Consider the following 70471-nt stretch of genomic DNA (forward strand, 5'->3'; position numbering starts at 1 on the left):
GTGCAGTTGATAGTTTGTTGCAGGACGAGATGGAAAAGTATTTGGAAAAGGAGCTGAGCTGAGCAGAGCAGAGCAGAGCCGAGCAGGCGGCTCTTTGCACTTATCCGAGTGCACAAAGCAGCTAAGCAAAACACTCGTTGCAGCCAACTTAAGGCTAATTTAAGTGACTGAATCTGTATCTATCCGAGTGAGTGGCTGTGAGTGTGCAGAGTGCGTATCTCTCACTCGCTCCTCCTCAAGGACTCCAGAGCTCCAGAGCTCCAGGACTCCCGACCTCCCGACCTACTACCGCCCCGCCCATCTGGACCCTCCAAGGAGCTGCTCCGACTTTTACCTGGCCCAAAGTGTCCCGGGTTAAGCTGCTCGCCTGCCTTTTCCGTTCAGCTTGCCATCATCAATGAAAATGCTCGTAAATTATGCAAGCCTAGGAAAATAAGCTGCACTCAAGTGCGTTTCCTTCCTCGTCTTAAGAGTCCTCGTCCTTCTGTTCCCTGCCAGCACTTTTGGCTGGGCTGCACGGGGCGTATGCGTGATATCCAATTATATTACATAATGGCAACGCAACGTGGCCGCCTGCAGCGCAGTATCGATCATTATATCTTTATATTTTCTTTTAATTTTTAATCCCCTCTTTAATTGGTTATTCCCTGAAAATTGCTAGTTTTCACTAATTATTGGGTTGTGAGTGTTGTGCCAATAAAAGGACACCTGGTAATCCTCCAAGGGCTTTCGTTCTAAAAGGGCCAATTAACTAACAAGGGACTCCACTCGAAAAAATAATGCTTAATGATATTTTTTTTATTTAGGATTTGTATAATTCTAACAATCCTTAAGCAATTTTTCATTTGGTCCCTTGTAATTATTATAATAAAGTTATTTTTATTTCATACAACTAATCAAGAGTAAGTATTTAATCAAATATTTAATGTCAGTGCTTTTAATTTTCTATATAAAGCAATTACACTTTTAGTTTGTCCTCAAAGAAAAGCTATCTATACCGACATGAGTGTCCAGTTTATCAAAAAACTACTGAATCTCAAGGAGATTCCCATAAAGAAGGAGAACAATGTGTATCCTAAAAGCAAGGACTTCTTTAAACTGCCAGTGATGTTTTACCACACCATTGGCCTACATCCCTACGAGTCCTCGAAACCTGAAGATAAGCCCGGAATTATGTTCCACATTTACTTCCTCTGTCACATGATCAACTTGGTGTTTGTGGTGATCATGGAGATATTGTTTGTAATTATATCCTTTCGGAACAAAGAGAATTTTCTGGTCTCCTGCATACAGATGGGTTGCATAGCGTTTGTATTCGCGGCCCTTGGCAAGGTCGTTTCCCTAATATTTCTGAAAAAAAATATGTCGAACCTGGTAGAGGAGCTAGAGACCATGTTTCCACGACCCCGACAAGAGGAGCAAGAGCAGTATGAAGTAAACAAATATCTAAAAACCAGCAACCTGTATAATAAGTCCTTCGGAATCATCTACGTAGTTTTGGTGGCAATCAATAGCATGTTTGAACTCATCGAGTACATCATCTTAAGGATGATGAACTCCCCGAATGCGGAGCCATCGATGCCATACGTTGAGTTGGCTCCCTGGGACTATCAAGAAGGATGGAAATTTTACCTGACCTATGTGTCGCAGGCGATTGCGGGTTATACGGCCACCTGTGGTCACATCTCAGCAGATCTAATGATCTTCGCCGCCACCATGCAGGCCATTATGCACTTTGACCGTTTGTCCCGGGCTCTCAAGGAAATGCGGGTGCGAGAGGGTTCAGGTTCCAAAGGAGGAGCTGACGAAAACCTGAGGGAACTTCAGACATTGATCGCCTATCACAACAAAATTCTTGGGTAAATCCAATATGGTTCTAAAACCATACAATACTAATCAATACTAATCAAAAAACAATACTAAATCCATACAAAACTAATCCCTTCTTGCCTTAACAGCAAATTAACTTACCTTCTTAACAATAAATTTGACTTCCTTATTAACTTTACATACCTTATAGACTCACCGACGTTATAAACGTGGTGTTCGGCATTCCACTCCTGATGAATTTCGTGGCCTGTTCAATGCTCGTCTGTTTTGCGGGATTGCAGATGACCGTTGGCATTACTTCTGGGTACTTTGGAAAGCTTTTGGTGACACTTGTATCGCCTACGGTGGAGATATACCTTCTTTGTTCCATAAGCCAAATGTTGATCGATGCGGTAAACTGAGTCTACTAGAATTTTTTACCACGTCTTTAATAAAACCTAACGTTCCACTACTTTCAGAGCAAAGGTGTTTCCTTTGCTGTCTATGACATGAATTGGCCGGAAGCCGACTCGCGTTTTCGAAAGATGCTTATTTTTGTGGCCGAAAGGGCTCAAAAACCGGTATGCCTAAAAGCGACTATATTCCTGGATCTCTCCATTGAAACCATGAGCATGGTTAGTTCCTAGAGATTTTATATAATGTGTTTTAACTTAATTTTATTTGCAGTTTTTGGGGATGACTTACAAGTTTTTCTGCGCTATAAAAACAGTGTGTCAATAATGATAGTAAATGTTGCAAAAAAAAATTTATGAAAATGTTTAACATGGTTGAATAAGTTTTTTTGTTTGTTTTTAGAAAAAGGGTTTTTAAATTGTTAAATTAAAATCAAAATTTTAATACCGTTTTTGTTTTTCGAAAAACCACTAATCTTTGATGAACATTTAAGAATGACTATTACATTTTTGAACTTTATATAACTTGTATAATTTTTTAAGAATACTTAGCAAGTTTTTGTTGAGGTTTTAAATTGTAGATTAAAAAACCAAATACTTTGGCTTGTGAAATATTTATAACCCAAACTATGCTCGTCATTCTTGAGCAAAAAAACCAATGACTAAGGAAAACTACAAAGTGAATGACAGGGCATTTACAGGTACACCGAAAAAACAAATTTATAATATAAAATTAGTTTTGGAATTCTAATATACATATTTTATTTCCAAATACTTTTCAATAAACACTCAAAACAAATAGGTAATCTAAGAATAGTCTGGCTAACACCCCTGAAAAACTCAATGCATCTTTACTATTTTAAGCTCAGTGCGTGCACTTCAATGAAATTGATTTTTTTTATTGCTAGGCCTATAAAAACTCGTTCATTTTTTGCCCCAACTCAAGTTCGCACTCGAATACCATCCGACATGGCTATTAAGTTGTTCAGAAAGGATAATCGCAAGAAGCCAAATCCAGAGTATCCTGCGGTCAACGATTTTTTAAGGCTGGCCGTGATTTTCTACAATTCCGTAGGGCTTGAGCCCTACGAGTCATCGAATCCCGAAAAGAAGCCGGGAATCCTGTTCCACATGTACTTCGCCTTTCAGATCTCCAACATGACCCTTTGTCTTGTCGAGGAGATCATTTTTGTGGTAGTTTCGTTCCGAAACAATGAGAACTTCCTTGAATCCTGCATGGTGCTGAGTTATATCGGTTTTGTCACCGTAGGGGGTTTGAAGTATATCTCGGTGCTGTTACGGAAAAAAAAGATGACTAATCTGGTTAGGCAGCTTGAGTCCTTCTTTCCGAGTCCCAAGGATCACGAGAAATATTCGGTAAAGGAGTTTTTGAAGCGCTGTCATAGCTACACAAAGGGATTTGGCGGACTTTACACTATATTGGTGGTAATCTACAACTTTTTTAACCTCATCCAGTACAGCATTCTCCACCTGCTGCAGTCGCCGAATGCCAAGAAAACTATGCCCTATGTGAACATGGCTCCTTGGGACTACCAGGCCAACTGGAAATTCTACTTGACCTACCTTGCCCAAACGATGGGGGGGTATACTGCCACCTGCGGTCACATCTCAGCAGATCTCATGATCTTTGCTGTGGCCATGCAGGTCATTATGCACTTCAACCGCCTGGCTCGGGCTCTCAAGGAATTTCAGGTGCAAGCCTGCTCAGGATCCAAAGAGGGAGCCGACGAGGACCTCAAGGAGCTGCGGTCCCTGATCTCTTATCACAACCAAGTTCTTGGGTTAATAATATTTTTTAATTACATATTTCAAATCGAAATCACCCTTAATTATTTTTTGTAACTGATTTTTTAATACTATTATTTTGTTGTAATCTTAAATGAATGTATAATCTGTACAGCCTCACCGATGTAATGAACGAGGTCTTTGGCATCCCGCTTCTTCTGAATTTTGCTGCATCCTCGGTGCTAGTTTGTTTTGTGGGATTCCGGCTGACCGTCGGCATAAGTCCTGAGCAGTTTTTAAAGCTAATGCTGATCCTGGTATCGGCTATGATAGAAATATATCTGCTCTGTTCTTTTAGTCAAATGCTGATCGATGCGGTTTGTTGTTTATCAGTGGGTCTTATATTAATAATATATATTAACATATATTTTCAGAGTGAAAGTGTGTCGATTGCTGCCTGGGACATGAGTTGGATGGAAGCCGATACGCGTTTTCGAAAAATGCTCATTTTTATTGCCCTTAGAGCTCAAAGACCTGTGTGCCTTAAAGCAACAGTTTTCCTGGACGTCTCTATACAAACCATGAGTTCCGTGAGTTATCTTGGATTTTTTTTATGATAATAAATTGATTTTGTAATATTTTTCCAGTTCTTGCAAATGTCCTATAAATTCTTCTGTGCCATTCGAACAATGTATCAGTAAATGTATTAGCAATTTAAAGAAATAGCTATTTAACTTTATGACTCTGATTAAATCTTACTGTGAGGAATAAAGTACAATTTTTATCTGTCTTGAGGTATTTATTCCGGTTCGCTTTTATACACAAAATGAAGGTAAACTTTTTAATTAGGCTGTCGTAGTTTACGCGACTTTCATAAGACTTTAATGATTAACGTGGGGAAGTGTGAAATATCCAGCCCTAAACCTGTGGAAAATAAACCAGTTTTAATTCAGACTAAGGCGACTTTAAGCGACGTCACTGGGCTGTAAAGAAAATGCAGAGCTCAAAGCGGAAAAAATGAGTACAACCAAAGGAAAAGTTGCACAAGGTGAAATTCAGAAGAGGCTAGAACACTCGCACACACATGCAGCCGCCTTCAACACACACACACACACACACAAAGAAGAGGGCCAAAAGAAGGCGTGACACGGTCGAAAAACTTGAGCCACGTTGAACTTTGGCCTTACCTTGGCCGTAAACTTGTCCCGGCGACTGGCTGGCAATTAGTGCACCTTTCACAGGGCAACTCCACGGTGGGCAAGCATTGAGAAATGTCTGGGTAAGTTCACATTGATAGTAGTATAATTCAGAAAACTAAAATCATGCAAACTATTTTTTTTAGAAAATACCAGGACCATGCTTTCTTAGTACCAAGTTTTCGGTATATAGGTAAGTATATGTTACCTGTGCTTCATTTATAAATGTATTACAATTTAAATACGTTAACCATCATTTAAAACAATTTTAATATTTCTGATTTATTTTAACAACGATTTACGTATATTTTAATGATCTGTTTGATGTTTTGATATTGACATAAGATTGAACTTAGTTTGTTTTTAAAATATAATTATTTATTGGGTTTAATAATTACCTATTATTATTTTTATTTATTACGCGATCTTTCATATTCATTCTAAGTCAAATGAAACATATACCATTTAATTCTTAACCCTTGCCCATTTTATTCAGTTAATATATATACGAGTCTTTTATATTCTATCCTAGGTAGTTTTTAAAAATGGTAATGCTTAGGACTCCTGTATATTTTTGCTTACGTAGCTGAAAAAAGTATCTTTTCCCTAACTTTTATTACCCCCCAAGTGTGTGCGTGAGTATCTGTGTGTGGGCGTGGCAATTTAATTCATTTTCAGGAGCAACAGAACCAGGAAGCAGCGAACACTGTCGCTTTTGCACACAATTTCTCATTCAGTTCAGAAGTTTCGCTCGCTCACAAGTTTGTAATTCTTGGCCTGTTAACAAAGTTCATAAATACTTGAGAAACTTGGTTGGGTTTACCCGGCCCAAGGCCATAGAGCCAAAGGATAAGCGCAGGAGCCTGATTTCGCAGCCTCGTAATTGGTATTGTACTTGATTCATGCTCACAGGTGAGAACAGGTGGGATTGCAGTTCATTATCAGTTGATTGGCGGGATGAGTGACCCACCGGAATTTCAAGGGAATCGTTAAATTCCTTAGATATTTGCAGTTACGTTTTATGGCCAACTAACTGCTAGTTTTAATGGCTGGCAACTATTTGGTAAGTGCCCTGGCCATAAAATCGAATCGGGCATATTGAATACTTAGTTATATATTGCACGGTGTCCGGAGAACAATTTCGAACCCCTACATCCTACCGTCTAGCGATTTTCCCCCAACGGCAGTCAAGAGCACAGCAATTGCAATTGAAAAGCGTGGTAGGAAATCGGTGGAGGGGGGGATTGGGTTTTCCAGGGGAAAACCAACCCACCGTTTGCCAATATCAATGAGATCTCCGGAACCCGGACTCAATTCGCTTTGTTGCTCACTTTGCCGCTTTGCCCCGTCTCTTTCTGCCCCATGCTCAGCCGTCTCTTTCTTCCCTCCAGCGAGCATTTGAAATTTTAATTATAAAATATTGCTGGGAAAAGTTCTCAGGTCGGCAACGCTAGACCAAGCTGGTGTGTGGGATGTGTGCCATCAAAGGCGGTGGCTGGAGGTACAGTGAATACTGCAGAAGGGGGAAGTAAGCTTATGCAATATTCTTTTGATAATAACTGGGGAAGCCAGAAGGTCTTTTGGCAATTTTAAATACCTATATTTTAAAGGTCGTAAGAAATAAGGGAAGCTGAATTTCTATCACACAAGTATTGACAGCAGGAAGATTTCCTCGCTTAAACGCTTTATCAAATATTTTAGCACTAAAATAAATATTAAATATTTTTTATAGTATTATGTTATTATACATACATTTATTATTCGTAACTTATAAAAGTATAATTGTATTCATTTTAATTAATTGTTTTACATTTTAAGAACTTTTTAAACTGCCTTTAAAAAGACAAAATATATTATTGAGGCCTAGACAAATATGGAATTTCTAAAAAAAATTAAGAAAATATTAAAACAATTCATAAAAATTGCAGTATATTTTTTAAAAGTAAATATAATATCATCGGTTGCATAACTTCTTAAAATTTAATTTAAATTTAAATTAACATGATTTGCTAATTAGTTGATTATTACAATTATTTTTTCCTACAATAAATTTGACATATATTTAAAAGACACCTATAAGTATCTCTGGAATCCCGACAAGTCGATTAAGCATGCTCTTAAGCGGTTGGAGCTTTCGGTGACACCCCTGTAAGTCGCTGTTCCGGGTTCCCAACGCGCCCCGAGTCCTCCACACTGGTGACTTCACCTCCAGGTCCACCAACCCACTCGTAATCACGTTACACACACTGTGTCCATGCGTCCTGTCAGAAGTTCGAGCTGCAGGCATTCCATCGATGGTTCGTTATCTGGCATTTGGCATGGGGCTAGATCAATGTGGCGCAGGTGAGTGGCACAGGTGATGCAGTGGCTCAGTGGAGGAGACTACAGAAAGGGGGGCCTTTGCACTACTTCAAAAAGTAATTGTTTGCGATTTGGAGAGTGTGGCGTGTGTCGGGCAGACTTTTGCCGGGGATTGGGATGCAGTGAGGCAGTCAGGACGGCGAGACTCTTGAGACATTTGAGTGGCCAAATGGGCGGGAGGAGCAGGAGCAGGAGAAGGAGGAGCTGGAGATGTAGCTGGAATCGGGGCATACACCCAAAAAAAAAATCGCCCTTAAATCAAGAAATTCGCCTTTAAATCAAGAAAATCGCCTATGATTTTCATCCAACGGCGACTCACCTTTATTTTAAATAAATAATTTTCTTGAATTTATGGTTTGCCATTTCTGGAAATAATGACAAATTTTTCTTAAATGTATGGTAAAAAACCTTAAAATTAAGGAAAAATTTATTAAAATAAGAAAAAAAAATATTTATGATGTAAGATTACATCATTTTACATTTTACACCTTACATTTGATGAATTTGGTTGGTTGTGTATACCAATGTTGAATTTTAAATGGATAAAACCGTTTCTAATTTTAATGGCAATTATTACATGGGAATACTACAGTCTGAAAATTTTTATATTTACCTGAATTTATTAAAGATTTATTTTATATAAATACTTTTTATAAACATATAAATAAATATAACAAATGGAAAAATCCTTACCTCAGACAACCCCGGCGTGAACTCGAACCCGCAACTGCTCACACCACAGCAAGACGTCTTAACCATTCGGCCACGCGTGCTTCTTGTCATACAATGACTAAAGAGGGCTAAGGTGCTTTTGGTCCAGCTTTACGCATACAAATAACGTTTATTCTAATCTAAACCTTTTTAACAACCGTTTAAACAATTTGGTAAATAGAAAAGTGAAACTAATAAGAATAAAAATTACATAAATTAAAAAAAAAAGATAAATAAATAAACAAAGGGTACACTTGCCGTGGCGTGGGCTCGAACCAGGTACTTTTGTTCGATTGTTTATTGACCGGACGTCTTTACCAGCTAGACCACCATCAAAATGTATAAAAAAAAGTCACTTTCTCTTAAAATATGGATATTTCTTTCCTAAATTTAAGTAAGAATTTACCATTATTTCAAGAAAAAAAATCAAGAAAAATTCGCCATTAATTGAAGAAAAAAATGGGATTCTTCCTCTTCTTCATTACAAAAAAAAAAAAAATTATGGCGAATTCCTTAAATTGTAGGCATTTTTTCTATAATCAAGAAAATATTTCTTAATTCAATGGCGTTTTGAAATCACGGGCGATTTTCTAATATTTATGGTGATTTTTTTTTTGAGTGTAACGATGACAGCAAACGAGCTGCAGTTAAAGCTGCCTTGGGCCCTACATAGCCATATTCCCATCTCCCCCCCATTTCTCTATCATTGTCTCTATCTCTGGCAGTGACTTTCGCTTTAGGAACGAGTTTATTTGCAGTCGAAATATGTCCCCAGACGGCAACAATAGCAATTAGTTCATTGTCAATAGTTTGCTCGTTGAAAATTTCAGGACTAGAAAAGGCAAGGACATCGTTGTTGGAGCAAAGGGAGGCGGCAAATTTAACTAAATTGTAATCGGAATATGCGCATGCAAATGGCATTAGCCTGAAATGCAAATTACTTTACGGCATGCCAGTCGCAAAATTCAGTCGAAGGATGCGACAAGGACAACTGCCATGAAGCTGATGATGATGATGATGATGATAATAATGATGATGATGGGGATTTCTGGGGGAAATAGGATGCACTCAAATTGCCAGCGCTTAAGTGAAGTAAGCTAATTAATTTTGCATTGTGTTCTGACCCTTATGCCACCATTACCAAGGACCACCAACCCATACCCCCTTCGATTTTCAGGCCCTGTTGGATTGCGAATCCTTTGTGCCCAGGATGTTTACTTTTCATTAATTGAGTTGGGCAAAAGTCGTCCATAATTTCCATGCGCCTGTCGCGCCTGCTGGCCATTAAACAATACGAAATGCGGCAGTTCGGAGCAGTTTTCCACCCACAATTTTCCACCTATCTACACCCCTCCCCCACCCCTTGGAAACTCCTCCCTTGGCGCCAGCCTGTTAATGACGTCGTTGAGTGTCTTGGCGGCAATTGTGCAAACTTTATATTATCATCGTCGCTGACATGGCCCAAAGAGCATTTACCCAAGGAAAATCCTTTTATTTCCGCCGTAATTTTATGTATTCCCATTGGGTCGAATGGAGTTCAGCAGGCAGAGATCGAGTTACTTTCAAGGATATCGAAACGTGATTGCTCCGAAGGACCATGCCCTTTGGGATGGCGATGGCTTAATGCACAATTATCCACTGAAAACTTGTTAATTTCGCATATTGTGTCTCTACGTAAAGACAATCGCCCGGCCGGAATGTTCATAATCCAATAATTGCAAAGAGCCTGTTATTGTTTTGCCATACATGGTTTCGTGCAATTTCAATTTCAAGTTCTTGTTTGGCTTAATTACAACTTGTAATTGACTAATTAAGCTGCTTAAATAGCATAGGCATTTCGGCTTATATATTATCTTTAGGTGAATTTTTGATATTATTGTTAAAGTCGGCATTGTAGAAGTTGAGTAATTGAATTTAATTGTTCTTCTTATCAAATAAATATTTAATATGTAAGGTTATCTACCTTTTAACTAGAAATATTTATGTAATAAAATTAGGTACTTAAATAAATTTAGAACTTTAATTTGGAATATTAAAATTAAATTAATTATAAAAAATTAAAAAAAAATAAAACTAATAAATTTGAATTTATTTATGAAATATTTCAATGTTTAAAATTATAAATATTAGACTTTATTAGTTAATGTAACCTAAGAGAAGCGTCTTAATTTAAATAATATTTGTAAATCGACTTTGTACGCCTGTCTGGCTGAAGTTTCATAGACACAAACTTTTATCATGGGTCTATATTATAATTATATTATATTATCTTTATCTTGGGTCTGCATCAATATTATATTGTATTATCTTAATCATGGGTGTATATTAATATTATATGATGCGATTTAACAATATATGAATTACTCCTGAAATAGAGCGATTATGTCCTGTTCAAAAATAATAATAAATCAATTTTCCGACGACAATATGCATCTGAATGAAGACATAGACTTCGAGATGCAATTTCTGATGTCACTGGGGGCACAATTTCGTGGAGGGTCATCGGGTGAGTTCTGATTTAATTTCTTTTTCCCAACATATGCCATCCAGCGAATTTCCGCTTCATTACGCTTGCAAACAAGTTGAGTGTGAGTGTGTGTTCTGTATAAAAAGGATCAGAGCAAAGTTCGGGATGCTTTTTTCTTGGATTTTGTTTTTTGCCATTAGATTGGCAAACTAGCAAAAATAGAAGATAGCGGGATGGTTGGTCGGGGCAAAAAAGAAAGCAGCAAATAGAGGGAAAAGAAATGAGCGAAATGGTTTCTACGGCATTTGTGTAACCAAGCATAAAGATGCTCACAAGCAAGTGGGCGGTACACATGCATAAGAGCTGGGTGGGCGTGGCAATGGGGTGGGTGATTTTGCATTGGGGGGGTGAAAGTGGGTGTGGGGGGTGGGGGTGTGTTGACGAGGTCGCGCCCAAGACGACAAATTGAGCGAATGGATGACAATTTCGATTTGTGTTGTAAAAACTGCAGTAAACTGCAAAAAAACATCAAGCAATAGAATGGAATGTCAGTTGGGTGAAGGGGGGAAAAAGGGTATAAGGTTGTTGGGAAATTGCAAAAAAACACACAAATACACGCAGAAAAAAAACGAGCTAGATTGGAATAGAAAATAGCTGGAGCTGGGGAATGGCCACTCTTCGCATGTGCATAAACATTCGCTTGTTATATGTTTAACTTTTTCGTCGGGCAGAAAAAACATTTTTATGGAGTTTTGTTTTCATTTTATTTGCCATGTTTGTTTATTTTTATTTGCCGCTCGTTGTCGTTGGTTGTTTGGTTGTTTGGTTGTTGTTTTCCCCCGATTTTCCCCCCAGTTTTTCCCCCCCCATACCCATTTTCCAGCTGCTGCTTCTGCTGCTGGTGTTTCACTATCTCTTCAGCTATTTTTCTTATATTTTGTAAATTTTTTGTTTGCCCTCCTTGTTTCGCCTGCACATTATGCTGTCTTGCGCTGTGTCCTGGCCATATCCTTCGATATCCTTTTTGTTGTGCGGCGCAACGAGCAAATGAAAAATAAGCTTTGAAAACATTTTGTGCCATTTAAAGAACAACATTTTGTTATTGTCCTTCCCCTTGTTTGTCTTATATTACAAGTTCTGGTCACCCGAAATGCTGGACATTCCATGTTTTTGTTGTCCTGTGTCCAATTTGATTTTTATTCGCCTTCATTTTTTTTTTTTTGTTGTGGTGCTTTCTGGTTCGTGTTGTGTCATAGATGAAATGAGTTTCTCGGCATTTTCCAGTTGATGTGCTTAATGGTGTTTGCTTTTACAACTTTCCATTTGCCAGTTGTTCTCTGGCCGCATCTTTATGCTAATCTCCATGTCACATACACGTACAGATGCGGTCGAGATAATAGTGGGGTGGCTTAAAGAACGTTTAGGAAATCTTAAAATGCTCTTAAACCTGTGCTTGGTTTTTGCCTCCATGGTGAAAAAATTAAAAAAAAAATTTACTTATTTTTATCATCTGTATATGTTGGTCAGAAATATTAAAAAAAAACCAACAAAGGTTCTTAATACTATATTCAAACTTAAAAAATATTTACATATTAATCTTCAAAAAGAAAACTATCCAATTAATTTAAGTTTTAAGAATAAGGATCATAATAAATAAGTTAAAAATTCTACTTCTGTTGGTCAAAATTTAAAAGTTTTAGCACATAGGCTACAAACTTGATTTATATTTATTTTATTTTCCATATATAATTGACCGTTTTCTTAAATAAACCAACAATTATTTATAAGCTCAAAATAATAATTATATAATACTTTTTTTTCACACCTATATCATTATTTTGAGTACTGCTGTATACACATACCTGGATGGACATCAGATGAAAACCTACTTCTGATGATGAGGAGGGCTTTGAAATTATCTGAAAAGGGAGTGTAACCAAAGGAATAGTCATTTACACGTCTGCTGCTCAGTTGCTTTTAGTGTAATTAAAAATGCAGTCTACAAATCTCTCACCACTTTCACCGTCTTCCATTTTCCATTTTCCATTTTCCGTTTTCAATTCGCTGCTCGCTTTCTTATGCATTTTCCTCTTGGCCCCGCTGCGGTTTGTTGTTGTTAGACGGAACCTTTTGGCCGCCAACCCGTTTTTAGCCAGCTTTTCCTTGAAGGCTTTAAGATGCCTGATGCTGAAAATGATTTAATTCACCGCAGTTCGCAATTAAACGCAAGTCGTGGGTAGCGAGTGCAACACTAATTGCATTTTTTTTCACGCCATTTTCTGTTGATAAAGGGATTTGGTTTTCCTCGGTGCCTGCAACTGATTTCGACGGGGGCTGGGGATGGCCAAAAGGTGGGGGTGTGGCACAAACTTAATTAAGCCCCAATGCCAAATGCCTACGGGCGGGGAAACGTGGGTGTTCAATGGGCTTGTGGCCCAGCATCTTTAATAAAACGTGGCCGAGAAGCCAACTTGGCCGCAGGTAATGAAAATCCCGATGACAATTTTTAGTTGCGCCGCCATGAAAACATTTCAATTGCGGTTGCCAGGCGGCGACGGAAGTCGTTGCGCCTGATTGCCAGGAATGGCCAGGATCTGGCAGGATCTGGCAGGACAACAGCTAAAAGCAAAGCGGATAAAGTCAATTCAAGTAAATGCTCACCCACTATGGTTTCACTTTACTGCTCCCCACTTTGACACTGAAAGGAATGTACAAAACAGGGAGTTCTCCTTAAAATGTAGGACAACAAATATAAATAAACATAAAATTTGAAAAAGTGAAATAGAGTAGAACGAATTTCAAAACGAATTTTGATTTTCAAAGGATAAAGGTCATATCTTTTGCTTTAAAAACGTAAATTTTCTATAGTATTAAACGTGATTTCTTGATATTGTTGGTAAATAGAACAAAAATTATAAAATAAAAACTTAATATAAAATGATATAGCTAGTAAAAAAGGAAAAGCTATGAATAGTATGACCATTAACTTTATACATTTAAATGGTATTAAAGAGCAAGTTAAAGAAAATAATTATCTGATTGTTTATATGCATTTTATTATATTTTATGTATTAATTGGTATTAAATGTATTGAAATGTATAAACAATATAAAAGCCATGATGTTCTAATCTTCAAAGTATACTTTTCCCAGTGCTATTCATTTAGCCCGTAATTACGATAGACCATATTGTTGTCTTTCCCTGGCTAAAACACTTTCCGTTTTCCTGTCCTTATCGGTATTTTTCTTTAAAAACCCCTCAGGAAATGTACGATGCTGCATTTAATCACTCTGGTTGGGTTAGGAAGCGGGAATATTTAGATAGATTTGGCACATCCTGCCGCAAGGACACACTCGGCTTCATTAGCTGCACTCGCTGAAGAAATGTGCTGGCAAGGCAGATTGCATGCAATCTCAGCATCTCGGTATATCAGCATCTCACAATCTCATCCTGCAGGGCCCAATTTCTCTTTTTTACCCCTCAGGAACTTTCTGCGTGAGCTTGTGTGTGTGTGTGTGTGAGGCTTAAATAAATAATGGTCGTCTATATATATTGCACTTTGATGTGCAGCAGATCGACTCTCGATGGATGTTATTTTCTCGTTTTTCTTAAAGGCGCTTAATTTTCATTTTGGCTCGGGCATTTTGTGCGGGCTTTCCCGGCTGCTACTATATTTACCCCTCCTATTTTCCCCTCCAGTTGGCATAAATGCATTAAAAACAATAAATGTGCAAAGTGGAGCGGCGCTGAAATGGTCGTAAAGTGGAGCAAGCTAGACAAGAAGCCAGCCAGGATGTGCCAGTATGCTTCGCTGGTTACCCCTTTTTCCCATTTTCCTCTGGAGGGGTGGGGTTTTTCCCAGCCCACCGTCACGGTCATTGCAAATTAATGGCCTTCAAAGTGGTTAAGCAGCAGGAGATGCAGTTCGCTGGACGCTTGCCGTTTGTTGGCCACCAGCTCATCGCGTCCACAAAGGAGTGGCGGCGAATTTTATGAGTTTCCACGGTGAAATAAGAAATTTTGCACAAAATAATATTACCCCAAAAAGGGGAGGAGTTCCTGCTCCTTTGGCTGCCTTTTTCCGTGTTGCCATTAAGTGCAAAAGGATTTTCATTCTTATGCGCATCCTGTGCATAATACAGCAGCCACTGCACACGCAAAACTCATTGTGTCTGTGAGTGTATCTTCCAGGATCTCATGTGTATTTGTGTGTGTGTGGGCTGGCAAGGATATGCCAATTTATTGCACACACGAGTGCATTAGAGTGCCAGAGTCCTTGCCATCCCCCATATATATATATATATATGTGTATGTCCGTCTCTCTCGGTGGGCCAAAGTTTTTGTGTTCATTTGGCGATTGCGGCTGCTGCATGTCTGGCAGAAATTACTTAATCCTTGCGGTTTTCTGGAGCAGCAAGTGCATTCTGTGACCATTTCCCTCAATCCTGCATTTCCCACAGCCCCAAAGCCCCTGCCCTCGCCCTTTTCATTCGCCCATTAAAGCAATTGTAATTGGCATTTGTTGTTATTTAAGCAAGCTGGCAAAATCATTTATTTGCCTCCCTTTAAAGAGCGACTGTCCACATTGTCTGGATGTTTCAACTGGACTCTGGAGATGGGTATTCTGTGCCCCCTTTTCATTTTCCCCAACCATTCCTGGCTTTTTTACCCCCGCTTTTGCGATCCCAACCGCCTCTGCTGACTGCCCCGTCTTAGCGCCCTTAAATATTTGCCTGGGCCTTTGCCAGGATTCTGCTCCTGCTGCTTCGGCCGGGGCTTTATTGCCCACTGAGATGAACTGGATCCTTTACTCCGCCTTCGTCCTTGGTACACCGAAAAAACATAGGTGATCCTGGTCATAAATTGATTATTTTAATAAGCCCAGAAGATGATTTCCTCGAAAATGATCTTAGAATATGCATATCAATAAAAAATAGCTGTATATTTTTATTTTTATAAAACAATATTTTAAAAATTTGTTAAAAAATTATTAGATCAGATTTAACATTATTACTAAAAATTTTAATTTCCATTTTTTTTTTTGTGTTTAAATACTTTAATATTTTTTTTTAACCTTCAGTTCTTTCTGTGCATCCTCTGTGCCTGGTTGCCTGGTCTCGGATGCTGAATGCTGAAGGGGCCCGTCCGTCCACGTCGCAGATTACAAATAAATTATCGCTTAATAGTCTTTTTACGCTCCTCGTTTGCACTGCCGTTCCCGGCCGGCAACTTTGATCCCTCGTTTTACATGACGTAGCGGGGAAAGTCCTGTCCATTGGGACGTTTTAATAAGGCTATGCACCTTCACGATGTCATAAATGTGTTTTTACAAAATGTTATGCTTTTCAAGGCATTTTTTAAGCGGGGATTAGAAACTAAGCAATTAAAAAAAAATTTAGCATTTTAAAATATAAATATTTTGAAATATACCCAATATTATTTAACTACATTTTTGGATTACCTATTAGTAATAATTAAATCTTTTTGAAATGATACTCTTGAAATACTTAACAGGGAACATGATTAATTGGAATCGGTGATACCTTTACCTTGATGCTGGGTTTTATAGACGTATCTCGCCCTGAGAAAAAGAGCCCCATCAGCTTTCAAATGGGTTAAAGGCCTTAAAAATGCATGGAAAATAAAAATAAAATAATAAAGACATGACAGGGGCAGTGAAATTGCTGTCTGTGTTTGCCAGTAAAATAAAATAAATATAAATGTTAAAGGGCAGGAAATGAATCGACTGAGTCTTGTCTTCAATATACTACTGTTAGCGAATTAATGATTAAAAAGGTGATTTTGACACTTCAATTAAAAGACCCATATAAGAGACCCAGTTGTAAAATAAATAACTTTATAATGACTTCATTCAAGGATACATTAATTAATACAAAGAAAAATACTTCGTATTATTTAGTGATTGTAGTTACACTTTAAAATAAGCCAAAGTAAGCTATTAAAAAAATGAGTACAAGTTTATTTTCAATATGATGTTTTGAAAACAAACTTGCACTCAATATTTTCAATATTTTCAATATGATGTTTTGTAAATAAACTTGCACTCATTTTCTCCTTTAATAAAATCAATATCTGTTCTTGAAAATCCTTGTAGTTACCTTTATCTGAAAGGGAGAATATCTCTGAAATAAATTATTTACCTTCTACGCTTTTTAAATTAATCATATTTTTGAAAAGAAATAAAATGATAGATTTATTAGATTTCTTTTGATAATCCTTTTGAAGTTAGGTTTTAGGCGTAGGTCTCCACACTCCCCTTCGAAACGCCAGGGGCCTAACTTTGTTGTGCAGTGTCGGAACTTTTATGAGGATGGTGATGATGTTGTGGGCTGGCCTTTCCAATGCCACAAACTTGCGTATGCAAAGGGGGATTGCAATCGAATTCATTGAATTCGATTTAAAAGCGAAATGAAAACGAGACTGACGCTTCGATGGGGAGTCGTAGGCGGGGGGCGGGGCCGTTGAATGCCTCTGTGGGCGTGGCGCACATAGCTGATGTGGCTAAAGGCATGCGAGGCATGTGCCTCAAAAGGCAACAAAAAGTACACAAAAAAATAAGTGAAACAATAAAGCGCAATGCGAACCAGAAAAAGGGGGCCCAACAGCATATTTAACGGCACTTTTGCGGTTATCTGAGGGCGGCAAGGAGTTTGGGGGCGTGGCTGAAAATGGACAAAAAATATAGGAAGCCAAAAGAAGTCATTTGTTTGCTTGCTTGTTTATTGACGATGATTTCATTGTGTTCTTATAATTCGATTGCACACTTAAAGGCTATTTACAGGATTCGATTGCCTAGACTTAAGTTAATTTCCCCCTCGATTTTTCTCCGTGACGTTTATTACAATTATACATAAATATTACATTGATTTTTGTTTGTAAATTCTCACGTGCATTTCAGTTGCTTAAAGCTACAAAAATGTATTAAAAACAAGTATATATAACGAAAATACAAAACGCAATCAAAACCGGAAACAAGGAAAAATTCATCGCGTAGCCGCCATTTTGTAGCGCGCCGACTTCCGTGCGCCATATTGAAATGTCAGCGGTGTGAAGAGTCGCACTGCGGTTATCGTCATCGAAATGGCCACCAGCAGCAGATGCAGCACTTGTGCATTTCGAGTGGCATCTGCAACAGAAAGAGGCAGAGGGAAAGTGTGAGTGAAGTTGAGGGAGGTGAAGGCAAGAGGGTAGGCAACGGGGTCAGAGGTCACATTTTTATTAATTTGCGTTAAAATTGTCCAAATAGCGAGACCGCGAACGGACTGTCACTCCGTGTGGCAACGTATTTATTTTTAATTAGCGGCCGCTGACATTGCGGTCAAGTGCATTAAAAGCAATGGCGAGAGAAGACACTTTCAACACTAAATACATTTTCCACATATTTTCTGGACATTATGTTTAAAATTGAAATTTTAAAAAGCATATTAACTAATATTCAAGATTATTTGGTGAATATATTTCTTTATTCTTTTGCTATGTTAGAATTTTATTGAGGTATTAAATATTTTTACTGGTTAACTTATATTACATTTACAACATTTTAAACAAAGTTCTTCCTTTTTTTTCGCCATGACTTACCCGATCTCGAATTAATCAGCTTCTGGTTCTTCTGATCGATTTCGTCCCTGAAGAGCTGGGCAAACATGCTCCCCTCTCGCTGAAGATTAGGATATCGATCGATTTCGGCCACACATCGCAATTCCAGACCCAATCGTGCAGGTGAGATTGTCCGCTTTTGCTGGATTAACTTTTGTAGTTGCAACTGATGAAATCGGGGTTCGTTGGCATAGAAATTCAGTTGGGAAATAATACGACGCATGCTGTATCCATGGGCCACGATTGTGGTCTCAATACTGGGCAGAAGATCAATCAGGGAAACCTTTAAAACAGAAAGTGTTATTTAAATCAAGTTATTTGTGGGTTATCCTTTACCTTTATCCCATTGACGTACCAGGTGATCCGAGTGAAAAGACTGGAAAAGTCTGTGCTGCAATTGACCTGTACAAAGTCATCGAAGCGGTACGTTGAGTGAAAGCTGCTGATGAGTGGATTGTTCTGGGGAAGTGCTGAAGGGGAAATAATATTCTTAGAATCATCTATCCATTTATTGAAAATTATAGAGAATTTATTTTTGAAAAGGTGTATGAAAATGTATTTTGTTATATACATTTTAAATGGAATTGGTACGTATACTTAATATTTTGAATGATTTTTAGTTTGAACACTAAATATTGTTCATTTCGGAACTAAAATTTGTGGTTCTATTGTTTTTATGAGCTTTAAATAGGGCCCCTTAAATATTTCTATGATTTTAGGATAATGGATTTGGATTTTTAAGCAACTATCAAAAACATACATCTCTAACAAGCCGTAACAATGCTGAGTTTAGCTACAGGGAAATGCTTGTTCAGTATCCTTAGAGTGAAAGGAGCCCACTCACATATGCGAGAGTGTGAGACAGATGACTTTCTCCCTGGCTGAGTGCATCTCAGCTCTCAGTTACGTCCTTAGCTAATTTTAAACGCACATTACACATGCAAATGGCGCACCTCCTTTTGCTCTGGTTTTTATTTTCATGCTATTCCTTGGCGTTCTGTTTGTTTTGCTCAACTTCTTTATTTGCTTTTGATAAATTTTTAAAAATATTTTAGCAACAGTAGAAGCGCCGGGGAAAAGTAGCGAAGCAGAGCAGCAAAGCCCGAGGCATGACTGGCCCCGCATCTACAAGATATTTATTTTATATCAGAGGAAAAATAGATGATCATAAAACACATGCAGAGAAACATCCTGTGGGGCAAAAGTAAAAGCGAAAATAAGAGGAAGGCGAAACGCACACGCTGCGAGGGAAGGAAAAGCGGGGAAAAGCGGGCAAAAAGGAGGAAAAGCGGAGGCACTGGCAATGGCGGAGCTTTTCATTTTAGCGATATCCTTTTTAAGCATAAAGTGCTGCCGTAAATCACAGAGCCGCACACACAGATACAGGCCACTACAAGGAGGGTGCTCCGTGTGTGTGTTTGTGTGTGTGTGTACGGATGCGAATCACATGCATCTCTTGGTTACATTTTATGAACGCGCACTGTTCCTCTCGCGAGCACATCCTGAATGCCTGGCTGCATCGCCTCCTCCTGCTGCTCCCGCTCCTCCCCCTTTTCCTCCTGCCCCACAGCTTATCCTGTGCGTGTGCCACACCACCACCCACTATCCTGCAACCACCCAACCACCCACTGCAGAGGCAGCCACTTTGCCAGCTCGTCATATATGCAAACGGCCCTGCATGTTTCTTGCAGTTTTCTTTCCCCGTTGTTTACTATTAAAATATCACGGAAATTACACATTTTACTCTGTTTATGCTGTGCAGCAGCAAAGGAAACACGGTGGGAATACGCGAACGAGAAGTGCACCTATACACTGCGAAAAAATGCAAGTACTTTGATTGAAATACCTGAAAATTTGGTATTATTATAATAACAAAGTGATTTATAAAACATAAAACATAAATAACCAAAGTACCAAAGTCTTATTTTATAAAGGGTCTTATAGAAATTATATTGAAGTAAAGCAAATAAATCCACAGAAACATAAAAAAGACATAAAAACAAAGACTTTTTTTTAAAAATAAAATATAAATAAAATTTGAAAGGTTGAACTTATACACAGCTCTGTAATATTCTTGTATAAATATTTAATTCTATAAATAACTTAAGATAATTGGTGGCGTAAAAATCCTAATAAAATATAAAAATAAATATTTTGCAAGCTATTATTAAATATTATTATAAATCAATTAGTGTTGTACAATATATTCGAATATTTTTCTCAGTGATCTTAATGTTTTCCTGCATTTGCATCACCCCCCCGCAGATAGTTTTTGATCACGTGCTTGTTGTGGGAGATGATGGCATGGGGTTTGGCTTACCCACTGGCCCACTCTCGTTAATTTAAGAGTAACAATTGGAGTTGCATTTCATTACTCAAGCATCCTGGCCACTTTCCAGGCCCTTTGCCCAGGTAAACTCACCTTCGACGGTCATGTTGGCATCGCGTGCCGTTAGCTGAAAGTGGGGGGCATCGCCGGACACTTCGCACCTGTAGACGCCCGACGACTTGACGCCCAATAAATTGAGTTCCACGCGACAGGAGGATTCGTTGCACTCGTTGCCGTCATCGATCAGCTGCACGCCCTCCACCGCGAACGGAATGTAGGTGGGCGGGGTGAGGGGCGAGTATCTGCGGAAAGATAGGTGATTAATTCAGATACTTCAGATACAGATAGGTGCCAAAAAGGGTGGTATTCGATTTTTAACAGTAGCTAAAAAATATTTTTAGAATATGTTTTGTTTTTACCATTAAATATAAAATAGGTATCTTATCATTAAATAAATATATGCTAATTTTAGGATAAGTTATTTTGGAATTACATATATAAAGCAAGCCTGGTTCAATTTTTTAGGTATTTTTAAACTTTTTAAAATATTCTTCGGCCCTAAAAAAATATTTTTTTAAAATGTTTTATATTGCATTAGCATATTTTTTATTTACGATGAAATTATGAGCCTGACAGTATTAAATATATGATTTTAATATTTTGTTAAGTCCAAGAAAACTGTGAAATACCAACACCTTATTTGATACCCTTCTTAAATACTATAAATAGCTTTTTTCTAAAAAATAGCCAAGCTGACGGAACGCCAGAGGTTGAGTGGATATGAGCTGGCAAAGTGGCCGCAAATTGCAAAGGACCTCCTCCCACGCATCCTTTCGAAAGCCAACTGATAATCTGCAGATGTGTGTCGTAGGCTTGGGTTAAAAGCTTTCAAAGCCATCAACGCAAACCGGCCAGGAAATGGAGGAATCGTTTCTCTTTTTCGCCACTCGCAGACAAGTGGCTTACATGCACTCAACCTTAACTGATTGCCAATGTGGGTTCGACGTGTGGAAAACGGGCAAAAGAGTGGCAAGCGAGTTCCAGTCGATGGGAAAATGGGGGTAAGCCCAAGCCAGGGCCCTTTAATTTGTTTTGTATTGTGGATTGATGCTCATTAATCCCACAAATGCCTCAAAAACATGTAAAAAGCGGAATCCACAACAAAAAGTGTTCAAGTGGAAAACTTGTCCAGCACACACACACCCATACAAACACACACACAGAGGCCAAGTGGCTTTTCCTCTTGCCAGAAAAAAACCACATAAATAAAATCCTGGCTAAGGCAAAAAAATCGTTGCCTACTTTTGTGCGCTGCCGTAGTGTTGATAAGTCGCCTTCGAGCGCCACTTGTTAATAGCCATGATAGAAAAGGGGGCGTGGCAGGGGGCTTCCCGGGCCCGATTTCGCATTATTTGCGGCTTAGGCGGTAACTGCGGCAGCAAATCAACAAATTTGATAAGCAATATAAACGGCAACCGCCGTCGTCCGAGGCTCGTTACAAGGGGATTTGTTTGGGTCAGAAGCAGGATAATGCCTCAGTTTCTCTTTGTGGATGCCCAAAAAAGGCAAACTAAAATACACATAAAATTAATTTTACCAAGAAAAGAAAAGAAACGTTTGTGCTCTGATCCTAAAAGCAAACAATAAATTGAAAACTATCAGACTGCTGAGATATCAACTTCACAAGGAATAGGATTTATGAACTTATTGAAAATACTGAATCCTTATTTGACATTTACCCAAATAAAAACCCTGTCCGTTTGGATATCAACAGTATTTTATGCACTTATTAGAAGTAATAATTTCTAGAATGCATCAAATATTTATTTTGGATGCCAAAAACTGGTCCAATTAGAGCCAATTAAAAAGTGTCCAGTCTGTCATAACACAGGATTGGTGCCTTGCCAAAATTTAAGACAACAGTGTTATATAAATTATATTTCAAAAAGCTGCTGGCATATCCTTGAACTCTGAGCCATTGGCAATTAGTTGCCTAAAAACTCAAAGAAAAGAGAAATGTTGCAAGTTATTTGTGAACTTCTGGCGCTCGCTTTTTGTTGCACTAGAGCTCGCCTTAATTTGCATTCGGCTGGCAAGTGCAAGTGGAATTGCAATTTGCCTCCAGTTGACTTTTACGTGCTGCTGTCTAATTAAAACTTTCGCTCGCCCCATGGGACTCGCTAACTGTCTCACCCTGTTTTTTTTTCTTCTATTTTTTTTTGCATTTTTGCCAGCTTTTCTCGCAGATTTTCTCTGTACGGCAGTTCATATACATGCATGCACTGTTTGCACTGCTCTACTCATTTTTAATTAAGCAAAACGCTCGACAGGCAGTGGAGATTTTTTAATTTTCGCCATCTAGTCAAAAGAGCTGACAATAATGAAGTGCCCATCTTGCCACTTGTTTATGGCTAACTTTCGGTCAAATGGCCTTTTAATCATCCTATTTGCCTCGGCCAGCCGAAATATGTGCTCTTTTGGGCAATTAATTTGTTGTTTGCTGTTTTCGGGGACCACGCTGCAAACGATGTGTGCATAAATAATAAATGCCGCTTAACGGCCAACTTGTGAAGGGCTTGAAGCCGAGTGTTTGGCCAAACATTTAAATTAATTTGCGTTGGCAAATTAATTTATTTAATAATTAATTGAGCAAGAAAATCGGCTGACAATGTATATATATACACACATTTGTGGGTGCGTGTGCAGAAAAGCACTCAAGGGGTCACAGGTCATGGCCCAGATTCCCATGCATGTGGCATCTGCGTGTTGAAATAAATATCATAAATTACGGCCAGCTACAGTCGGCTACCAAAACTATCAGGTCAAGCGATCATATTATACGTTTAGTAAACAAATACATAAATGTTTTGAGGAGCTCGTTTAACGTTCCGAATTGGATTCTAATTATTTTGCCATTACCCACTTTAAATAATATTTGAATTAATGTATATTTAGAATCTGATAGTGAGATGTGCTATTATTATTGTGTGATGACATGTGAATTTATATATTTTAATTTCAACAAAATGGTCTCTTGTGTATATTAATATTATTATTTAAATTCAATTAAATAGACTGATTGTTACTTATTCTACAATATTTGACCTAACTAACTTATATGCAACTTTGTCACTCACTGTATGCATTATATAACCCTCCATATACTCACCTAAAAAACTCCTTTCCGTTTTTGTACCACTTAACCGAATTTAACGTGTGACCACTTATGTCATAGCTGCAGGATAATGTCACGTTATCACGAAAATCAACAATTTGTGGCACATTGATGTCAGTCACACGTAGACACTGAATGCGCCGCACAACTGGAAATGTTGGGATTATTCGGGGGGAAAATGGGTTTGGAAGAGCAGAACAGAAGGGGAAAATGTTAGTCCCATGCAGCGAGATGAAAAACGTCAGATAAAATGATGAGAAATGCCATAAAAATGCTGAATAAAAAAGAATAAATACGAAAAACTGGCAACGAAATGAAAATCTTTTGCATTCGTCTGCTTTAAATTGAGGCATTAAACCAGTCCCACAGAATCTCGATTCCCTGTCAGAGATTGTGTGGTAATAAAAAATTATCATTTGATTCTTTTCCAAGGCTAGGGGGAAAAACTGGGTCCGAGTATAAAGAAAAGCTTCGAAAATCTTGTTGGGGAGATCGATTTTGTTCCTCGATTGGGTAAAATTAAATTTGTAGTCTGTTTTGGGACTATTTTTTTGGGAAAACATGAAATCTTGTATGTTTTATGTTTAATCCCTATGAAACATAAAAACATGAAGCATTATAAACTCATTTTTAAGCTCTTAAAAAACTTTTTTCGATTGAGGTTTATATTAAAATATGTGCAAACGAACTTATACAAGCAATATAACAATATTATTTGTATCACTGAGAAGGAAATAAAAAATGGAAAAGTCCCTCTTTGAAAACTTTTTCTGCAAGAAAATAATTTGAATTTACAAAAAAATTTTATTTTAATTTTTTAATGCTTATTAAATAAAGTAATTCCATGCTTATTAATATTTTTTATTCCCTAGAAACGACTTCCTTTTGCCTTAGTAAATTACGACAACTACATTTCTGCTGAAAATAATTAAAATTTTCCCCCTGTTTATTCTACCGTTGAATCATTGTTGCAAATTGAGAAACACTTTTAATCGCTGCTCTGCATTTTAAGCTTATCAGAAATAAAATGAAAATGGGACGAGTTAAAGCAATGCAGCAGGGGAAATGCGAAATGCGACCAAGAGCAACCGACGCACAACTCCTAATTGAATGAACTTGTAGAAATGCCGAGCACTAAAACTCAGACAGAGTTTTCCTTTTCCAGCAACAAAAACTCACTAAACGCTGCCGCCGACAACAATAGCAATAACAGCAACGAACCGCGTGCTGGTTTTTACAATTTGCAGAACGCTTTTAAGTGCAAACAGACAGAGCAAAAAAAAAAGAAGTGGAAAATGCCGGAAAAAATGGTTAATATCATTAGCTGCAATGGGGTTTTTTTTTTGTTGTTGTTAGTGTTGCTGCGGTGTTTGGCCAGCTCCTTATATAGCGCTAAATGCCAAAGTTGCTGGCTGGTACGAAAAATTTCCATAATCTTGGCCCTGTCAGTTGCTGCAGTTGAAGTTGCAATTGCAACTGGAGCACACTGCCGCATGATAAGCAAGAAATCCGCGAGACGTCGCCAAGTGGAAGCCAACAACTTGTGCATAATTTTCGCAAATCGCATTAGGTAACAGCAGCAGCAGCAACAGCAGCAACACCAAGTACACGAGCAACATCAACAGCAACCTGCAGCAACAGTTGCAACTGCAACACTCGCGAATTTAATTTGTCGCAGTTTACAGTTGAAATAACTTGCAAGGATGTCAAAAGTTGCGATTTGCCGTAGGCACCCACGAGCAGTGTATTTATTTTTCGGCTTGTTCGCCTACGTCCTTCGAGCTAAAACTCTTTGAGTTTTCGGGTGCAACATCTGGAAAATGGGAAAACGGCCCCAGACAAACTTGTTTAAACTTTCAATAGACAAACAGACAAAAGTGCCTGACTGATTCGGATTCTTATTCTTGTACCAATGCTTATTCTGATTCTGATTCGGATTCCTATCCTCCTGACATGAGTCCTTTGAAGCATGTCAAAGCAGCCGACGAGCAGCAGCAACAACAGCAACAGGGCCAACAAGGACGACAATGGCAAACACATTTGCAAATGGCAGCGGCAACCGCAGCTTAATGACAGCCGTAGAGGAAAAGTAAATGGAAAACTTCACCTGCGCGGCTAAAAAGACAGGACACAACTGTTGTTTGTGGTTGTGTGCGTGTGTGTGTGTGTTTGTGACGATCCTGCCTGCCTGCTTGTATATGTAAATAATAAAAATAAGTACATCAAATACAGACAAACGAAACTTTTTGCACGGCAATCAACGCACTTGAGTGAACTTTGCTGCCTAACAACCAAAAACCAGGAGCAGAAACAGCGGCTCAGACTGCGGATGAGACCGAGTCGAAGGAAGAGCCAAGAAAAGACAGCACATCAATTCGTTGTTGCTTCTATGCACTGAAAAAATATGTTAAAAAAATTACCTTGACATTTTACAATGATAAATAAATTAATATGGGTGTCCGCAGTTAAAATGGTATGGTTTTTAGGGACATACACCCATCTAATCTCAAATTTGCTTGTCTAAATACTAAATGTTCATAAATAAAAATGGATTTTATTGTATAGTTGTAAAAATATTAAAAATATATGTATCAGTATTCCTAAAAGGTTCTAACTTATACCAATTTAAATTTGATTTATAAATGGTTTGTCTAAAAGTGCTCAGTTTTAATAATTGTTTTCTTCTCCCTTTCTATTTATAAAAATAAATTTTTATATGAAAGTATGTTTTCCTGTAAATGAAAATGAACTCAATACTTTGTTGAATTATGAAAAATTTAAAGAGAATGAGTGTAAAAGTACTTTCACAAATAGTTATTGCCCATATTTGTTCCAAATATTATTTAATATTATTATTTAACAATTTTGAGTAATTTATGTTTATAGTTTTCTGTGGAAATGTTTCCCATATATTTACACAATTTTTTCCCCGAGTGTTTATTTCCCATTCTGTGCTCGTCTGGCGCAGCTGTTCGCTTGTGGCCCACGAAGCTCCGCAAACAAAGAAGACATCTCAGCCAGCTCTAATGAAAGTCAAGGGCCAAAAGCAGTTCAATAAGCTCTTCTGCTTCGAAGGCTTTGAGACCGCTTTAATGGGGGGAACTCTAGGATCCCAAATAGTTCTGGGAAATACGAATTGTATTTTTCCTACATTTTACCAACGACTGTGATCAAATCCGCTTTAAGCATTTGCCGCCAAACGAACGAACGAACGATAAACGCTCGAACAGACAAATCTGCAGTAAACCAAGGGAAAAGTAAGCAGCCCAAGGAGCCGGAAAAGCGGGAAAATCGAGGGGCCAGGCTTCTATAATTTGCATACAAATGCGGGGCCAACGACGACAAGTGGGACATTGGATTCTGGGTGGGAGTTTGTTTTAGTTTGGCTCTGGGCTGTGCTGCGGCAAACAAACACAAATAAAGATGCTAATCTCAGCAAAGCGCAGTGGCTTCAGCAAAAAAAAAATCCAGAGAAATAAAAAAATAATAGAAAAAAAACCAAGCAGCAAAATCGAGCAGCTAAACGAGCAACACGAGCAGACCAAGTTGGCCAGAAAAAGCTTGGCCAAAAAGCATGGTCGAGATTTCTCAGCTGATGCGTGGCTCTGTTGTTTTTGGCCTCCGTTTTCCCGGTTTCTCTGTTTTTGGCCAAATCCCATTTGCTATGCAGCTGCAAACGCGTGAAAGTTTAAACTTGATTTGAGAGACTCCAGCTTTAGCCACAGTTTCAACTGCAACTTCCACTTCAACTTCAGAATTGGCAAGCGGCTTTGTCAGATTTTTGGCCCAAATGACATGTGGATATACCAGCCCGATTTTCGAGGGCGGAGATTTGTAATTTTTGTGTGCAAACATGGCAGAGACATCGCATCGTTTACTCTGCCTCCGGGGGAGAATGGGAAACGCACACTTACTAAAATTGAAGACACTTATAAAATCGGCAATTTGTTTAAATAAACTTTATGGCACTTGGGGCCGGAGGAGACTCTTTCTCCACTGTTGTAGCCAAATATTTATTTTCTCAGCCAGCCAGCCAGCCAGAGTTTGCAGTGAATTTTAGTAGCATCTATAAATTTTAGAAAAGTGCAAATAAAATATAGCGAGCGAGTGAGAGAGAGACTTCATTGCCACAGTTTTTACGCAGTGGGGTAAATATTTTAAGGCGTACTCCGGGTTGAAATTGTCGCATTTATGTTTGGTTTATGCAAATGTCCTGCCATCGCAGCCGAGTGTGGCGGCATTTGTCAATGTCTGTGGGCATGTCCTTGTCCTTGCCATTTGAGGTTCCTCAAACAATGCATGAACTCGTTAAAGGGGAAACTCGGCAAACTGTGCACATCGTCTGACATTTTGTTGGCACTCTTTTTTTGGGGTAATGAATATGCTTTGCAAATTGCAAATTTGAATAACCAAATATCGTTCAATAAATTGGGAAAATAGTAAACGAGGCCAATTCAATTGAAATTTAATTTTAACGAGCGCCAAACAATAGCGCTGCGAATAAACTTTGGTAATTTGATATGGCTGGCAGTTAACATATTCATATTTAAAACTCTCTAAGAGATAATAAATTGTGATATATTTATATCGCAGAGCGTTTTCTGAAATTTATTAATATTTTATCAGCTAATCCATCTTTGTTTTTGTTATTTTTTCTATAAATGTGTCAAGTAATGTTTATAAATGGAATTTATTTTCTATTTATAGCCTAAGCTCTTTTTTTAGTCACTGTCAAGTTATGATATAATATTGCGCATTCGCCGTGTTGCCTGAGCAACAGAAAAACACAGCTTATCTGCGACAGACACATTAAAGCTAATTGAAATTATTATTTTTATTCCGATGCCAAGTCCGGACCGTCTCGGTTCATTTTGCCTTTCATTGGGCCATAATTAAAAGTGTATTTAAAAAACAATTTTGGCGGCATAAAATTAACATAAATTGATGGGGTCGAGGTCGGTTCGGGTCGGTTCAGGTCAGGTCAGGAGAGAAAATCATCATCATGGTGGGGTCGAAAGGCGGCGACACCCAAACAAACACATTTATTGCTATGCTAATTTCGTGTTCGGGTCACACAGAAGCCAAATGCACAAAAGCGGCAAGCGGAAACGGAAATGCCTAAATGACTATTGTGTACGTGTGTTTGAGTGTTTGTGTGTGAGGGAGCCACAAAGTTGCCGACATCGTGGACTTTGTCGTAAAAAAGGTTTGCGGCGGCTTGCCAAAGGATTAAAAGCAAAAGGCAATAAAATGAAAAGTTTCAAATATTTTCATTATTACGGCCGAGAAGGACATGGCCAGGCCAGGCTGGGCCAGACTCTCTCTGTATATCCTGTGGCCAGGACTTTGGCTTTAACTCGAACTTACCCAGCAGCATGTGCACGCCCAGCTGCAGCAGCCAGCGGCCAAGGTCCATTGTTGTCCAGTCGCCTTTAAAGTCCCCAGCTGATTTCGATCCTGCTCCCTGCTTGTTGCCACATGGAACAATATCGCAGGACGCCGAAGGACGAGAGCGGCAAACTTTGCTCTTTTTGGCCAAACTCAATGGCCGGCCATATTTTCTATTAGTCCAAACTTTCACGGGTGGGGGGGGAGCCAAAAACTTTTTCTGCTCTACGCGCCGCCTCTCATGATTACATCGTCGTCCATCTACATAGATATAGTTTCGATATCGATAAATGCCATTGACAGGTCAGCGGGCCAATGAGCTAGAAAAATAAATGGAGAATCCTTGTTAGCAAAAAAGAAGTCGTCCGCAGAGCCTTTTTGTTTTAAGGTTATTAAATTTGAAAACTTTTTTGGCGTCAAAGCACAAAAAACATTCATCGACAAAATATTTGTGCAGAGAGAGAAAAGGAATAGAATATTTAAATATTAAATATTTACAATTAAATATACTTAATCTTTAATTTGTAGAATTTAATACAGTAGAAAATATTTATTTAATATTTAGTGTGTACTACTTTTGATTTAATATATGTTTGATATTTTTTTAAATCTATATATATCATAATTTATATTTTTTCTTGGTGTGTAGGAGTTTTCTACTCCCCTCACCCGCACGTGTCTGACTTTTGTAAAGTTTCGGTTTGGCTTTTTTATTAAACTTTTCTCGGCTATTTTTTTTCGCTTTCATTCTGTTTGCGCCCACTGCATTTGTTTATTGTCATTGTCAACGTTATTTAAACGTTGACAGTTTCCAAAAATTCACCAAGCTCCGACAACAGGAAGGCAAAACCAAAAAAAAAAACACGAGAAATTCAAAAATATTGCAGACAACTTTGTCTGCCTCGGAAGCCAAAAATTCACATAGCTGGCCGGGGTCCAGGCAAAAATCTCAAAGTCTGGTGAACAGACATCCTGACCTCGGCAGGACGCTCGGAGCTTTGTGGCACAAAGTCCTTTAATGCTCTAATCAAATTGTGGCTTCTTTTTTGTGGGCTTCCCCACGTTAATGTTGTTGTTATTGTTTCTGATGCTGTCCTCATTGTTTTGGTTTCATTGACGCGTTTATTAAAATTACCGTGGCAAAGTTTTTCCTGCGGAACGGCACTTTATTTAAAAAAAAAAAACCAAAAAAAAACAAGCAGCAATTGGAGGTGGGATGGCTACTGAAAATATTCGCCAAATATGCAGGCAGTCGAGGAATCTGAACGAACAAATAACAATTGTGATTGGACCAGACAGGATATCAAAAATGGCTAAGGGAAGGAAGGAAGGAATAACAGCAAAGTGTATCAGTTAAATATTTGATTATTATGGCTAAATTTAAATCAATGCGCAAATAGCCCAGTCAAGGATGCTTGCTTTGTTATTTAAGACATTTAACAGCCAAGCATAAGGTAAAATTTAACAATAACTAAGAAATTGATGTAATAATTTCATATATCTCTTTATAGAATTTGGTGAAATTTCAACCTTTTAATTTAGGTTTTATCAATTTAAAAATCAGTCCAACATTCGAAGTAAAACAACATAAACATTATCTCTGCTATAAAAAGAAAACTCATAAATTCAAAATTGTTATTCAAAGGTTTTTGTTTTCTTAGACTTTGAGTTGTAATTTGTTATCTGCCATTTTTAGCTGAGTAAGCAAACCAAATCATTGTCAAATTAGAAAGCGAAATAACATTGTTCTATCCCTAAGACGAGTTTGAATACTTGTTAATTCAATTATTTCTATGCAATTTATATTGCTGATTGACATGATCTTGCAGGGCAATAAATGCCAGACAATAAAAATATTTGGACAGAAACGAATGATTTGCAATTCCCCAAGCCAAGAATGCCACTCAAACATGCATATGACAGATAACGAAATCAAATCAAGGACTAAGCCAAATGCACAAAAATTCTAGAGAAACACACAGAGAGCAAACGACATGATTTCAATTGATTGTTGCCAAAGCAGACTTCGCTTATGCAATTAGACAAATGTGCTTTGTGCTGACTTGCTGATGAATCACAAGGATTCCGCCCCGAGGCGGCTAAATCTCGAAATTCGCCTGTCTTCCAATTATAATATAAATATCAAATTAATGGCAATATCGCCTCGCACTTGACGTTTTCATTTCCATTTCGATTTCCATTTCCACTTCCATTTCCACTGCCATTCCCAATGGCAGTTGCAGTTGTTTGGCATATCAATTTGCTCTCAATTTGTTGTGCATTAACGTGGCGTATACGCAACATGTTTCCCATCGACAGGGACAATGTCAAGCACCCACACACACACACACAGACGCATTCGCATAACCCTAAATGGAGCACACACACATGCACACTAGAGTGAGAGGGCGATAGTGACTTAAACAGCTCTGCTTGAAGCTGAGTTAATTACTTAATGGCAATGTAATGTATACACATACATAATTAACAAACATTTCATTGACTGGCTTAAATGACACACACACACACACACACACGTACACAGTCCTCTCTTTTCCGCATACATACCCCTCTCTTTCAGTCCGGAAGTCTAAAATCTACACACAACTTTTGAAATATTTATGCGTTTTTCAGTCTGCCCATGCAGTTGCATTTGATATTTTATGTTATGGAGCTGCAAATTAGCATAAATCCATAATTTCCAACATCTGTGTGTGTGTGTGTGTGCTAATTTTGATGTCCTTAAATATCCTTTTTATAATAATTTAATTTTTAAACTTGTTGTATTTCAGTTCCGCGTGCTTTTGTTTTGTTGATGCCGCTTAACAACAACAGCTGAACCGTACCGCTCCGCTCGGCAGCGTTTTCCCTTCGTACCGCTCCGCACCAAAGTTGCCGTGAAACTGACTCCGGGTTGCGGATGCCGGATTCGGGATTCCGCCACGGATTCTGGCTATGAGCAACTCTTTGATGCCGTGGACATGCTACCGCAGGACCTCCGCCGATGCAGCTTCGTTTTTAGTCGGAAAATGTGCTCATCTGAAGAGAAGTTAGGATATATAGTTTTGTAGGGAAAGAGAAACCATCTGGCGAAGTCTTTGGGCGCGGTAAATCTCTTGGATTCTCCCTTGCTGTTTCTGTTAGCTTGTATCTTTGTGGCTTCTGTTAAGGTCCTTTAATGTTAAGCTAACAGAGTGGAGACTTTTACTGAACAGCTCTTAAGACCTAACAGAAAATGTTAGTCCTAGCATAATGTTAAACCTTTAGCAGACTATGTAAGAATGTAGAACAGGCTGTTATTAACAGCATTCGACCTTTTAACGAATGATACTAAAACCAGTTTAGAAATAAAATCGAAAGTTTTATTTGTATGATAAATAATAAGCAAATGTTTGTTATCTGACGAATAATTTTCTTATTCTTTTCCAATTATCTTTTCTGTTCTTTTCTATTTTTTAATTATTAAATACATAGGATGTAATTTATAAAGTACTTGCATTTTAGGTTAGGGGTTAGATCCCCCACTCGGGTAAAAATGAATATGTTATATGTATTTTATTTAAAAAACTTGATTTCTAAAAATTTTTTTTACTTCCCCTCACAACCAAATTCCGGATCCGACACTGAAGAACACCCTTGATGATAACTTTTACTAATTTACTGAAACGTTAAAAGGGAGCAATCACCTTTAATAAACTGTCTGATGCTCAATTCGGAAATCACTAATTTCTTTAATAAAAAAACTAAAGAAACTTAAAAAGCAAGTCAATATGCAGATAAAATAATATTTATTGTTGTTCGCAATCAGTCGTGAAATGACTACCTAGCGTAACTTACTAGGCTGTGCTCGTCGCGGAAAAATATTGGGCAAATCTTTTCTAAGCCCAATCCCCAACTGCTTAGTGCTGCATTAGCCCGCGGCGGCCTTGTGCATCGGAGTAGACAATTGAAAAGCACATTTACCGCCCACCTTGGCCCTTGCCTCCTACCCAAATCCAGGCGATGTGGCGGCCAAATCCTATTAGCCACATGCCAGTCCTTGTCGCTGTTGGCCGCATTTTGGCCGGCAGACATGGCGGAATGCATCCTGCAGCTTAAGCCGCAGCTGCAGTTGCAGCCTCGCTCGAAAAGAAATGGAATTTCGCCGGCAAGCCGCTTAGTTTCTTATCGATTTCATTTGTTGTGCTTGGAAAGGACCTCCGGCGGTTGGTCGGAAAAGTAGGGGGTGGGGCAGGGGCAGTTGGCGAAACAAATGGCAAATGGCTGCAGTTATCAGTCAGTTGCAGCTAGTGCTCTTGGCAAGGCCAAATCGGGGTTATCTCATCCTGTTCCTGATTCTGCAGCTGAAGCTGAAGCTGCAGCCTCTGCAGCTGTCAGCCAAGCTGATGTTAATGTTTTGCTGTGGCTTGCTGCACTCCTGTCATCCTGATGGAACACACTGCCATTGTTGCAGACACTGAGAAAAATCTTGGAAAACAAGAGAAATACCACCTTTTAATAATTCGTTTTTAATTTCATAATGTATTTATTCAATGTTATATTTTCAATGAATTAAAGAAAGGTACTCCATTATCACTATTTTTAGGGTTAATGCTATGATAAGGCCCCGTTTATTAACATTTCTTAAGGCGATCTTATTATAGTATTATCTTAAGAAATATTTGTATTTATTTTTTTTATCATACTTTCTTTTTGTAATGGGACCTTTGATGTAATTTTAATATTTTTGAAAAAATAGTATAGTTGGTTATTATCTTAATATGTTTTGTATTTTACAACACCTTTCATTCTCTCCTCCAGTGCAGTAAGATATGCGCTGTCAAAAGAATACCCTGAAAAATATCACTCTATAATGCAATCGAGTTTGCCTTAATGGGTTGCAAGTTGATGGTTAAATTAAATTGTGTTAAAAATAAAATCAACTCAAATCAATTCAAATGAATTTTCCACTCAGCTCGGCTGGCAATAATTAATTTTTGTAAATTTACGTCACAGCCATTGGAAGCTTGTTAAAAATCAATAAAGCTTATGGGCTTAATGAGCTCGCTAGGTGGATTGCCATGCACACGCCGTTCGTCCGCATTAAGCTGATTTAATATTCAAGTATTTATCGAATATATTTCGCACACTTTGCCACCAACTTACATCGCCATAAACTGAAAATATTCGAGCATATTTATTTAATTTCAGGCATTATTGTCGCCAGTCCTCTACAGGGGATTTTGGGCTAGGTCGCGAGGCGAGCTCGTAAACTATGTGGAATTCGGCACAATCCGATTACTGGATTGTTGCTCTCGAAAATTGTGAAATGAAATGTGATGAAAAAGTGTGAAATACGATTTTTGGTCTCAGAAATCTCTCACTTCTGATAATGTTTGGTTTTGTAAACATCTATAAAGAAGCCTATAAGTATGCAACAATATATTTTTTTTAGTTTTATGTTGTATACTTTCTGACACCATTGTTTTTCCTTTTTCTTCTTTTGGAATAACATTAAACCAGTATAATATATAGCAGTACACTACAGAGACCCTCGGAAGTTGCGCACTTAAATGCCTGAAAAATTGATTAAAATGTGGACCGGAAAGTATGCCGATGCAATAGCAAATGTATGACCACAGCGATTTCCCTCCGGTCAAAGGCCATTCTCGTATTTTGGCGTTGTTGTCGCCAGCGAAGTTCTTGCGGTAAGGTTTTTATTTTGGCCTTTTTGCCTGGCAATAGCTGCATATCCGTAGATGGCACGTGAGTTTCCCGTACCCGGCACATGACCAAGGGACTAATGGCACTCTCACACACTCGCACACTTGTCACGTGTTTAGACTACAACAAATATGCTAAAAATGTTATGCCAAAAGCCATGCAGGCGATGGCAAAAAGGGAGCAGGGCATTTGGATTTTGCATTTTACAGCACCCGAAGGCAGCGCAGCTGCTAAACTTGGCGCCGTTTGTTGCCATTTGCGAAAATGCGCGCGAGTATTTTAAAAATGCATTCCCCCACCTTGCACCAGGCGAATGGGAACCGTTGCAGTCCATTCCGACCATCACGTTCCGGCCAAGTTAAGCAAGCTGAGGCAGGAGCTTATGGCCTTATGATACCGGGCGGATGATAGTGTCACTAAACGTTTTGAGAAAATGGTGTGTACTTCCATAGAATTCTGAAAACTATTGAAAATAAGAAAAAATCGAAAATGAAAATGAGATAAAAAAATTGGACCCTCATTAACAGGAACAATTTAAATGCAGATTATTAGAGAATACCACTACGAGTTCATAGAGGTATCCCACGACAATTTCGGAATCAAATTAGTCAAGTTATGGAATTTCGAAGTGCAGTTTTGGGTCCCCGTACTGAAAACCAATGGAAATACGGAAAAATCGAACATGAAAATGAATCAAAATTTGGACTCTCATAAACAAGAAAAATTTAAATGCAGATCATTAGAGAATTCCACTACGAGTTCATAGAGGTATCCCACGACAAAATCGGAATCAAATTACCCAAGTTATGGAATATAGAAATGCAGTTTTGGGCTCCCATACTGGAAACAATCGGAAATACGGAAAAATCGAACATGAAAATGCGTTAAAATTTGGACTCTCATTAACAAGAACAATTTAAATGCAGATCATTAGAGAATTCCGCCACGAATTCAAAGAGGTATCCCACGACAAAATCGGAATCAAATTAGTCAAGTTATGGAATTTCGAAGTGCAGTTTTGGGCCCCCATACTGGAAACAATCGGAAATACGGAAAAATCGAACATGAAAATGGGTCAAAATTTGGACTCTCATTAACAAGAAAAATTTAAATGCAGATAATTAGAGAATTCCACTACGAGTTCATAGAGGTATCCCACGACAAAATCGGAATCAAATTACTCAAGTTATGGAATTTCGAAGTACAGTTTTGGGTTCCCATATTGAAAACCTTTGGAAATACGATTTGGAAATCGAACATGAAAATGGGTCAAAATTTGGACTCTCATTAACAAGAAAATTTAAATGCTGATCATTAGAGAATTCCACTACGAGTTCATAGAGGTATCCCACGACAAAATCGGAATCAAATTACTCAAGTTATGGAATTTCGAAGTGCCGTTTGGGTCCCCATTCTGAAAACCATTGGAAATACGGAAAAGTCGAACATGAAAATGGGTCAAAATTTGGACTCTCATTAACAAGAAAAATTTAAATGCAGATCATTAGAGAATTCCACTACGAGTTCATAGAGGTATCCCACGACAAAATCGGAATCAAATTACTCAAGTTATGGAATTTCGAAGTACAGTTTTGGGTTCCCATATTGAACACCTTTGGAAATACGGAAAAATCGAACATGAAAATGGGTCAAAATTTGGACTCTCATTAACAAGAAAAATTTTAATGCAGATCATTAGAGAATTCCACCACGAGTTTAAAGAGGTATCCCACGACAAAATCGGAATCAAATTACTCAAATTATGGAATCTAGAAGTGCAGTTTTGGGTTCCCATACCGAAAATTTGCATTCTTTCTTGGAACCGTGTCATGGTGGCATAAGGATTCGGCTAACGGTCTGCCATACGGGATGGTATGTGTGGTGTCATCTCGGGTCCCAGCGGGTTAATGGTGTTGCAGCGGACGTGTCGTGTAGGTGGTCCTAACATGGCCACGAAAACTAACCTTCTTCCACCCGCTGGATAAACTTCAAACATGATCGGGCAAAATTTACATTGAGTCAAAGTTTTTTGGCCAAAAGTTCTTGGCTCTTGATTTTTCATGAACTGCCGTCGTCGTCGTCTGGCGCTCGGCGGCTCATTATACGGATGAGGAGGAGGTGCTGCAATGGATGGGGTGGGTAAAGGTCCTTTTTGGCCACTTGGCTCGCCACATTCCTAGGCAAATACTCGTAAATAAGGAGCTGCTGTGGCAACAATAATGCGACTATTGTCGCTGCGCCCAAAAGTATGCAGCAAAATGCGAAAAGCGAGAAAGGAGCCGCGGCAAGTTTATTAAAAATCTGAGTTCTACCCGCCTTTCACCCACGGCCCCTGGTGTATTATTATTGTTTTCTTTTTGGGCTTTCTTGTGCCTGTTTTATTTCATTCCTGCTGGATTTTTTTCGTTTGTTTTGTGATGTTTTTCGACGTCGGTTTGTTTTTATACCCTAATGATGAGTATTTCAACTTCTGACATAAATTGGTAAAGTAATAAATTTTATATTTGATGATTAATTGCTAATTCTGGCATTCATATGATCGTTTCCCATCAACACGATGGTTATTTTTACAAATAATATATCCAACTGGGATTTTAGAACTTGCTTTAATAACTGGTAACAAAATCCTATAACCTGTTAATGAAAAAACAGAAGATACTGAACAATATATTAAATTCGTATAAAGAAAATTCCATTTTTATAGATCATATGAATATAGTTTTAAGGATCGAAACAGCAAAAATCTGGGTATTTTGTATAATCTATGTTTTATCAAAGAACATTTGAATTTGGAGAATGTATCGAATGGTTTTTTATGACTTGGTTTCTGAATTAAATCCCATTTTTATAGATCATATGAAAATAGTTTTAAGGATCGAAACAGCGAAAACCTCGGTATTTTGTATAAAATATGTTTTATCAGAAAACATTTGAAATTCCATAATGTTTCGAAGGTTTTTTGAAAGGGTATTGTAGAGTTCGACTGAAAAACCTATGTTTCAAGTTTTTTTATTGTACCACTTGGCCAGGCCAGCGCTACATGCACTTGAGTTTCATTTGCTTGTTCTCCAGAATGGCCCCCATTCACCACCCCCTTTTTTTCACCCATCCCGCCCCCTCACAATGTCAGAGAGTGCATTAAAAATTGTAGTGGCCCGAAAAGTTTTATGTACATTGCCAGAAAAAGAGGGATCGAGGGGGCGGTAAGGGCGGTGGGCTGGCGAGCGCAAAAAGAAAACCACAACAAAATGAAGTCGAAATGTTGCTGCCTGCTGTTGTTTCGCCGGTTGTTCTTGTTGTTGCCCCTGTTCTGGGCCATTATTATTGCCCATGATGTCGTTGTTGTTGCCCTTGTTGCTGCTACTGCGGTGCAGTTCACTTTGTTAAATTATGTGCAGCATTTGTGGGTACACTTTCTAGACGCGGCGAATCGACTGACCTTTGTTCCCCACGCAAACGAACCCCAAGGGAAAGAACTCCACCCCGACTCCCCTTTTCTCGCAGTGCATTTATCTTGGGGGATTCCGTATGCGGGGAATAAAATTAATTATTATTCGCATAAAAAAACTCGGCCTCAAGGATGAGTTATGAATACAATTTATAGTGATTACCATTTATGTATATTCAGTAATGGGAAATACTTGAAAAAGCGATTACATCTACAAATATTTGTATGATATAATAGTTCAAAGGATTCTACAAAGGTTAATTCTTTGACCATTGAAAGTTTAGAGATTACAAGGTATTGCAAAGTACAATAATAAATAATTTACAATAAGCCACAATTTTTAAAAGTATTCCCTGACTGAAAACCTGAACCTCAGTCCTTGGGTTCCACTTCAAACTTCGATCACTCAACTGATGTGGTGAAAAATCGGTTTCAGACAATATCTCGATAGTCTTGGTGTGGTGATAAATCGGTTTCAAGCAACAACATTTGGATATCCTATCTATCCTATACAATGAGTAAGGAATTCAACGCCAAGCGGCGTCCCCGCGGAACTAAGCCTCGTGGCGGTGGAGCACCCGGGAAGGCCTCTCATCCTGATCCACCGAAAGTCACCGCCATTAACTCAGTAAATACCACCAAGAAGACCTCGACTAAAATCCCTAACCAAAACTCGAGGAAGCCCGCATCCAAGACCTCCAACAAGAACTTGAGAAGTGCCAACGGATCCGAAGGCACGGCTCAGTCTCAGACTCAGTCTCAGGATAAGGCTCAAGGTCAAGTCAAAGATCAAGTCAAAGATCAAGGTCAAGGTCAGGAGTTGAAAGTAGAGAACAAGACTTACAATGTGCCCCTCGATCGCATTGAACAGCACCGCCATTTCGGGGTCTACTTATCCCGAAACCGTTTCGATGCCATCCAATTGCTCACCCGGAGTACAAGTTCCAGTTCGGATGATTACGGAGAACAGCGGATCTCTTCGGATTTCCGTGGAAAACGTTGCGAATTCCGTGCCTGGTCACCATTTCAATCCAAACTGGCTGCCGGAATCATGGGAGGTGCCTGTGATTTACATCTGCGAAGTGGGTCAAAGGTGCTTTACTTGGGCGCCGGTTTCGGACGATCGGTGTCCCACATTTCGGATATAGTGGGTGAATCTGGGATGGTCTATGCCGTGGAGCAGGGTCCTTGGGCTGGTCGACAACTGACGACCCTGGCCAATAGTCGTTCGAATATTGTACCAGTTATCGAGGATGCCACCATGCCATATAAGTACCGTCTTGAAGTGCCCGCCTGCATTGACATTATCTTCTCCGATTTACCACAGGCGGATCAAATTCGTTCCCTGATGCTAAATGCTAGACATTTCCTTGTACCTGGTGGTCACTTTGTGGTCTACTTACAAGCGGCCAACAGCAATGGTGGGGTGTCCAATAAGGAGGCCTTTGAAGCCGATAAGGAGCTTCTCAGGGGGCACCAGTTGGAACCCATCGAACTGGTTCTCCTGGAGCCCTTCAAACCCGGTTACGCCCTCGTTGTGGGCGTGTCCACGCGCAAGGATGTGCCTATTTAGATTATTTTATTTAGTTGTTTGCATGTTACTTTAAAAGAATTTTTGAGTTCAGTCAATAATAAAATCAAGCCCTTGGGCTGGTAAGCAGTAGGTTACGATTTTAGAGGTATATCATTTTTGAAGCTATTAAACAAACCGATACATTTTATCGCCATATATCTCCTTTAAGAGAAGGATAATTATTCCCAAACGCAATTGGATTTTCAGTAATTCTTATAACCATTAAATTATATTATAGCACACTGTGCACAAAATTGAATTAATCTCAAATTATTTATGCCTCAGTGCCGATTGAGAATACATCAACATATTAATGAAAATAGCTTGCATATAATTAATGAGTTAAGTGAAATGCTTTACCCATACAGAAGCAAATACATTCGAGTACACAGATATATGAAGAGCACTCGAACAACTAAATCACTTTGAATTGGGGTTAATCAAATATTAAAAAAGAAATTATTTACTACAGCACGACTGATTTTACAGATTATTTCTGTTGTCAATTAAAATTCAGCATTTAAAGGGGCATATACCGGCATATAATTAAAAACAATTTATATATAACTAATTTTGTGTTTACCTTTAACACCCTGCTAACTGAAATTAAGGTAAATTAATCACTTATCACCTCGAGAACATAGGTTAAACGGTTCCTCGTAAACATTGAAATATTTTCCCAATGATTAATGGATGAGCCATGTCTGGCATGAGCAACGCTAATAATCTAATTCTACATTTATCATATATCACGCATTCAGCCCGCATTTAATTAGAGGGAACAGTTTTAATTTAATTAGGGATTACAACTAATAAAACTTTTTCATTTCGCTGACTCGACTGGATTGGAGCACAAACACCATTTGTTCAAACAAATGCATGGCAAAATCTTAATTAACCTCAGGGTGCAGAGCATAAACCAGCGCACACCCATCCTCGTGATTATATATCTACATTTATATACACATATAGGATATATATGTACGATGTCTATTACGCGAGGGTCTCGAATGAAAGAAGGCAAGCTGAGCAAATAAAACTATGTGTGTGCGCGCACATATTCATTTCGTATGTTGCGCACTTTATTCCATCTATCCCAAAGACAAAACCAGTCAGTTAACCAGCACACCCAGACATCCCAGTCTATAACCCAGTCCATACATATATCTATATCCCAGTACCCCCAAAATCCCCATCCTCATTCTCATCCTCATCGTCGTCTTCGTCGGCCATGTGAAGCGAAAATTTCGCTGCTCGGGAATTACATTAAGCGTTGGGCATAATAAATTATTCCGTATGATATGATTCTGGTACATGATAAGCGTTTGTAATTTTAACTGTCAGTTAAATGAGTAAATGGCACAGAGTACCGAGTGGGGAATTCGCAGTGGGTGGTTCGTTTTTTTTTCTGGAAGAGAGGGGGAATTACGAGCTCGGCATGGCAACGATTTAGAATACTTCATATTTATCTTTTGTTGGAAACTTGAACATTTGTGTGCGTAAATAAAAGTTGAGCGTCAATATTTGCCAACCTACACACTCGCACACACACACATAGATACTGTACCAACACATGCACACATGTGTAATTACAACTCAGCGGTGGGCGGGGTGACAAGTACGTGACTATAATCATCGCGATTTCGCCACTGCCACCGCCTCATAATCTGCACAAGCGCCACGCCCCCACATCCAGCTGACCCAAAACTCCCGCCCTTCCCGCCTTAACCCCCCCCCCCCTGCTCAAAAAAATCCCCTCCGCTATTTGCTTTGAAATTAAAAAAGTTTCGCACTGAGCTCTGTTAGATTTTTCGCTTTTGCCTCTGCCTTGATTTACATGTTAAATAATTTCGTGCTGCTCTGGCTGTTCCCCTCGCCCTTCAGTTGTTCACTACACTAATAAAAAAAACTGAAACCAAATTTATACATTTAAAAACTATATAACATTATGGTTATAGAGTTCTAAATATTTTTTTTGAATTTTTAAAACAAGGCTGTTCCTTTCTCTTTTCAGTTGTGGTCAGCAACTGCTGAAAAAAATGTAGGTTCATAGAACTAATATTTTCAAACTAAATTAAAGAGATATCAACTTTTGTTTAACATTTCTCTATTTTCTAATCTATTTCTAAAACATTTACATTTTCAGTGATATATTTTCAAAATTTTAAATTCCCAATTTTTTTTTTTTTCTAAGTGCATGCACTTTGCCTTCCTGTCACATTGAAAAACTGTTTGAAACGCATAGCACAGAAGTCAAATATGAGCGGGATGGCAGACAGATGGGCGAAACGGAGAGGAAGTTAGTCAATATGTGCGTTGCCATCCCGGATCGCGCATTTGCCAAATCAACAGTTCATTAAATCATGTAGCTTATAAGGGGAAAGCAGCCGGACATGTCCATGAAAACCTCAAAAATCTAACTGAGAACTAAATCTGCATATTTGACACTAATATCACAAAAGCTTCCTCTTGAATATTAAAGTAATTTGGATTTCAAACGACTGAACATTATCTTTAAACCAGTAAAATAAATTAAAGTTTTCACCATTTTTTGTTTCCAGCTGATAACATGCATTTCAATGTTTGCCACAGCAAGCTAATTGAGTGGAAATAATTGTAAACTATTTATTTTGTATATTACCCTGCACGGCAGTCCACGTAGTGACGAAGCGAACCAGGCGACTACTTTATACCTATATACACGAAGAAATGAAAGTCTTCTGTGATGGTCCAATCGTAACGAAAGGTATAGCAAAAAACCGAAAGGATTGCATACCAACACTTTTGAAATATTTGTAAAATTGGTTTGGAAGAAAGAGCAGTGAATTTGTAAAAGAAAAAATTAGAAAATATGATCTGTTAAGTGACTTGGAAATAAATGCCCCAGTGTACTAGTCTAGTTGTATTCGATTCTATAATTCGACTCTATGATTCGACTCTATGATTCGACTCTATAATTCGACTCTATGACTCGACTCTATGGCTCGACTTTATGATTCGATTGTATGATTCGCTTCTATGATTCGATTCTATGATTCGACTCTATGACTCGACTCTATGACTCGATTTATCAATCAGCTAATTGCGTACACGTGCATATTGTAATGCGGCGTGCCGAAAGAGAAAAATTAAAAAAATCTATTTACTTAAAGATCGTATAATAGATTTTCGTCCCAAAGGTTGATGTCAGAGCTTTTGTTTGTTGAAGGTGCGATCGTCACTAGTTTTCTACCTCATTAAGAGGTGTTTTTGTTTGAATGTAATTGAAGCTGAAAGGTTCGAACTAATATTGCCCCCGAGACGTCCACCTTCACTAGAATAAATTTGAATTGAAATCAATTAAGTCCCAATACACGATTTCGCAATTAGACTTGCACTTTTTGCGTCGGTGAAATATACGCAAATTAATTAGATTTACTTATGTATATGTGTGATTGGCTTCTGGGGACTGGAAAGGCTGCTGCAACATGAGGCTTGCAACACTCACAATAAACTAAAACAGAAATCAAGCGCCAGGACCCTATGCAAAAAGTGAAAATCTGCATTTGAGCTGGGCTAAACAAAAACAGAATGAAAAAAAGAATTGCAAAGTGGCAACAATGGCAAGTGGAAATGCGAATCGCGCGTGGAAATATTATGCCCCAAAGTCACCAAAATGCAATGCACAAAGCGCTGTCGAGGATTTTTGCCGCTGAAAGCAAATCGCTGGAATCGCTTGGTGTGGGCGTGGCGATGCAAAACAACTTAAAATGTCATATGAAATTTGTAGCGTTGCTGATTGCGCGTGTTAAACAGTCAAAGCGGGGAATTGGGAATGGATGTGGCACATTCGAACCACCGAAAAGGACACTTTTTTTTTGTCTTCAGGACGAACAGCGCGTAAATCCAGTCACGCCCCAAACACCCACAGCCACACACCAAATAAAAAAAGGAAGGGGCGTTACTAAAAACAAAAAGGGAAAATTCACCAGCCGCAAGCGAAATGTGCAAAAATAAAAAGCGAATGCGGGAAATCACAAATTCCAGCGAAATCTTTAAATCCCACGGATTTATGCATTTTTACGCTGCATTTTCTTTTCCACGGCCAGTGCATGTGGGCTGTCTCTGATCTCCTCTGGTGCCCCCCTTTTCCACACTTATGGTGTGTGTTTTTTTTTGTTTTTGCCATCCAGCGAATGCGGGCTAGGAGCTGGACTTTTCCGGGCGGCGGGTTGCAGGGCGTGGCGTTTATGTGATTTCTATAGTTTGCCAACAGCGCCTCAAGGTGTCACTGCACTGTGCTGCACTCGTATCTCCATCTGTCCCTGCCCCCCCCCACTGGGATGATTTGCTCTAGGGTGGTCTTCAATCCAGTCCTATCTAAAATGGATTTTCAAATTTTTTTTTTTAATCATGTTGTACAAGAAGGACAAAATGACTGAGAAAAAGTATTATCTAATACATATAAATCGTTACAGCTTCTTCTTACATATATGATGTCTTTTTCTTTAAAATCAATTAAAAAGTTTTCTACAAAAAAAAATTTTTTTTTTCTTTTTTAAAAATTTAGTGAGATTCTTCTTATTTTACATCTTGATTTTAAATTAAGGTACTTTAATTTTAGTTAAGGTACTTAAAATACTATAATAATTTCAATTATTATCCATATCATTCCGCATAAGGTTCACTCTAATGTGCTCCCCCCAATAAACAGGACACAGCCATCGATGACGCTACTGCACTTCGTCCTGTTCCCCGCGGCTCACTGAAATTGCTGCTGCAGTCTGTCTGTGCTCGCTATCAGGACGACGACAGCAGCAGCAGCAGCAGCAGCAGCAGCAGTAGTTCGGCATTTCCCCCTGCATTTTCCACGATTTCCCCCCTCGATTTTCCCGAGAGTCAACACTTAACGCCACCGAAAAAATGCACACAATCGATTGGCGCTGCCTCCAATGGCGCCCACAATCACCGACAGCAGCAAAAGCAAAAGCAAAAGCAACTGCCGGAGCAGACGCAGAATCGAAATCGGAATCAGGACCAGAATCAGAAGCTATATAGCAGTGAGGCATTCGTTGCTGCAAACTATCTGGCGCTTTTGTTTTACGATTCCTTTTGCTACCGATGATCGTTGTCCCTGTCTCCGCTCATGGCCATGGGCATAATCGTGTTACTGTTTGCTGCATTGGATGTTTGTTTGTCTTCGGTGCTTTCCAACTCCTACCATTGCCACCCCACCATGGCCTCCTCCTCCTCTGGCACCTCTTTGCCCTTTGACCTGCCCACCCACTATTGCGATGCCACGGCTGCAGCAATCTCTGTGTAATATTTTATTTTCAATTCGCATTTAGTGCAGCCGTGGCAGCATCTAGGGGAGCGGGAATAAATTGTATCTGACAATTGGCAATTGGCCTATCCGACCGTTTGATAGTGTCCCAGTACCAGCACGGTGCCCAGACTGGGTCTTTTTTTTTTGGTATCACAATCCTAGTCCCAGTTCCAATAACACCTGGAAAAAGTTAGCTAAACAGGGGATTCCGAGGGAGAAATTTTCCTGACCTATTTTAAAATCATTTTCTATTAAAAAATCTTTCTACGAATTTCTATAATTTCTAAAGTTCGATATTTCAAAAAGAATTTTAGGATATTTATAAAAAAAGGTAATGTAAGGTAAGGTAAATTTATTGTAATGGATAAGAAAGTTCGTACTAATTGAATATTTAACTGGGGGTTCTCTAATTCATTATTTTCGACTAATTTTAGTAGTTTTAATAAATATGACTAATTATATTTAAAGCGATCTTTAAACTTATATTTAGAAACTAATAATATCTAAACAGATATTCAAAAAACAATAATATTTATACAATTTTTAAAGAAATACCTATATTTTCCAGTGCATTAGCAACTTTTAGGGCTTTGCCAATAAATCCATTGGGGGCGTGGTGGGCGTGCCGACCGGCAGTTTATGCTGAATCACGAATTACATTAGACAAGGCCGGGCTTTGCCACAGTGGCACACACCCGCAATCGCCATTGCAATCGCAGTCGCAGTCGCACGGCCACTGCCACAGTGCCTGCCAATTGGATTATCACATTGGCCGGGGGTCTGGTTCTCCATTTCCATCCAATTCCATTCCGTAGGATTTCGGCTGATTCCCCCAAACACACACATACACACCCATTGGAACAGTGGCGCATTCGCTGACAGTTTTCATTAAAATTTCGCACTGCCGCCAAAGTGCGTTTGGCATGCTTCAAACGACTCCATCAATGACAAATCCCGCTCCTGGCGTCCAGCGGAAAATCGAAAGTCGCCAGTGCAGTGATAAATGTCAAATCAGCTCTGCCGAGTGTCCTGGCCTCGTCCTCGACGGAAAGACATCTACAAACTCATCCTCAAATGCTTTTTAAGCACTCACATGGCTGCCGTCGCACTTACGAGAGTTGTGAATGGTTAGGGGAAATACCTACATACCCATATAAGGGGGAACCAGATGGCCGGGTCCATGTTGGGGCCACATTACGAGCAAACAAAAATTTGCGCTGTCAACTAAATGTCAGAAAAATGGTTCGGCAACGATTTCCGCCTTGGAGCATCGTGCTGCATCCTTACACTGAGAGATAAAATATTAGGGAAACCTTTTGAATTTATTATAATTACTTAGATTGGATATATGTGGATATATATGGAAATTTCCAAAGATATAAGGGATGGGAATTTAAATAAAAACAGCCTGTGCCTTAATATATAAAAAATGTATGGTTTGATTGGATCATTTTTACAGGGGAACCTACAAATAAACCATTGTAGTAGCTATTGAAGCATTAAGGAATTTTTGAATAGAACATTTTTTAATGATTTGAGTTAGGAACATAATTTTTCGCCCAGTGAAGTAGCCGGTTTGACACTGTCCCCGGCACGCACGCACTTGATCAATCATGCGACGCCATCGATGTTACCATCCTGGAGGACGAGGATGTGGGTTTTGCGGAGGATGCGGTTGAAAATGTGGATGTGGATGCGGCCATAGACGGTGCTGACAAGTGCGCTGCGTGGTATTTGCATTGATGACAACTACACGTCCGCAAACGATTATGGAGCACCTTTCCCAGTCCCCGATTTGGGTTTGAAATGTGGGCAACACTTCGTTTTCCAACGCTGGCCCAATCTCTAGACCATCTAGCCCATCGAAATCCCTTCACCTTGTGGCCTGGGCATATGAATAAACCGCTCCGCCAGACATCGATAATAAATCGAAGGCCATTCATCTTAACGCCCGAAATCGGGCGACATTAACCACCAGTCGAGTGGCGGTGCCCAAAATAATAGCTAAAAATTATGTGTATAAAGCAAATATTGGAAAGCGACAAGCAAATCCAAACAAATGTTAGAGCTTTTAACCGGGATTATCGGCGCGTTATTTATGCATCATCATTTGTCTTGAGCCGAATTCGCGGCGTGGAATCTGTCTGACCGCAGCATCTGTTCTCTTTAAGAGCAAAGTACCCAGGGAAATGGTTAATTTAAACAAAATTTTAGGGTTGCCATTATCTATAATAGCTCAATTAAGTGTTTGTTAGAGTAAAGTTATTAAAAGGTTAAGATAATTTATATGTTTTTAGCATGATTAATCCAACCAAGAGTTCTCTTCACTAATAATATAAATTAAAATAAGATTCCAAATGATGAATTAAACATTCAAATATTTAATTTAATTGCATCATTTTTTCCTGGTGTTGAAAATTTAGTTATGTAATATTCACGTCCAACATTTTTTGCTGGTAGATATTTAGAAAATGATTCTCCCAACTTTTCATACAATTTCTTTTTTATTTTAACACCATGTATATGTGATTCCGGTAAGCCCATAAATATTATGCGCTTTGTTATTAAATTCTAAGGTGAACGAATCTCCATTAGCAGTGGTCGTTGTAAATTCAAATGAATTCACTTGGCCGAGTCCTCTGGTTTGTGTGAGTTCGCTCCGCACTTAATTGAAACTGGATTAGCGGAGTTTTATGCTCGGGCACGTTGCCTCTCGCTTGGCAGACTTGGGTTCTGGTGCTTTTTTTTGTATAATGTTTAAGGGTCTGATCCTATCCGCAAATACATTGAAAATTAATTAAGCCACACGATGAAACCATGTTAACAAGACGCTTAAAACAAAATGCTGTTCTTGTGAAAACAAATGCCAAGCACCGCCCACATTTGCGATGATGTTTTCTTTTGCGTTCTTTTCATTTTGCGGTTACCTAAGATTACGCATACGCAGCGTGGCGCGTGTGAAAAATACTTTGCTAGAAAGTTTTATCAGGCCGCGGGAAAGGAAAATGCTAAGCCGGCCGTGTCGCTACCTAGCTCATTCTCCTCCTATTACTTTAATGGATTCACAAAAGCCCTTTTTTCATTAAGGTGAATGCCAGCTAGGATCTCGGGGGGCCAACACTTGGGCTTTCTTTTCGGGGCAACTTTATCAGACACCCAATTAAAAGGGCTTTATAACAATTAGAGCTAATAACACGCTTCAATTGTGCTAGCAAGGCCAGAGGGCCATAGCCACCCACAATTTGCCGCCTTTTTTTTTGGGAAGCTGGCTTTGGATTTTTATTGGAATTTTTGTTGGGGCAGTTTTTATTTTTATTTTTTCGGAATGCGGCATGCGGCATTGCGGCGGCAATTAAAAGGCAAGACCGCAGCAATTAGCAAATTGACAACCGGATTTGTTTATGCATTTAGCAGGCTTAGGTCGACTGCTACTGCCGCTGCTGCTGTCACTTAAATAATTGAAATTATTATGGCCATTGTTTCGGCCTCTGTAATCTGTAAGCCAAGTCGAAAGCGAGTGGGCCAACTCAAATAGAGAACGAATCTCTGGAAATTTGATAAATTAGTTGTGGAACTAAAAAAGTTTTACCCTATTTTTCGTTGAGCATTGCATTGGCTTGCATTTCTGTGAGCGGCTTATCCCAGTCTACCACTGATGGGCGGAAACTTTTTCCTCGGCTTTTCCCGGGCTAAATGCAAAATCCAATTTTTCGAATGAAAAGTCAAACAGGAATTTAACTTTTGATCCGTTTTTGGCAAGAGCCGGCAATCAGCGGAGGAAAACTCGGCAGCTCTTTTCCATTTTCCCCGCTTAACAGCTAATAAATTTTTCGGCCCTCAAATCATACATATACATATATAGGTTTGTATATATCGAGCCAGGCTAAAAACCCTCAATGAATCGATAGCAATTTCAATTTGACGCCCATTCTCGGCAAACTAATTTGCAATCATGAGAGTTTTTGTTAATTTTAATTTGATTATACCATATTACGCGTACGCCACCTAATATTCCATTACCACAGCCATTTCGAATTTTGGGGTCTGTCAGTTTTGATGGCTCGGCGAAAAATCATTATCATTGGAGGCACATAAAAATAATATTTGTCGATTTGTGTTTGCATTTTATGCAAGCGCAGTGTCCTCAACGCACGGCCATTGTTTTCGCGTTCTATTTGCTTTTGGCCATGGGAAAATATACGAAATTCAAATCTAATTAACATTTGGCGCAAAAATGTTTATAATGGCAGCCGGTAGAGGGGATGATTTGAATTTTAATGAGCTGCGATTGGCATTAATTGTCGGCGTCGGCCTAATGACAGGCGAATGCGAATTATTTACATAGCATGTAATTTAATAAGAACCATCTGAATCACATCCAATCATTGAAATTTATCCGGGCATTCCGTGCGCAGCAATGTGATGTGGTGTGATGGTGTGGCTGTATAGAAGTTCGTTTTAAATCGAGTTTGATTATTGACAAAGCCGCTGTAGATCTCGTATCGCTTTCAGGCCATAAGTGACAAGGCAACAATGCAACAAGCGGAGCAGCAAGAGCGCAACAATGCCGCAACTGCCACACAATATTTCACGCATACGCAACCGTGCCGTCACTCAGACATTCAAACACTCAGTTACAGATACACAGATACACAGATACATAGATACAGATGGAAACTTAGGAGCATATGGATGTGCCGCTGCAAACACATGCTCAATTGAATTGAAATTGAATTTGCAATTCTATGCGCTGCAGCTAACGCCATTTTCTTTGCCGTGCGGGAAGCCCCATCACGAATGCCATCTCACTTGCTCACCAGCTCCCACTTTTTGTAGTGTTTTTATTTTATTTACCCTGGGGAGCAAAGTCGCCCGACATGGTTATGAACTTGGTCTGCAAAAAGTTATGCCCTCTTGCTGCCGTATTTGATAGCCAACATGGCGCAAAACAGTTTAAATTCCACCGACTGGAAGGCTATGGAAATGGGTTTATGTGTGGGTAAGGGAAAAGTGCTAAAGATACAGGTTCCAAATAGTATGCTCCATAAATGTCAGTATTTTAATAATCAAAATCAATAAATAAATCTTAAGTAGTTTAATCTTAGCCTTACAATTAGTTATTACTTAAATTGCTATCAATTTAAAAGGCTTACATATTTTTTTCATTTTATAAAATATATAAATCAAAAGCACTTTTAAACTGATATCTGTAATGAAATCAATTTCAGTTTTACACTACAGCACTTAATTGAAATAAACTTAAAGTGCTTTCATATTTCCCTTTCTTGACTGCCAAATAAATAATAAATATTATGTAGTACTTGGTTTTCATGTGAAATATTAAAGGATTGATTCTGGAGTAAGGGCATCTGCATATTCCTGGTTTATCGGCACAATTTGTGGCCCGCCTTTTTTCAGATTTCCTTGCCGGGCACTTGGCAGCTTTCCATTCGCCTGTGTGCCATTCGATTTGCTTTGGTCCTGCCGTTCCTGCCACTTTTCCACTCCTCGGATCCTTCTCATGCGTATTTGTGTGTTTGCTTTCGCTTTTTGCCGTATTTGCATTTCGTTATTGAGACTGAGACAAAGCGTCGCAAAAAACTGCTCCTGCTCCTGCTCCTGCTCCTGCTCCTTTTTCCTGGTCCTGGTCCCGCTGCATTCAATCATCAATGAGATTTTGCATTTTACACTTTTCACTCCGGTTACGCTTTTGCCGGGGATTCCCCGATTCCCTTTGCCCCATTCGGTGCAGCAGCCCTTTGTTTGGTTTTGCCAGCTGGTAGCTGGTAACTCGTTGCTCCTGCTCCTTTGAGTCCTTCAGCCAGGCTGAGTGCCTCTTGAGCCTCTCTCTGCCGTTCCGCATAATCGTTGCCCACACTTGAGATCGAAATCCCGGGTATACCCCTCCCTCCTAGGGCGATTTTGATTGATAAGACCCGGGCAAGTGTCTCTGATTTATTGATTAGTTGTCAAAGCGATTGCCATGCATTGGAAACACTTGCCGGTGGTCAAAGTAATTAAAATGTAAATGTGACAAACGTCTTGTTAGGCTGTAAGGCTAGGAATGTGCACCTGCATACCAAAGCAAGGATCTTTCTTTCCACACATGGGAATTATGTGAAGCACTGAGGGTTTTACAAAAGGGTTTTAGAAAAGAAACAGGAAAGTGCCTCAAATGTATCCCCTTTTATCACCCTATTGCTTAGAAATATTATTACTAAAGTTGTCCATATTCCATTTTCCTAAAATGCATGAAAAGATATGGTAAATATCAAACAAATAATAAGGTTATAGTTCAACAATTAATTTTTTAATATTTAAAAGAATCTGTCTTTCGATAATATGCAATTTAAAAAAAATCTCTTGAAACCCCCTTGCTTAGAAATTTATTTAATCACGTTTTTCCTATAAACTTAAAAAAAATACATGATCTCCATTTAAGGGTTTAGTTAGTATCTTAAGATATGGTCAATACCCATCTAAAATTGATGAACCACTTAACCATCACGTAATAGATGGAGAAACATAATAATATCCTATTTAATGTTGCCTTTCGAGAAAGATTATTCTGAAATCAAGACCCCTTCCGTAAAACTTTAATATGCTGCCTTTTAAAAGCCTTTGCTTAAGAATTCCAGGTGGAAATCCCGGAGTTAGAAAATAGGCTTTTCCCACTGCCCCTGGTGGCTTCCATGCCAGCTGCATTATGGCTCCCCACTCGACATTCGGCACTCGGCAAAATGATTTGTATGTCAGCCGGAGGACCGAAATGGGGGGCACATGTTCGGCATGCCAAGCGCCACAAAGTATGCCGCACTTTTGCTTTGTTTCGTTTGACTATTGAGGTAAGTGTGTTGCTTTCTTCTCGCCGTTATGGCTGTGCTTTTGCCGAATGCAAATGGCATTTTGCAAGGACAAGTAGACTGGAAAAAAACCACATAAGAGAAAACAGTACTGAATACTGAGAAACAGGGAACAAGAGCAAATTGCATGTAGCGAAACTTTTCCTCATTACGCAGGAGAAAGAAAAACAACGTGCCCGGTCGCTCTCATTTTCCCTTCGGGCGAGTGCTGTATTAAAAATTTAAAATGCCATTGGAGTTTCGGGTGGTGGTGGTGGAAGTAAGGAAAGAAGAAGCAGCAGTAGCTCTAGGAGGTATTACTACCCATTTCCGGACAGGTGGCCTCGCCTATAGATTCCCAAAGATCGTGGAAAACCATCAAAGAGCGCAGCCATTTCCGTATGCAAATTATCTAGCTGAGTGGCATCAAGTTTTTGCGGACCAAGGCCGAATGAAAGGCAACTGCTCGGGTTTTCCACAACCCCTGTTTTTCCACCACCCCCTCCTTTACACAGGGGAGGGAATTTTTCCTGCAAATTCGCAAAGACTTCTGCCCGAAGTTTTTTACGTGCGCCGTCATAGTTTGTCAGCTACTTTCGTTGGCGGTTTATGCAGCTGCATAAATGTTACTTCTACTTACGTAAATTACAAAATAAAGTTATTACGAAAAGTAATTTAAGTTAAAAATTTTCGTGTGCCGTCGCAAATGTGCAGCCAACTGGCAACTGGTAAAACTGGTAGCAGAAAGAACCAAAGGTGGCCTGTAAAATCAGTTAACAACTTGCGGGCTCTTCCCTCCCAGCGGGCTTAATTGTAACTTAAAGCCGTTTTGCAAATTCGCTTAAGCAAAAAGTTGGCATTGGCGAAACAAAAAAAAGGCAAAACGGCAAAACAGAAGCGGGTAAATCAATTTGCATTAAACATTCAAAGGTAGCGAAAAAAAAAGGAAAAGGCAACCGAAACACTCATAAAGAATGCAAACTGGGGCTAAAACCGTAGCACAAACTTTTAGTTTGCTTTGATTGAGTGAACGTGGCCAAAAGAGCGGGCGGAAAGTACCAACCAGTTGGCCACGCTTAATCAATGGCCCAATGGACAAAATGGCCACAAAAACAGGAAAAACTCGATCGCCTACGTACATCGACTACATCCCACACATCCACCTGCAATCGCAATCATGGACACATTCACATTGCTCGACAACAGGACAACAAAACCGTAAGCAATTGCCAGTCGCATAATGTCCTGGCCATCATTGTTGTTGCTGTAGTCGCTCGGAAAATCAAGTTGAAAGTTCCTGGCAACTTGAGGTGCAAGTGTCGTGTTTTTGTCAACGGGCCAACAGCAGCAATTTCCGTTTCCTGTTCGCCGCTGATGGAAAAACGAGGCAACGAGTCAACGAGTATAAAAGTTTAGATTACAAATTCACATACGTAACTGCAGCCGTACACTGGTCAGCAGTTGATTTACCGCTCTGTAACTGTTGTTGCCGTACACTGAGAGAAAAGGTGGGGCTTATTCAAATTCAAATATTTATGATTATTTAGAAGACTGCGGAAAATTGAAAAGGTAGAAGGGCACATATAGTTCAAATTAATTTAAAAAAAAAAATGTACCATTCTTAACTCCGGTCGAAAAAAAAAATTATTATATTATACAAAATTCTTAGAACTAATATATTGAAAAAGGTCAACAAATTTTTAGATTTTAAAAATTACTTTACCAATCTTATAATGGTCAGTTATTTTTTTTTTTTCTATAAAGAAAAATTCACAAAGTAAAAAAAATTATACTGGACTTGAAGACATTGGATCATTATTTTAGATCCCTGAATTTATTTAAATACAAATTTAATATAATTTCCTTAGTTATACTTAGTTATTCAAGGTGATTTAATTACGTACTTTATTTTACTTGTAATATTTTGTACTATTTTATAATTTTGCTTATAATTTTGCATTAGGATGCACTAATTCGAAAATACGCCATTCAGATTTCTTAAATACAAAATATTTTTTCGGTGTAGCTTTCCTTTAGCCTTGTTTCGTTTGCCGTGTTTTCTTTTTTGGCCTGGCTTGTGTTGGCTTGGTTTGGCTTGGTTTTCGTAGCCGGGCGCATGTTTTGTGGTCAACTCGGGGCAATGGCAATGCAATTGGGGCTGCTGCCTGGGCTTCCGAAGCTCCTCCAGCTCCTCCTGCAGCTCCTCCATCTCCTCCAGCTGCTCCTCCATCTCCTACAGCCGCTGTACTTTTTGCCATTGCCACTCATGCGTGCCACGTGCTATGCTTTGATGTGGTGTGTTCAGTGACTCCTCCTCCTGCTCCTCCGCCGGCTCAATGCTCCTCCAGATTCCAGCTCCTAAATAAACTTGGAATAATAAGAGGCAAAAAAGAGGAAACGAATTGCCACACAAGCTCGCCTCAAATGTTACTTCTGCATTTGGGCAAATTGGACTCGGCGAAAGCCACACAGAGACACGAAACTTTGTAAATATTTTATGCATAAACACATACCACCTGGAAATGGCTTTCGACACAGCATCAAATAATATTTACTTGGCTAACACAGACACACCAACTAACACACACACACACATCGCTCAGAGGGCTGCTTGGTTCATTAGGCCCAAAGAGCAAGTTGGGCCACAAAACCTGCAGATCAAGTCCGGATTGCGGCAGCTCAATGAATTTACCAACGATTGGACATCCCACAGATACGAAGTCGGGAGTCCCACAATCCTCGTCCTGCGAAAAGGACTCAAGAGTCGAAAAAAGGATGTGGATCAGCTGTCGCAGCGGAAAGCGGTCCATAAATAAAGCAGCCTAATCAACACAGCCATTGGCAGCATTATTGTCACGTATTATTTTACATTTGTCTACGTTTGGCTTTCTCCATTTTTTTTTTGTTTTTCGCATTTTTCCCATTTTTTCTGCCATTGTCCTTTCCTGGCAAGTGCATCCATAAATTGTGAGCTCTGTTCGGGCATCCTTTTTATTTATTTACTCCGTGTAAGTGGAGTTCACTTTGCAATGCAATGCGCTGAGTGCAAGCTTCCCGCTGCCCTTATCCCTAAAATTCCCCGTCTGGAATGTTTCTTGGCATCATCATCATGGTCATCATCATCCTCTTCTCTAAGACGTAACTCTCCGGCTATTTTTCGGACGGATCGATATATTTATGCACCTGACTGTCGCGAATTTTTGCTTCACTTTGGTTATATGACTTAGATGGTTTAAAATTCTAAATAAATCCAATATGCCATGCCTTACTAAACTCTAACTAAATTGTTTCAATCATTTATATTTTGATTCTCAAACATTTCTCATTCATGATTCATTTTTTAAAAATGGTAGTTGTTGAATCAAGTATATTGTTATACTTTCATTGCCAATTTCTTTAAAATACTATATAAAATAATAGTTTATAATCAAAGTGAAAAATGTTGAAAAGGGCACTTATCAATACTATATTGCTTAAATTATGATGATAAGTATATTTTTTCATAAAAATTAAGGCCTTGTAAAATGTGTTTGCCCAGATTTATTGCTATATTTTGATAACCGCCGGTTAGAGTCCGCGTTAAACGTGAAATTTAAAGGAATTTCTAAGAATTGAGGTCTTTATCCATTCAGGAGTGCTCCCAATTCACATTCCTTGGCTTTTGTGCTGCCTTATGCTAATTTTCGCCTTCACTCGCATTCTCGCTGGCAGCTTAATCATGCATGTTTACACGCAAGTTCGAGTGGCAAACTCAAACACCCTGGGTTAACAACAGCAAAGTAAATGAATTGCACGGCTGAGGGAAGGTGCCCCCCCCCCCCCCTTTACCGCCCCGCCCCCATTGTTATTTGCATAGCCGGGGGCGTGGCAGGGCATTCGGCACCCGTTCCGTTCCAGTCCGTTAATCAACGAGCGCCTGCCTGAAGTCAAACATTTAACTAAATTAAGTTTGTTTGGCAAGAATTTTTGCATAAATAATTACAAATGGGAACGGCTTAGACGGCAGTGATCAGAAATGGGTTGAAGCCGAAGACGCCTGGTTCTATCTCAAAAAGTTATCTTTACTGAAATGTAAATAAATATTAAAGAAGTATCTTTATTATGGAACAGAAGCCCAGATGATTATATATTTTAAGCAACCGATACTGTTAAAATTAGAGAAATATTTTTAATAATTTTAATTTAGATAAGGACTTTAGCAAGGGTATAAAATATTCTATTTTTTTTTTATTACCTATTTTTATCTGCCAGCCCTCTCGAGTTTTACATCTACCTCCGACACTCTTGTTATTAGACTTTTGTTTGTTTACTTTTTTGTTTCATGTTTCACTGACTCGTTACTTGGTTTGAATGAAGGCTATGACCATATAATCCCCCGAATAAAAGGTTTTTATAATTAAACTTTTTAATGGACTCTATCAATAATAATTCATGAGCGTCATTAGGGCTTATCAATTTTTGTTTGATGCGAATATAAGAGGGGACAAATCGCAAAATAAAAATATTCTTTTGAAAAATTAGAACAGTATTATTTAGCACTCGCAATGTTTCGGGAATATTCTGTGTACCTATCGCTTTTTCTGCTCCTTTTAATCGTCCATGAAGTTCGTATTTGTATTTGATATGTTACCAAAACGTTTGTCCCGCTAATTATATATATCTGAAGGCCATCTCAGGTTTTGAGATGACAAATATCATATGCACATCGCTGGACGAATCTTATGCTTCATTTGAGTATTGTTACTTGAAATCCGTGAATCGAACTCATAAATACGCATCCTTGAGAGCAAAACTACACAAGGGGCCCGTTTATAAAATTAAGGTAAGGATTATAATAAAAGATGTTCCAAATAATCCCTTGTATACATTTCAGGTAAACTTTGCGATTTATCAACGGCTAAACGGATACAAGCCATTTCTGTACAATGTCACCGTCGATGGATGTAAATTTATATTAAATCAAAAATCTTCTCCAGTGACCTCATTTATTTTTAACCTTTTCGCTCCTTATTCGAACATGAATCACTCGTGTCCCTATGACGTAAGTACATTTTATTACATTTAATTATAATTTAACAAGTTTATTTCAGAATGACATAATTGTGGAAAAAGTGCCTTATTCGTATTTAAATGGCCAGTTGTCGACTGTTTTGCCTTTTCCAAAATCTTCTTATGCTTTTTGCAGCGATTGGTATTCTGATAAGATAAAACGAGCATCCGTTAATGTCCATGCTACAATAACGTAGTACAATAATATTTAGCTTATTTCAATTTCAATTTTTTATCTGCTGAGCTCAGCATAAAGGGTCAATAAATTATATATGTGTAAATAAAAGTTTCTAAATTGCAAAGCAAATTTTGTATGACAAATAGATTTCAGTAATTAAAAAAGTATTAGGTTTTTAAAGCAATTTTTTCGAATGAATGAACGAAATGAAAATTTAATGAGTGAGGTACCTAGTTATTCAGCGTTCGCAGTGCCTCTACTCTAATGCTGAAATATACCTTAAATTAAGTTTTAACTTCTTAACTTAAGAAAATCGGAGTGCTATAAATGGTGCGCCCAATCTACAATTGTCATAATTAGAGCAACCAGCCAGGGGGCAAACTTCAAGGACCTGCAGTGGCTCAACGGTCTGCGACTGCAGTTAGATGGCTGGTATGGAGAATGTCTCGACAATGTAGAACACCATCCATCAAATGTCAATTGTATGCCAACTGCCAACAAATCAAGCTGTCATGAGGCAATGGCAAAAGGCAGTCGTCGAGCCAGTAGAGCGTTCAACCAGAGCAAAGTATTTCTGGAGCTCCGCTCCATATTTAAAATTATGCCACTAAAGCAGGCGATGCACTGAGAAAAATAGTTCCAAGCCCAAATCATAAGCAAGGTGTTTTATTTGCTAACGATTATTATAGCCCTTGAATAAAAATAAAATGGTAAAGTGCTAGAAAATTTTAAGGTATTTGTTATACACAGAGAAAACTATCCTAGAACATTGTTCTTAAATTGAGAACATTGTTTTTGAATTGAGAACATTCGTTCTTAAAAACCGTGTAAGTAAATTTTGGTATCGATATGAGAACGAAATGGTGAGAAGAGAAAAGTTAAATTGAGTTTATTTAACAACTCTTTTAAGAACATTTTCAACTCAGATGAGAACGTCAGAATTTTCTCTGTGTACTTTTGTTAATTTTTTTAAATTTGCTTTAATATTTACTAATATTTTTCGCGATTTTTGTAAAAGGTATGGCCTCATTTTTAAAATTAGTAATATACAACATTTTTCTCCGTGTGGCTATGAGGCAGCTGGGGTCCCCTATATGTGCTCCATCCATCCATCCATCTATCCAGCGTCTAGTTGCAGCTGTCAGCGCTCTATTCTGCAGTTCATCATCATTGTCATTGACATTTTCGAGTGGCTACAATGGCTGAACAGAGGAAAACGCGGTGGCGGGTCGCACTGATTTGCATTGCTTTCGATTTATTTGTGCCTGAAAGATTTATGCGACTGTTGGGTGTCCTGGCACACTGCCACATACCCTAACATCCCACACCCCATCCATCCTATATCATGCCCATTTCGGGGATGTGAGAGTATATGGCCGTGCAGTAGGCCACCACCAGACGAGTCTCGTCAGTGGGAAAGATGGGACCCAGGAACTCCAGCATGCTTGGCTGTTGCACCACGATCGATCTGTACTCCTCAAATGAGATGATGGCGTCTTGATCCTCATCAAATTTCAGGAGTAGAAAATCGACCATGTCCTAAATGGACAAAAGAGACATTTACAATGTGATTGACTTTGATTAATTATAGCTCACCAGTCGCATTTCGATTACTTCGTCATCGTCCCCGGGGAAAAACCTCTCGACCGACGATGATATTATCTCTCGATTGATGCCCAATCCATTTTTGTCGTAGACCTGATATGGGATTGATTATATTTAAAAAAAAATGCAAAATTGTATGGTATGTATATAAAATTAAGACCTATTAGCTATCAAAAACTCATTGTATCATTACCATGTAGGCGAACTTCATTTTGCGCTCCATATCGCGAGTCATTAGAATGGTCATGTAATTAACGAACTCCATGGGCGTCACATGCTTCCTGCCCCCAGCGATAAGGGTTACGATTCTATCCACCACATCCATGTCGTATAGCTGCTGGAACCCTATCACTATGTTGACGAACTGGGTGGAGGTTATCCGGCGTGCAGAGGGTCCATTCTGGAGACTGAACTTGTAGTAGATCAGCAGGATGCAGGTCACCTCCGAGTCGTTGAAGGGCACCAACCGGGCAATCTGAGGAACCAGTCCGCTGTATACCGACTGGAACCGCTGATTGAACCGATCGTTCATCGTGAGGTCTAACTTCATATTCACTGGTTAGGAAAACAATTAACGGAACTCAAGTTTCAATAATAACAATAACATAAAAACAAACTGACTGCTACTAAAATGAAAAGAAAAACAATAAAGTGGTGATTGAAAATAAATATAAATATATATTATGCACCTTTAAGATCTAAAATTCCTTCAACCGGAAACCGTGAAGAAATATTATCTGCGCCAAATCAAAATATTCGAGTACAAGTTAAAATGAAATTGGGCTAATAATAGAATTTAGAGGACAAATTGCCAAGGATCCATTTAAATTTCGAGCTGCAGGAAATTGATGCCATTAAGCTCTTGTCTGGCATTTTAGTGCAGTCACCGGAAGTGGCTTGGGGCGTCGATTTATTTAAAGAAAAAATCAAAGAGCAGGAAAGTGAAAGTGGAGTGGATGAGCAAGTGGAAAGTGGGCGGGGCGGTGGTGTTGGTGGTCGTTTGGGCGTGTAGGTGGACACTTTTCCGGGCAGACGCATACATCAAACTGCCAGACAGACGACGGCGGCCCACAACATGCATATCAGTCAATTTATCTCCAATTGTGTGTGCGTGTAAAAAAAATTACGCAATTTATACGGCAAGGGAAGGTCCATGGATGTGTGCCTGCGGACCCATTGAACTTTCCCAGAGAAATCTACATATTGATAAATGACCCCAGCGGCCAGCGAGGCAGAAAAATCGATGAACGAACCCCACTTGACATTTAAAGCGCCGTGGCGAATTTATGCGAATTTATATTGCCTTTGGCTGGGCCTGTCTTTGATTTCATTTAATCAGATGTCGATAATTGCAGAGACCTATCCGAAAACTGGGTCACATTACTGGGCTGGATGGCATGGATTTAACAAACTTAAAGTAAACTTTATTATGCACAGGCGACAGATGGACTGACTGCCCAGCCAACTGCGACTACAACTGACCGTGTCGGGGAAAAACTTCATCAAAATGCAGCCTCCACATCCATGGGTTGGAAAATGGTGGAAAATCGCCGAGCGACAGCGGTAGCGAAGTGTAAAATAATTACTCGGCTTTTTCTGCATTACTTGGGCGCTTTTTGACGCACTGTTTCAAGTAATTAATTGAATAAGCGCCTTGGCCCGCAATTGTATTAAATTGCCCGCTGCATTCCCACTGATTGACTTTCCGTCTCTGCGCCAATAATTATTCAAAGTGGCATCGCACGCAGATCCTGCTGGGAGCTGGAAGTTCCTTGCCACGCAGTTTAATGTCCGGGTTCCATTGATTTCACTTAAATTTGTCATCGCCTTCACTGCGAAAAAATATGGAGAATTAAAGCTCATAAAATAATAATGTTTTAAGGAGATTTGTAGAGTGAATTCCCTTTAATAGAGAACCCTAATGGATCTTTTTAATAATATTACTGTAGTAATTACACAGATTTCTATATATTTTATATTTGAAAACTAATAAAATATACAAATATTTTTAATAAAAATCAAATTATGAACTGTATTTATTTTTGTATATGTAAAATCTTAGGAAACCCCCTTTCTTTTCTCAGTTATTGTTAAGAAATCCTCTTTACAAAAATGGCAATATCAATATCTTACAATATCTTAAATTAAACAAGGAAAAGCGTTTCTTGTCCTTAAAATGGTAATTACAACGCGGCTCAGAAACACGCTTTGTTTGGGAAGGACTGCAACATCAAGGAAACATTTAAAATATATCTAATTGCCTTGACTTCTGGGTGGAAATGTTTTGAAGCAGTTTGTGTTTTTAAGTATCTAGCTTGCATAACCTTCTCTTCCCCATAAAACATCTGGCCAAACTTGCAAAGTAGTTGCCAACTTTTATTGCCTGGCCAGAGCTTGTCGACATCGTCCTTTGGAAGACAGTGATCATTTTTTATTTTTTTGTTGTTGATGACCATCAAAAATACATGCCTTGTTGTGAATCTGGGGGCAAACATGCCCTTGCATTGCATAATTGCTGCAGCAAAGTTTACGGGCAACATCTAGGTACATATGGTATATGCAAATGGGAAAAAGGTTCTGAAAAATGGGGAAAAATCAGAGGCGGTAAGCGCTGCGTGAATAATTGTCTGTTGCCACATAGCTGGGAAATAATTTGCAGCCAAACGGAAAAAGCCGCACGGCAGCACACACGAAATTATAACATTTAATTTTTAATTATGAGTGTTATTAACATGCCTGAAACTTTTCGCCACAGACACACGGCAGCCGAGGCAACTATGAAATAAATGGGAGAATAAAAAACCGCAGGGAGATAGAGAAAAGCAGCGAAGGGCAGAGATATGTGCATACGTGAATGTAATTATTTTGCATTTAAAAAAAGGCCACGACTCGTGAACACCGGAGCCCTTGAAAGCCGTTTGCCACCTAATTATCTTGACTAATTGCAAGGCAACAAAAGCCACAGCCGTTGCCTTAATAATATAACACTTTAGTCAGCCCAATGGTCACCGTGAATGGCATTACAGTTTATTTAAAAATAATAAAACCAGGCATGTGGTAAGGGGATTATGTTGGGGCTTTCAGAAAATAAACAAAGGGAACGACGAACAATTAAACAGTTTTTAAGGAAAGGGTGACTTTAGTGAAAAGGTTTCTAGGAACTTAATGATTTAAATGAGTATTTAGGTATTATATTATCTGTCAGTATTCTTGGCTTACTATAAAGTAAATAAAAGATATGAAAAGCTGACTAAGGCGGGCATTAAATGGTTTTTCCACCTGGTTGGTGGTATAAATCGTGGAATTATTTTGCATTTACATGCAACAAAAGCGATAAATACGATCGTGCGCCATTTGTTTGCTGTTTATATAGTGAAAAAAACAATGCCGGGCAGTTGGTCACTGATTTATGGCCGGAGTTGAACCCGGGTCGTGTCACTTACAAGTCGAACAGCAGCTGTTGGTGCCGCTGATGTTGCTGGTGGTGCAGATGGTGCCCCTGTTGTTGCTGCGGGGATGCAATTTCTGTTGCAGTTGCATCTGTATCTGCGGTCGCGCTGGCTTTGTTTCCGGGCCACGTTCATTATTCATCAATAGTTTTTTGGCCAGACCGTTTTAATGTAAAGTGCGCCAGCTTTTTGTGCATGTTTATTTAAGCGCGTGTACTGCAGGTGTTGATGCAATATTAATGGCATTTTAAATGCCGCAAATGCCGGCTTGCGTAGAAAGTCTTTTTGATATTTTTCACCAATTAATTTGCCATTTAATTTTTAATTATATTATTGCCGACAGCGAGTGGCTTTTGTAACACGAACGAAATGCACATTTCATATGCAAGTTTTGCGCCAAATTTATTGTAATTTACTTAAGAGCCATTCCCCCGAATGAAACACTGAAACGGAGGACATTCGAACAGGCCGCGAGTGTATGGTAAAAATGCAATTTGCTTGTTATGTGCATTTTTAATGGCACGTAAATAAATTGCTGCCTCGCCGCATTAAGCTCAATGCAGCAAACCCAATTAACATTGGCTCAAATAGCTTGTCGATGAGTTGGGGCCAACTTTAAGCGGCCAACAACTCCGGCTGGCAAATTTACGGCAAACTATTTACCGATTCTCTGGTGCCTCGTTAGCTGTTTCTGCTAGTTACGGGGCGTATGCGCAATGTGGAGCAATGCGAACGCACAGCAGAGGCTTCCCAATCATCATTGCGGGGGTCTAATATCGCCCCAGTGTGACGTTTGTCTAGCAATCATCATTACAGACATTAAAATGCCCGGAGGCCCAATTTCTTTGCAGTTAATTTGATGAGAAATCCCCAATATTCAAATGGCCAAACAAACACTTGGATGCGCTTCAAAAATGAATTTAAGTTCATTGAAAAACATACAGGATTTTAAGTAGCTATTAAAAAATCACAGAAATCATAAGGTTTCCAAATCACTTGTAAAGGTGCCTAAAAGTATGCACCAATATTTTTTAAATACGTATGAAGAAGTTCTTTATTTCGCTGCATACTTTTATACACCTTTACAAAAGATTAAAAATCTCAGTAATTTCTGTTTTAGGTTCCTTAGAAGTGTCAAGATTGGTAAACAAAAAGGTTACCTGATGATGATCCTTGCTTGCTGGTGCTAAGGCGGACTTCCGGGGAATTAAACCGGTTAAGGAGGTTTATCCAACAACTGCAGTCATCCCATTCAGTGGCTTATTCAATTTACGGCACTGCAATCTGGAACAATCGCTGGGAGTGGAGTGGAGTTTTCAAGCTTAACTCCCTGGACATCGCCGGTTTGTCTTGTAATTTACTTGGGCTAATTAGATGCAGCGACTGTCGCCGCCAACCAAGGACACACCCATCCCAAAGTTGCAGGCGGAGGCGGCCTTCATTTGCATAAATTTGGCATGCAACTTGTGAAGGCCCTCACTTTGTGTCGGACATGTTGGGTTTGCAGAAATTTCAAATTTGTCGCCGCTCATGACAAATACAGTGCCAGCACTGGGGGACATAAATTAATTTAAATGTTAATTCGTTTATCGCGTTTTGTCAAGCCGGTGCGCTGTCTTTGCCGTAATTGCCAATCATCTGGTTGGGCCACGCCCCTCCCTTAACTTTTTTATTTTCACCGCCCCCTTTAATGGTCAGAAAGTCAATTAGTCTTTATTAAGCTGCAGGTCGCTGACTCGACGGGCCAGTAATGCAAATGCTGTGTCTTTTGGCCCCATAAAAATGCAGCGCACAGATACGCGAGATTCAGATACAGATACTGGAATATACAGATACGGGTGATATGGCACGGCGTTAATAATAAGCAACATTCACAAACAACAAAAGGCAATTTTAATGAAATAACCATGTGCGTTGGGGGCTGGATCCTTCGCATCCTGGCCGGGTTCAACACTAACAGCGTGCGTGTACAAGATGGAATCATTAAAGGAAATGAGTTTTTTCCCCATCGGGTTATGACAAAAAATGCGTTAAAATAAATTATTTTAATGTAGTTCTCATGTCAGTGGTGTGTTTGAGATCCGCACCATTCCACCGCTTCCACCTTTGTGCGAGTGCGCGCTTTTAAAATATTCATGTAATCACAAAAGTACACATGTAATAAAAAAAAGAGGCAAAAAGAAGTGTACGAGCACACTCGAAATGGGACCGAGTTGTGTGCAAATGTTTGCCCAGCCTACGGATGCTGAAGGTAAGAGCTTACACTGCGGAAAAAGTTGTGGGTAAATCAATGAAATATTTGCAAGAGAAAAGGAGTGTTTTTTAAACCACAGTTATTGAATTGATAAGCTATTTCTTCTAAGTAAATAATAAATATGTTTAAACTGTTCAAAAGTATGCAGTGAAAAATGTAGTACCGTTTTATGTAACTATTTTGTTGCATACTTTTTGGAATTTAGGTATAAAAGTGATTTTTAAGCTCTTGTTAGTTTTTGGTGAATCTGATAAAGTAATGCCTAAATATAAATTCCCATAACATATAATATTTTTTTTACCGACAACTAGAATATGAAAATAAAAAGAAGCTTAAAGGAATGCAGATATTATGTATGTATATATAGTGTGGCATACTTTTTGGCACCTTGTTGAGTGACTCTAAAATATTCCTTTTTTCTGTGTTAAATTCTTCTAAATGAAATGATACCTTTTTTCTGACAGTGCGCAGTTAGTCTTACTGGTAATAAGCCCAGCGAATCGGAAATATGGGCCAGGGCTAGCGCCTTTGACAGCCGCTGCCACAAAGCCTGACCGGAGCTCAGTTCAATTTGTCTCAGCTACTGGCTGCTGCTGCGAGTACGAGTATTGGATTTATCGGGGTCGAGGGTCTGGCCTGTTGTCGCCTGCAATTTGTGCAGCTGCTTGGCCCCGAAACTAATTGATTTCGATTCTGTCCCAGGCCTACGCAGGATGCACAGGATGCAGAATGTAGGTTGTAGGCTGGTGGAGGTTCGAAGCCCACCTGCTGACCTGCTGAATTGCCATCGCCACCGCACACATAAAACAATGTCAGTTCGCAGAGAAAATGGTACTCACTAAATTGCTATCAACGGTTTTAGGGGCTTAAGTTGTTTTAGATGCATTTAAAATGTATCTACCGAAATAAATGTGAAATGAAATCTGTATTTATCAAAGAGGCATTTAATTTTCCGATTTGGAAAGGTAAATTATTTTAATATTTTAAGCTAAAAAACATACATTTTACAAGGTCGATTATTAGGCTTCAAGGGACTTACACATTTTGATTGTCAGAATCGCTCAACCATTCATAATAAGCTCATGGGATTTCTTGAATTGAAAGCGGCCTGAGCTGAGCTTTTGCCGGGGTCAGCTGAAGCGACGACTGGCTCTTTGAAGGGCAACGTGGCGTATGATTCATAAATAGAGTTTCGCCCACATATCCGTACAGAAACCCATAAACGAATTAGGAAAATTGTTTTTTGTGCGGATGCTGCCATGCATTTGACACAAGTGGCGCGGCATCAAAATTCATTTGAAAAATTAGCCTCACATTCGGGATCAGCGACTCGTGTCCGGCGGGGTCAAAAACAACTGACCCCGCACAGTCGTAGCCGCAATTATTGAAAGCATTTTGGGTTTTGTGGCTAAAAGTGCAGCTGCTGACCATGTGCCACGCCTCCGCCCCGAACCCTGCCACGCCCCCCGGCCACAGGGAACTCGGTTAGATAGCCATTATGTGTTTAACATGTTTTAATGAACACAAACTAACACGAGTTGGCACAAAAGGATGTATATACGAATGGTAAATCGCTGATTAACTATTCCTAATTGGATGAGTAAGCAAAAAAGGAGAGCAATGCTGGTCAAAAAATCACTATAATTTAATGAGAAATAATTTATTTCTTGATTTTTTTATTATATATTCAGTAGCAATACTGCACTAAATAATGTAAATAAGTTTTTGTTTTCTAATTTTCCAATTAAACTGTTTAGAAGGTAAATCTTCAATAGTTTTTATCAACAATGGCTTTGCAATTAAATTGTTGCATTCATAGAAAATACAATATATATTGTTTTAAAGCTGTTCGATAAATTAAAAAGGGAATCCCTTTAAGTTTACTTTACTGTCCTAAAACTATTATCCCTTTTCTTACCTCATTCAAAATCAATCTGAATATTTGACCAACAATTAATCAGTGTGAAAAGTGTCTGATTGTAAGCCCACTTATTACCAGGTATTACAGTCAAGTAGCAAATTTATTCAAATTGTATTTATTCAGTATCTCGCATCCAAGCAATTGAGCACCTGAATTGACATTTTAATTTTCGCATTAAGTAGTTGTCAATGCGATATGCAAATCTTTCGCAGGGCAATGCAGATTTAGTAAGTGCATCGATAATCGAATGGAATTGAATTTAATTTCAACTTGATTACAGACAAATTCACATTTGACTTCGGACAAATTGAATTCTATTTTTGCAAAAATTTAACAGGCGATTGGCATTTCAAATAAATTAAAGTCTACTTTGACGGATGTCCCCAGCAAATAGAGGATGCGCATCGATCAAATGTTTGCCGGGAATTTTTAATCTTGATATGGGATGGCTGTCAATTGGTGTTTGAAAAACTTTGACATCGCCAGCGTTGTTTGTTTTGATTTAAAATTCAATTAAATGCAATTTAATTTATGGATCGCAGGGCAAATGGAAAAAGCTCCAATTATTAATCTGTTTACAAATTATTTGCGAATTAATTCTCGCTCGCACACATTACGCATGTAATGTAATTAAAAGCCATGGCCTGACAAATCAAAGTGAATTATGCAAAAACAATTTAAAAATGCGAGCAATGTCAGTGTTAATTAAAGCGGACATTTCTCTAAAAAAAAATCCTGTCTGATTATACTAAATGATAATCTATAGCAGACATTTAAAGTTTACCTGAAAAATATCTACACACCTGCTTTGTGTGAGGAGAAAATCCTTTAAGAACAGGCCCAGCAGTTATTCAAGAGGTAAGCCCACTTACACACTCCACCCACTGAGAAGTCGAGCAAGCTTGTTTATTTTACACAGGAGTATTTTTAGTCCTTTTCCTACGGCTGCTCCTGGGCTCGTAAATATATTTACTTTCGCTTTTTGCCGCTACAGAAACTTGGCCACCATCGTCGCAGGCCCCTTTAGTTGCAGCCACAAATCTTGGCCGAAACTGAAACAATGGCCAGAAACAAAGGCCAGCGGAATGACATCGACAACAACTTAAATGACAGTTTATAGCTCCCACGTTGAACACGTTTTAGGTTCGCTACTGCTGGCTACTGGCGGACAAAGGTTATTAAGCGGCAGCGGGAACAACATAATACACTGGAAAAATCGATAGCACCTTAACAAGCATTTTAAAAAAATTTTTAATAATTTATATTAAAATGTTGAATTCTGCTATAGCGCTATCCATAGGTCTTTGAAAATTATATTTTAAAAGTGACTAGATAACAAATTGATCGAAATTATATTTATAGATGACTAAAATGATTTCTGAAATATTTTTTTTAAGTTTTATCACATAATTAAAGTTAATTTACCGCTTTCTAATAAAATAAAAATATTTTTGTATGCTTGTTATTTTTTTTTCTCAGTGTATAAATGGCGTAGAGCAAGCCCAAAACGGCAATGAGCGGATTTGTTGGCACAAACAGCCGAGGCAATTTATTTTCCAAGCCAAAAGCGTAAAATGAACAGGGGGAATGTGAGAGGATGGCGGCAAATCAGCGCCGGCGAAATGCTTTCTCTTTTTGTTGTTTTTCCCAGATTGGTGTGTGCTTTTGTGTGTGTGGGTGGGTGAGTGTGTGTGATTGTGTTGGTTTTGGCATCCACAGTGTCAATTTGATGTATCGATGCGTGTGGTCACCTCACCTCCCACTGAACTTCACCCAGCTCATTCGGTGGCAATTGTCCATTTCATTTGCAGTTGATTAGGCATTGCTCATGATATTCATCATACGCCGCGTGGTGGCCAAAACAGGACGTTCACACTGGAAAATAAAAAAAGGGAATAGGTATATGAAGAAATAAAAGTTAGAAATAAGAGGAGAAACAGTTTATATTTAATACTTAGAACCTAAAAACATAATATTAATTTATTTTTTGTTGCAATATTATTACCGACTTGTTCTTATTTTTTCCGGTGTAAAGCCTATTTTAGGCATTCCAAACCAAATTATTGTCATCCGATGGAACAATGCGGGAATTCCGTCTGCCAGAGATGAGCAAACAAACACATGTCGAGGAAAGTGAATACCAAGGGGATCAATGGCGTTAAATAACTTGAAAATTGAGTCTTGCCCCAAGATGGGAATTGCCGCATAATAATGGCAAGTGAAAATATTTGGACAGAGGCAGCCAAAGAGGCGATTAGTTTGCGACGGGACATTGCCGGGGACATCAATTATAATCCAAATGAGCCGCACACACACAGCTAGAAATTGCCGGGTTCCAAGTAATCCGCCTTGGCAATAAAATCAAACAAACTTCCACCCACTTGAAGTCTGGGCTCTGGCTTTGCTCTTCAATCGCTTAATCGTTTTGTTATTTATACATCTAATTTGATCTGTAATCGATGGCGAACCGCCCTCAACTGCGAATGGGAGTTCCTGCCTCATATATATTGTCACAAATGTATATACATATAGGATATGTAGGATGTAACTTCCTTCCGCTCCTCTTCAGTCTGATACATGACACTTGTAAGCGAGCGTTTTGTAATCGAATCCTTGTTAGGCCCAGTATCAATATGTCGACGCAAAGCCGGGTACATAAAATGACAAAAATTATTGAACAGCGATTACAAATGCCACAACAATTGTGGGGGCTTACTATCTAGCAACATGGATTTAATTGTTTGGCAATTTTGGTTTTATTGTTTGCTGTATTTTATCAATTTATAGACAGAAAAAATTCCAGATTTGGGTTTAGTGCTATCAAAAAAAGGATATCTTTAAGAGATTTTAGGTATAAGAAGCTTTTGAGTTTGGATTCCGCAAATTCAAAGCTTGAGCATACCTCCCTTTATATTGCAAAACCCCATCTGTAATTGAATACCGAGGCGGTCGCTCTAGTTATGCACTAATCAAATCTTGGCGTACACATGTGACCACCATTAAGATCCGCATAAACCAAACCAAAACCCATCCCGTAGCCCGTGGCTAATGGTGGTTATTCGCTTCCATTCCAAGCTGAAACGCATAATTCAATAATAATACCACATCAGAGACGCTGGGCGCTAAATTAAGTTGCCAGTTTGCCAGTTTACCAGTTTACCAGTCGAAAGCTGAAATCCCAATTCCAAGGACACCTACTGATGCCGGCGAATTCCCAGAGCAATTCCCCCTTTTCACGATTTTCCACAAAGCACAGCACGCATTTAGCACAACTTCATTTATCTTTTGCATTTTCCTTTAGCATTTAATTAAAAAGACAAGTTCCCATTGTCGGTGGCGGCAGTCAGCCTGCCTTTTATCCTCGCCTGCTCCAGACATCCTGTTGGCTGCTAATGTGTGTCCTCCTCTATATGTATCTATATATATATAATATATATATATGTTTTTGTGTGTAGGTAGTCCTTTGTGGCACAACAGCACATCTACAAGGACATATTTGCGGTTTCTGCGCCAACATTGTCGCCCCTGCGACTGTCACTGTCACATATGCTAGCCCAACCCTTGTGCGTTCCATTCCCGTTGTCTGCAAATTGTCTCCCAACCCTGCCCCGCCCCTAATCTCCCTTATCTCGGGGACTTCCGCCCACTCACCTGCCCATTAAAAGCATAATCATGTTGCCGTGATAAATGCCTAAATGCCGGGGCCACAGCTAGCTGCCTGCGATCAATTAAAGCCGCTGAAAAACCAGCCGGCAGGCAACAAAATTAAAGGCAGACTAGAGTCCGTTAATATAAATACCCTTGAATACTTAAAATAAAAAGAGCACACCATTATATATGTTTTTAAAATTGTAAAGAGGAGTCTCTCAATGAACATGAATATGTTATTTCTAATATTAAATGTTTTAAGATGGATGGATGAGCTATATGTA

General features: G+C 38.9%; 6 protein-coding genes across 8 annotated transcripts; 4 read left to right on the plus strand and 2 right to left on the minus strand.

Annotated features, from left to right (window-relative positions):
• The first annotated feature begins 974 nt into the window (after window positions 1-974).
• Window positions 975-2577, plus strand: LOC108014116 (odorant receptor 67a-like). Its single transcript, XM_017080141.4, has 4 exons — window positions 975-1859; window positions 2021-2222; window positions 2289-2444; window positions 2497-2577. Exons 1-4 carry the CDS (start codon window positions 1003-1005, stop codon window positions 2548-2550), a joined length of 1269 nt encoding a protein of 422 aa, XP_016935630.4. The 5' UTR covers window positions 975-1002; the 3' UTR covers window positions 2551-2577.
• Window positions 2578-2957: 380 nt separating this feature from the next.
• Window positions 2958-4698, plus strand: LOC108014115 (odorant receptor 67a-like). Of its 2 annotated transcripts, XM_017080140.4 has the most exons (4): window positions 2963-4024; window positions 4144-4345; window positions 4403-4558; window positions 4616-4693. In XM_017080140.4, the coding sequence occupies exons 1-4, from the start codon at window positions 3066-3068 to the stop codon at window positions 4667-4669; spliced, it is 1371 nt and encodes a 456-aa protein (XP_016935629.4). In that variant the 5' UTR covers window positions 2963-3065; the 3' UTR covers window positions 4670-4693. The 2 variants fall into 2 exon arrangements, 1 of the variants encoding a protein (XP_016935629.4); XR_010654423.2 differs by lacking the exon at window positions 4144-4345 and having other exon boundaries at window positions 2958-4024; window positions 4616-4698.
• Window positions 4699-17434: 12736 nt separating this feature from the next.
• beat-Vb (beaten path Vb) lies at window positions 17435-32154 on the minus strand. Of its 2 annotated transcripts, none has more exons than XM_036818034.3 (7): window positions 32059-32154; window positions 29192-29532; window positions 23819-23972; window positions 20743-20951; window positions 18657-18790; window positions 18303-18603; window positions 17435-17850 (listed from the first exon to the last, which is right to left on the minus strand). In XM_036818034.3, exons 2-7 carry the CDS (start codon window positions 29238-29240, stop codon window positions 17708-17710), a joined length of 990 nt encoding a protein of 329 aa, XP_036673929.3. In that variant the 5' UTR covers window positions 29241-29532; window positions 32059-32154; the 3' UTR covers window positions 17435-17707. The 2 variants fall into 2 exon arrangements, with proteins under 2 accessions (XP_036673929.3, XP_036673930.3); XM_036818035.3 differs by lacking the exon at window positions 32059-32154 and adding an exon at window positions 31781-31956.
• A 6589-nt stretch (window positions 32155-38743) lies between these two features.
• Window positions 38744-40026, plus strand: LOC108011585 (uncharacterized). The gene has a single exon (XM_036818025.3). It carries the CDS (start codon window positions 38878-38880, stop codon window positions 39934-39936), a length of 1059 nt encoding a protein of 352 aa, XP_036673920.3. The 5' UTR covers window positions 38744-38877; the 3' UTR covers window positions 39937-40026.
• A 16450-nt stretch (window positions 40027-56476) lies between these two features.
• On the plus strand, window positions 56477-57412 carry LOC108011579 (uncharacterized). The gene is made up of 3 exons (XM_070996380.1): window positions 56477-56905; window positions 56957-57124; window positions 57174-57412. Exons 1-3 carry the CDS (start codon window positions 56768-56770, stop codon window positions 57327-57329), a joined length of 462 nt encoding a protein of 153 aa, XP_070852481.1. The 5' UTR covers window positions 56477-56767; the 3' UTR covers window positions 57330-57412.
• A 771-nt stretch (window positions 57413-58183) lies between these two features.
• Window positions 58184-59580, minus strand: d-cup (davis-cup). Its single transcript, XM_017076748.4, has 3 exons — window positions 59109-59580; window positions 58907-59008; window positions 58184-58849 (listed from the first exon to the last, which is right to left on the minus strand). The coding sequence occupies exons 1-3, from the start codon at window positions 59463-59465 to the stop codon at window positions 58649-58651; spliced, it is 660 nt and encodes a 219-aa protein (XP_016932237.1). The 5' UTR covers window positions 59466-59580; the 3' UTR covers window positions 58184-58648.
• Between the last annotated feature and the right edge of the window lie 10891 nt (window positions 59581-70471).

Source organism: Drosophila suzukii, chromosome 3, assembly GCF_043229965.1.
Source record: "Drosophila suzukii chromosome 3, CBGP_Dsuzu_IsoJpt1.0, whole genome shotgun sequence".
NCBI classification, from domain to species: Eukaryota; Metazoa; Arthropoda; class Insecta; order Diptera; family Drosophilidae; genus Drosophila; species Drosophila suzukii.

What these genes read in the sequence shown, in the direction of transcription:
- LOC108011585 (XM_036818025.3), top strand. Translation starts at nt 38,878, where the DNA reads ATGAGTAAGGAATTCAACGCCAAGCGGCGTCCCCGCGGAACTAAGCCT.
- beat-Vb (XM_036818034.3), bottom strand. Translation starts at nt 29,240, where the DNA reads ATGGACCTTGGCCGCTGGCTGCTGCAGCTGGGCGTGCACATGCTGCTG. An exon ending in AACGGAAAGGAGTTTTTTAG is followed by an intron (nt 20,952 to 23,818) that starts GTGAGTATATGG and finishes ATCTTTCCGCAG; the next exon opens with ATACTCGCCCCTCACCCCGC. An exon ending in GCTGATTAATTCGAGATCGG is followed by an intron (nt 17,851 to 18,302) that starts GTAAGTCATGGC and finishes TTTCTGTTGCAG; the next exon opens with ATGCCACTCGAAATGCACAA.
- LOC108014115 (XM_017080140.4), top strand. Translation starts at nt 3,066, where the DNA reads ATGCATCTTTACTATTTTAAGCTCAGTGCGTGCACTTCAATGAAATTG. An exon ending in TATCACAACCAAGTTCTTGG is followed by an intron (nt 4,025 to 4,143) that starts GTTAATAATATT and finishes TAATCTGTACAG; the next exon opens with CCTCACCGATGTAATGAACG. An exon ending in GTCAAATGCTGATCGATGCG is followed by an intron (nt 4,346 to 4,402) that starts GTTTGTTGTTTA and finishes ATATATTTTCAG; the next exon opens with AGTGAAAGTGTGTCGATTGC.
- LOC108011579 (XM_070996380.1), top strand. Translation starts at nt 56,768, where the DNA reads ATGACAAATATCATATGCACATCGCTGGACGAATCTTATGCTTCATTT. An exon ending in GGCCCGTTTATAAAATTAAG is followed by an intron (nt 56,906 to 56,956) that starts GTAAGGATTATA and finishes TATACATTTCAG; the next exon opens with GTAAACTTTGCGATTTATCA. An exon ending in ATCACTCGTGTCCCTATGAC is followed by an intron (nt 57,125 to 57,173) that starts GTAAGTACATTT and finishes AGTTTATTTCAG; the next exon opens with AATGACATAATTGTGGAAAA.
- d-cup (XM_017076748.4), bottom strand. Translation starts at nt 59,465, where the DNA reads ATGAAGTTAGACCTCACGATGAACGATCGGTTCAATCAGCGGTTCCAG. An exon ending in AAATGAAGTTCGCCTACATG is followed by an intron (nt 59,009 to 59,108) that starts GTAATGATACAA and finishes ATCCCATATCAG; the next exon opens with GTCTACGACAAAAATGGATT. An exon ending in AAGTAATCGAAATGCGACTG is followed by an intron (nt 58,850 to 58,906) that starts GTGAGCTATAAT and finishes TTGTCCATTTAG; the next exon opens with GACATGGTCGATTTTCTACT.
- LOC108014116 (XM_017080141.4), top strand. Translation starts at nt 1,003, where the DNA reads ATGAGTGTCCAGTTTATCAAAAAACTACTGAATCTCAAGGAGATTCCC. An exon ending in GCCAAATGTTGATCGATGCG is followed by an intron (nt 2,223 to 2,288) that starts GTAAACTGAGTC and finishes CACTACTTTCAG; the next exon opens with AGCAAAGGTGTTTCCTTTGC. An exon ending in CCATTGAAACCATGAGCATG is followed by an intron (nt 2,445 to 2,496) that starts GTTAGTTCCTAG and finishes TTTTATTTGCAG; the next exon opens with TTTTTGGGGATGACTTACAA.